Source organism: Chelon labrosus (assembly GCF_963514085.1).
Source record: "Chelon labrosus genome assembly, chromosome: 18".
Lineage (NCBI taxonomy): Eukaryota > Metazoa > Chordata > Actinopteri > Mugiliformes > Mugilidae > Chelon > Chelon labrosus.
This window is the reverse complement of record NC_140351.1, coordinates 23,771,767-23,843,855: the sequence shown is the minus strand read 5'-3', so window position 1 is coordinate 23,843,855 and position 72,089 is coordinate 23,771,767.

Below are 72,089 nucleotides of genomic sequence, written 5' to 3'. Positions count from 1 at the left end.
GCCCCCTGTAGGGCCTGCTTTTGGTGACGTGTAGATTGTCAGCACCATCAGTCAGCACGGTGTGTCTGTGAGGGAGTCCCCCGTCTGTGATCTGTACAACTCATACTTACCTGGCAGGGGAGATACCGTGATCAAGAAGGCGGTTCACCCAGGGCGAGGCTCAGCCATTGCACTCCAGGTTGTGCTGACCCGTGCGAATTCCCCAAATGTGGCAATCTCGACTGCATAATTTCTGGTAGTGGGGGACTGCGTTCGCGCTCTCCCCTGATAATGTGTGGAAAAATCAACTCTCAATCTTGTTTCTGCAACGTTTGCAGTGGAACCTTGCACACAGACGCACTTCCTTCTCAGTCAGACAATCATAACCCCCACAGTTCAGGGGAGGCTGTTAATTAGTGACTCAGTTGCCAAATGCATTCTATAAATCATAAATAATCTTTCTGTTGGCCAGAAACGTGAACCAATGATCCAATCCACTGGATATATCATTAGCAGATTCGTTTGGACTAGCAATACCTGCCTTCGTGAAGGTTATATGGTTTGGTTGAAGCCGTTCTGGAAAAGCTGTGTGATCATCCCAATGCACGTCACGCGACTGGCGTTCCGGTCCCAAACCAAACCAAACCACGAGTGAGGGCTACGGTGCTGGGAAGGGCCACATATCCTCCAAGCCGTTGCGAGTATCGCTTCTCGGCCTTTTGGCTAAGATCAAGTGTAGTATCTGTTCTTATCAGTTTAATATCTGATACGTCCCCTACCCGGGGACCATATATTAAATTGATTTTTGGAGCTGGGAGATGGAATAGGGGCTTGCTCCGTCCACTCCACGCATCGACCTGGTATTGCAGTACCTCCGGGAACGGTGCACCCCCCTCTCTACGTGTCAACAAATAAGAAAGGCTCGATAGTTTGCCAGACGACTTGGCAGTCAAACTGCCCAGCCTTACCAGAAGCTTAAACTACCGTTTTTCACTGTCTGGGGGTTACATATTTACCCACTCGAGTGCCCCTTCAAATTTTGGGATTTGAGATTGAAAAGTCTGCTTCTTGCCCCTGTGTGTGTGCGCGTGTGTATCACCACTAGCAGTCCACTACTATTGCTACTACCCGAGTAGAGCGAGTAGTGTGATGAATTCTTATCTAGTCCAAACTAATCTGCTGAGCTGCCGGCGTCCCATGTGAGCAGGCAGCACGGCTGGCGGGCCACACCGCATTAGGGACCGCCCACAGATCCTTAGGCTTGGCTCGCCATCTTCATCCCATCCAGATCCCATTCAAATGGGGCACAGAAAGCAACCCGAGTTCCAGACGACAACAACAACAAGGTAACAGAGGCCTACAGCCCCCTGTAGGGCCTGCTTTTGGTGACGTGTAGATTGTCAGCACCATCAGTCAGCACGGTGTGTCTGTGAGGGAGTCCCCCGTCTGTGATCTGTACAACTCATACTTACCTGGCAGGGGAGATACCGTGATCAAGAAGGCGGTTCACCCAGGGCGAGGCTCAGCCATTGCACTCCAGGTTGTGCTGACCCGTGCGAATTCCCCAAATGTGGGAATCTCGACTGCATAATTTCTGGTAGTGGGGGACTGCGTTCGCGCTCTCCCCTGATAATGTGTGGAAAAATCAACTCTCAATCTTGTTTCTGCAACGTTTGCAGTGGAACCTTGCACACAGACGCACTTCCTTCTCAGTCAGACAATCATAACCCCCACAGTTCAGGGGAGGCTGTTAATTAGTGACTCAGTTACCAAATGCATTCTATAAATCATAAATAATCTTTCTGTTGGCCAGAAACGTGAACCAATGATCCAATCCACTGGATATATCATTAGCAGATTCGTTTGGACTAGCAATACCTGCCTTCGTGAAGGTTATATGGTTTGGTTGAAGCCGTTCTGGAAAAGCTGTGTGATCATCCCAATGCACGTCACGCGACTGGCGTTCCGGTCCCAAACCAAACCAAACCACGAGTGAGGGCTACGGTGCTGGGAAGGGCCACATATCCTCCAAGCCGTTGCGAGTATCGCTTCTCGGCCTTTTGGCTAAGATCAAGTGTAGTATCTGTTCTTATCAGTTTAATATCTGATACGTCCCCTACCCGGGGACCATATATTAAATTGATTTTTGGAGCTGGGAGATGGAATAGGGGCTTGCTCCGTCCACTCCACGCATCGACCTGGTATTGCAGTACCTCCGGGAACGGTGCACCCCCCTCTCTACGTGTCAACAAATAAGAAAGGCTCGATAGTTTGCCAGACGACTTGGCAGTCAAACTGCCCAGCCTTACCAGAAGCTTAAACTACCGTTTTTCACTGTCTGGGGGTTACATATTTACCCACTCGAGTGCCCCTTCAAATTTTGGGATTTGAGATTGAAAAGTCTGCTTCTTGCCCCTGTGTGTGTGCGCGTGTGTATCACCACTAGCAGTCCACTACTATTGCTACTACCCGAGTAGAGCGAGTAGTGTGATGAATTCTTATCTAGTCCAAACTAATCTGCTGAGCTGCCGGCGTCCCATGTGAGCAGGCAGCACGGCTGGCGGGCCACACCGCATTAGGGACCGCCCACAGATCCTTAGGCTTGGCTCGCCATCTTCATCCCATCCAGATCCCATTCAAATGGGGCACAGAAAGCAACCCGAGTTCCAGACGACAACAACAACAAGGTAACAGAGGCCTACAGCCCCCTGTAGGGCCTGCTTTTGGTGACGTGTAGATTGTCAGCACCATCAGTCAGCACGGTGTGTCTGTGAGGGAGTGCCCCGTCTGTGATCTGTACAACTCATACTTACCTGGCAGGGGAGATACCGTGATCAAGAAGGCGGTTCACCCAGGGCGAGGCTCAGCCATTGCACTCCAGGTTGTGCTGACCCGTGCGAATTCCCCAAATGTGGGAATCTCGACTGCATAATTTCTGGTAGTGGGGGACTGCGTTCGCGCTCTCCCCTGATAATGTGTGGAAAAATCAACTCTCAATCTTGTTTCTGCAACGTTTGCAGTGGAACCTTGCACACAGACGCACTTCCTTCTCAGTCAGACAATCATAACCCCCACAGTTCAGGGGAGGCTGTTAATTAGTGACTCAGTTGCCAAATGCATTCTATAAATCATAAATAATCTTTCTGTTGGCCAGAAACGTGAACCAATGATCCAATCCACTGGATATATCATTAGCAGATTCGTTTGGACTAGCAATACCTGCCTTCGTGAAGGTTATATGGTTTGGTTGAAGCCGTTCTGGAAAAGCTGTGTGATCATCCCAATGCACGTCACGCGACTGGCGTTCCGGTCCCAAACCAAACCAAACCACGAGTGAGGGCTACGGTGCTGGGAAGGGCCACATATCCTCCAAGCCGTTGCGAGTATCGCTTCTCGGCCTTTTGGCTAAGATCAAGTGTAGTATCTGTTCTTATCAGTTTAATATCTGATACGTCCCCTACCCGGGGACCATATATTAAATTGATTTTTGGAGCTGGGAGATGGAATAGGGGCTTGCTCCGTCCACTCCACGCATCGACCTGGTATTGCAGTACCTCCGGGAACGGTGCACCCCCCTCTCTACGTGTCAACAAATAAGAAAGGCTCGATAGTTTGCCAGACGACTTGGCAGTCAAACTGCCCAGCCTTACCAGAAGCTTAAACTACCGTTTTTCACTGTCTGGGGGTTACATATTTACCCACTCGAGTGCCCCTTCAAATTTTGGGATTTGAGATTGAAAAGTCTGCTTCTTGCCCCTGTGTGTGTGCGCGTGTGTATCACCACTAGCAGTCCACTACTATTGCTACTACCCGAGTAGAGCGAGTAGTGTGATGAATTCTTATCTAGTCCAAACTAATCTGCTGAGCTGCCGGCGTCCCATGTGAGCAGGCAGCACGGCTGGCGGGCCACACCGCATTAGGGACCGCCCACAGATCCTTAGGCTTGGCTCGCCATCTTCATCCCATCCAGATCCCATTCAAATGGGGCACAGAAAGCAACCCGAGTTCCAGACGACAACAACAACAAGGTAACAGAGGCCTACAGCCCCCTGTAGGGCCTGCTTTTGGTGACGTGTAGATTGTCAGCACCATCAGTCAGCACGGTGTGTCTGTGAGGGAGTCCCCCGTCTGTGATCTGTACAACTCATACTTACCTGGCAGGGGAGATACCGTGATCAAGAAGGCGGTTCACCCAGGGCGAGGCTCAGCCATTGCACTCCAGGTTGTGCTGACCCGTGCGAATTCCCCAAATGTGGGAATCTCGACTGCATAATTTCTGGTAGTGGGGGACTGCGTTCGCGCTCTCCCCTGATAATGTGTGGAAAAATCAACTCTCAATCTTGTTTCTGCAACGTTTGCAGTGGAACCTTGCACACAGACGCACTTCCTTCTCAGTCAGACAATCATAACCCCCACAGTTCAGGGGAGGCTGTTAATTAGTGACTCAGTTGCCAAATGCATTCTATAAATCATAAATAATCTTTCTGTTGGCCAGAAACGTGAACCAATGATCCAATCCACTGGATATATCATTAGCAGATTCGTTTGGACTAGCAATACCTGCCTTCGTGAAGGTTATATGGTTTGGTTGAAGCCGTTCTGGAAAAGCTGTGTGATCATCCCAATGCACGTCACGCGACTGGCGTTCCGGTCCCAAACCAAACCAAACCACGAGTGAGGGCTACGGTGCTGGGAAGGGCCACATATCCTCCAAGCCGTTGCGAGTATCGCTTCTCGGCCTTTTGGCTAAGATCAAGTGTAGTATCTGTTCTTATCAGTTTAATATCTGATACGTCCCCTACCCGGGGACCATATATTAAATTGATTTTTGGAGCTGGGAGATGGAATAGGGGCTTGCTCCGTCCACTCCACGCATCGACCTGGTATTGCAGTACCTCCGGGAACGGTGCACCCCCCTCTCTACGTGTCAACAAATAAGAAAGGCTCGATAGTTTGCCAGACGACTTGGCAGTCAAACTGCCCAGCCTTACCAGAAGCTTAAACTACCGTTTTTCACTGTCTGGGGGTTACATATTTACCCACTCGAGTGCCCCTTCAAATTTTGGGATTTGAGATTGAAAAGTCTGCTTCTTGCCCCTGTGTGTGTGCGCGTGTGTATCACCACTAGCAGTCCACTACTATTGCTACTACCCGAGTAGAGCGAGTAGTGTGATGAATTCTTATCTAGTCCAAACTAATCTGCTGAGCTGCCGGCGTCCCATGTGAGCAGGCAGCACGGCTGGCGGGCCACACCGCATTAGGGACCGCCCACAGATCCTTAGGCTTGGCTCGCCATCTTCATCCCATCCAGATCCCATTCAAATGGGGCACAGAAAGCAACCCGAGTTCCAGACGACAACAACAACAAGGTAACAGAGGCCTACAGCCCCCTGTAGGGCCTGCTTTTGGTGACGTGTAGATTGTCAGCACCATCAGTCAGCACGGTGTGTCTGTGAGGGAGTGCCCCGTCTGTGATCTGTACAACTCATACTTACCTGGCAGGGGAGATACCGTGATCAAGAAGGCGGTTCACCCAGGGCGAGGCTCAGCCATTGCACTCCAGGTTGTGCTGACCCGTGCGAATTCCCCAAATGTGGGAATCTCGACTGCATAATTTCTGGTAGTGGGGGACTGCGTTCGCGCTCTCCCCTGATAATGTGTGGAAAAATCAACTCTCAATCTTGTTTCTGCAACGTTTGCAGTGGAACCTTGCACACAGACGCACTTCCTTCTCAGTCAGACAATCATAACCCCCACAGTTCAGGGGAGGCTGTTAATTAGTGACTCAGTTGCCAAATGCATTCTATAAATCATAAATAATCTTTCTGTTGGCCAGAAACGTGAACCAATGATCCAATCCACTGGATATATCATTAGCAGATTCGTTTGGACTAGCAATACCTGCCTTCGTGAAGGTTATATGGTTTGGTTGAAGCCGTTCTGGAAAAGCTGTGTGATCATCCCAATGCACGTCACGCGACTGGCGTTCCGGTCCCAAACCAAACCAAACCACGAGTGAGGGCTACGGTGCTGGGAAGGGCCACATATCCTCCAAGCCGTTGCGAGTATCGCTTCTCGGCCTTTTGGCTAAGATCAAGTGTAGTATCTGTTCTTATCAGTTTAATATCTGATACGTCTCCTACCCGGGGACCATATATTAAATTGATTTTTGGAGCTGGGAGATGGAATAGGGGCTTGCTCCGTCCACTCCACGCATCGACCTGGTATTGCAGTACCTCCGGGAACGGTGCACCCCCCTCTCTACGTGTCAACAAATAAGAAAGGCTCGATAGTTTGCCAGACGACTTGGCAGTCAAACTGCCCAGCCTTACCAGAAGCTTAAACTACCGTTTTTCACTGTCTGGGGGTTACATATTTACCCACTCGAGTGCCCCTTCAAATTTTGGGATTTGAGATTGAAAAGTCTGCTTCTTGCCCCTGTGTGTGTGCGCGTGTGTATCACCACTAGCAGTCCACTACTATTGCTACTACCCGAGTAGAGCGAGTAGTGTGATGAATTCTTATCTAGTCCAAACTAATCTGCTGAGCTGCCGGCGTCCCATGTGAGCAGGCAGCACGGCTGGCGGGCCACACCGCATTAGGGACCGCCCACAGATCCTTAGGCTTGGCTCGCCATCTTCATCCCATCCAGATCCCATTCAAATGGGGCACAGAAAGCAACCCGAGTTCCAGACGACAACAACAACAAGGTAACAGAGGCCTACAGCCCCCTGTAGGGCCTGCTTTTGGTGACGTGTAGATTGTCAGCACCATCAGTCAGCACGGTGTGTCTGTGAGGGAGTCCCCCGTCTGTGATCTGTACAACTCATACTTACCTGGCAGGGGAGATACCGTGATCAAGAAGGCGGTTCACCCAGGGCGAGGCTCAGCCATTGCACTCCAGGTTGTGCTGACCCGTGCGAATTCCCCAAATGTGGGAATCTCGACTGCATAATTTCTGGTAGTGGGGGACTGCGTTCGCGCTCTCCCCTGATAATGTGTGGAAAAATCAACTCTCAATCTTGTTTCTGCAACGTTTGCAGTGGAACCTTGCACACAGACGCACTTCCTTCTCAGTCAGACAATCATAACCCCCACAGTTCAGGGGAGGCTGTTAATTAGTGACTCAGTTGCCAAATGCATTCTATAAATCATAAATAATCTTTCTGTTGGCCAGAAACGTGAACCAATGATCCAATCCACTGGATATATCATTAGCAGATTCGTTTGGACTAGCAATACCTGCCTTCGTGAAGGTTATATGGTTTGGTTGAAGCCGTTCTGGAAAAGCTGTGTGATCATCCCAATGCACGTCACGCGACTGGCGTTCCGGTCCCAAACCAAACCAAACCACGAGTGAGGGCTACGGTGCTGGGAAGGGCCACATATCCTCCAAGCCGTTGCGAGTATCGCTTCTCGGCCTTTTGGCTAAGATCAAGTGTAGTATCTGTTCTTATCAGTTTAATATCTGATACGTCCCCTACCCGGGGACCATATATTAAATTGATTTTTGGAGCTGGGAGATGGAATAGGGGCTTGCTCCGTCCACTCCACGCATCGACCTGGTATTGCAGTACCTCCGGGAACGGTGCACCCCCCTCTCTACGTGTCAACAAATAAGAAAGGCTCGATAGTTTGCCAGACGACTTGGCAGTCAAACTGCCCAGCCTTACCAGAAGCTTAAACTACCGTTTTTCACTGTCTGGGGGTTACATATTTACCCACTCGAGTGCCCCTTCAAATTTTGGGATTTGAGATTGAAAAGTCTGCTTCTTGCCCCTGTGTGTGTGCGCGTGTGTATCACCACTAGCAGTCCACTACTATTGCTACTACCCGAGTAGAGCGAGTAGTGTGATGAATTCTTATCTAGTCCAAACTAATCTGCTGAGCTGCCGGCGTCCCATGTGAGCAGGCAGCACGGCTGGCGGGCCACACCGCATTAGGGACCGCCCACAGATCCTTAGGCTTGGCTCGCCATCTTCATCCCATCCAGATCCCATTCAAATGGGGCACAGAAAGCAACCCGAGTTCCAGACGACAACAACAACAAGGTAACAGAGGCCTACAGCCCCCTGTAGGGCCTGCTTTTGGTGACGTGTAGATTGTCAGCACCATCAGTCAGCACGGTGTGTCTGTGAGGGAGTCCCCCGTCTGTGATCTGTACAACTCATACTTACCTGGCAGGGGAGATACCGTGATCAAGAAGGCGGTTCACCCAGGGCGAGGCTCAGCCATTGCACTCCAGGTTGTGCTGACCCGTGCGAATTCCCCAAATGTGGGAATCTCGACTGCATAATTTCTGGTAGTGGGGGACTGCGTTCGCGCTCTCCCCTGATAATGTGTGGAAAAATCAACTCTCAATCTTGTTTCTGCAACGTTTGCAGTGGAACCTTGCACACAGACGCACTTCCTTCTCAGTCAGACAATCATAACCCCCACAGTTCAGGGGAGGCTGTTAATTAGTGACTCAGTTACCAAATGCATTCTATAAATCATAAATAATCTTTCTGTTGGCCAGAAACGTGAACCAATGATCCAATCCACTGGATATATCATTAGCAGATTCGTTTGGACTAGCAATACCTGCCTTCGTGAAGGTTATATGGTTTGGTTGAAGCCGTTCTGGAAAAGCTGTGTGATCATCCCAATGCACGTCACGCGACTGGCGTTCCGGTCCCAAACCAAACCAAACCACGAGTGAGGGCTACGGTGCTGGGAAGGGCCACATATCCTCCAAGCCGTTGCGAGTATCGCTTCTCGGCCTTTTGGCTAAGATCAAGTGTAGTATCTGTTCTTATCAGTTTAATATCTGATACGTCCCCTACCCGGGGACCATATATTAAATTGATTTTTGGAGCTGGGAGATGGAATAGGGGCTTGCTCCGTCCACTCCACGCATCGACCTGGTATTGCAGTACCTCCGGGAACGGTGCACCCCCCTCTCTACGTGTCAACAAATAAGAAAGGCTCGATAGTTTGCCAGACGACTTGGCAGTCAAACTGCCCAGCCTTACCAGAAGCTTAAACTACCGTTTTTCACTGTCTGGGGGTTACATATTTACCCACTCGAGTGCCCCTTCAAATTTTGGGATTTGAGATTGAAAAGTCTGCTTCTTGCCCCTGTGTGTGTGCGCGTGTGTATCACCACTAGCAGTCCACTACTATTGCTACTACCCGAGTAGAGCGAGTAGTGTGATGAATTCTTATCTAGTCCAAACTAATCTGCTGAGCTGCCGGCGTCCCATGTGAGCAGGCAGCACGGCTGGCGGGCCACACCGCATTAGGGACCGCCCACAGATCCTTAGGCTTGGCTCGCCATCTTCATCCCATCCAGATCCCATTCAAATGGGGCACAGAAAGCAACCCGAGTTCCAGACGACAACAACAACAAGGTAACAGAGGCCTACAGCCCCCTGTAGGGCCTGCTTTTGGTGACGTGTAGATTGTCAGCACCATCAGTCAGCACGGTGTGTCTGTGAGGGAGTGCCCCGTCTGTGATCTGTACAACTCATACTTACCTGGCAGGGGAGATACCGTGATCAAGAAGGCGGTTCACCCAGGGCGAGGCTCAGCCATTGCACTCCAGGTTGTGCTGACCCGTGCGAATTCCCCAAATGTGGGAATCTCGACTGCATAATTTCTGGTAGTGGGGGACTGCGTTCGCGCTCTCCCCTGATAATGTGTGGAAAAATCAACTCTCAATCTTGTTTCTGCAACGTTTGCAGTGGAACCTTGCACACAGACGCACTTCCTTCTCAGTCAGACAATCATAACCCCCACAGTTCAGGGGAGGCTGTTAATTAGTGACTCAGTTGCCAAATGCATTCTATAAATCATAAATAATCTTTCTGTTGGCCAGAAACGTGAACCAATGATCCAATCCACTGGATATATCATTAGCAGATTCGTTTGGACTAGCAATACCTGCCTTCGTGAAGGTTATATGGTTTGGTTGAAGCCGTTCTGGAAAAGCTGTGTGATCATCCCAATGCACGTCACGCGACTGGCGTTCCGGTCCCAAACCAAACCAAACCACGAGTGAGGGCTACGGTGCTGGGAAGGGCCACATATCCTCCAAGCCGTTGCGAGTATCGCTTCTCGGCCTTTTGGCTAAGATCAAGTGTAGTATCTGTTCTTATCAGTTTAATATCTGATACGTCTCCTACCCGGGGACCATATATTAAATTGATTTTTGGAGCTGGGAGATGGAATAGGGGCTTGCTCCGTCCACTCCACGCATCGACCTGGTATTGCAGTACCTCCGGGAACGGTGCACCCCCCTCTCTACGTGTCAACAAATAAGAAAGGCTCGATAGTTTGCCAGACGACTTGGCAGTCAAACTGCCCAGCCTTACCAGAAGCTTAAACTACCGTTTTTCACTGTCTGGGGGTTACATATTTACCCACTCGAGTGCCCCTTCAAATTTTGGGATTTGAGATTGAAAAGTCTGCTTCTTGCCCCTGTGTGTGTGCGCGTGTGTATCACCACTAGCAGTCCACTACTATTGCTACTACCCGAGTAGAGCGAGTAGTGTGATGAATTCTTATCTAGTCCAAACTAATCTGCTGAGCTGCCGGCGTCCCATGTGAGCAGGCAGCACGGCTGGCGGGCCACACCGCATTAGGGACCGCCCACAGATCCTTAGGCTTGGCTCGCCATCTTCATCCCATCCAGATCCCATTCAAATGGGGCACAGAAAGCAACCCGAGTTCCAGACGACAACAACAACAAGGTAACAGAGGCCTACAGCCCCCTGTAGGGCCTGCTTTTGGTGACGTGTAGATTGTCAGCACCATCAGTCAGCACGGTGTGTCTGTGAGGGAGTCCCCCGTCTGTGATCTGTACAACTCATACTTACCTGGCAGGGGAGATACCGTGATCAAGAAGGCGGTTCACCCAGGGCGAGGCTCAGCCATTGCACTCCAGGTTGTGCTGACCCGTGCGAATTCCCCAAATGTGGGAATCTCGACTGCATAATTTCTGGTAGTGGGGGACTGCGTTCGCGCTCTCCCCTGATAATGTGTGGAAAAATCAACTCTCAATCTTGTTTCTGCAACGTTTGCAGTGGAACCTTGCACACAGACGCACTTCCTTCTCAGTCAGACAATCATAACCCCCACAGTTCAGGGGAGGCTGTTAATTAGTGACTCAGTTGCCAAATGCATTCTATAAATCATAAATAATCTTTCTGTTGGCCAGAAACGTGAACCAATGATCCAATCCACTGGATATATCATTAGCAGATTCGTTTGGACTAGCAATACCTGCCTTCGTGAAGGTTATATGGTTTGGTTGAAGCCGTTCTGGAAAAGCTGTGTGATCATCCCAATGCACGTCACGCGACTGGCGTTCCGGTCCCAAACCAAACCAAACCACGAGTGAGGGCTACGGTGCTGGGAAGGGCCACATATCCTCCAAGCCGTTGCGAGTATCGCTTCTCGGCCTTTTGGCTAAGATCAAGTGTAGTATCTGTTCTTATCAGTTTAATATCTGATACGTCCCCTACCCGGGGACCATATATTAAATTGATTTTTGGAGCTGGGAGATGGAATAGGGGCTTGCTCCGTCCACTCCACGCATCGACCTGGTATTGCAGTACCTCCGGGAACGGTGCACCCCCCTCTCTACGTGTCAACAAATAAGAAAGGCTCGATAGTTTGCCAGACGACTTGGCAGTCAAACTGCCCAGCCTTACCAGAAGCTTAAACTACCGTTTTTCACTGTCTGGGGGTTACATATTTACCCACTCGAGTGCCCCTTCAAATTTTGGGATTTGAGATTGAAAAGTCTGCTTCTTGCCCCTGTGTGTGTGCGCGTGTGTATCACCACTAGCAGTCCACTACTATTGCTACTACCCGAGTAGAGCGAGTAGTGTGATGAATTCTTATCTAGTCCAAACTAATCTGCTGAGCTGCCGGCGTCCCATGTGAGCAGGCAGCACGGCTGGCGGGCCACACCGCATTAGGGACCGCCCACAGATCCTTAGGCTTGGCTCGCCATCTTCATCCCATCCAGATCCCATTCAAATGGGGCACAGAAAGCAACCCGAGTTCCAGACAACAACAACAAGGTAACAGAGGCCTACAGCCCCCTGTAGGGCCTGCTTTTGGTGACGTGTAGATTGTCGGCACCATCAGTCAGCACGGTGTGTCTGTGAGGGAGTCCCCCGTCTGTGATCTGTACAACTCATACTTACCTGGCAGGGGAGATACCGTGATCAAGAAGGCGGTTCACCCAGGGCGAGGCTCAGCCATTGCACTCCAGGTTGTGCTGACCCGTGCGAATTCCCCAAATGTGGGAATCTCGACTGCATAATTTCTGGTAGTGGGGGACTGCGTTCGCGCTCTCCCCTGATAATGTGTGGAAAAATCAACTCTCAATCTTGTTTCTGCAACGTTTGCAGTGGAACCTTGCACACAGACGCACTTCCTTCTCAGTCAGACAATCATAACCCCCACAGTTCAGGGGAGGCTGTTAATTAGTGACTCAGTTGCCAAATGCATTCTATAAATCATAAATAATCTTTCTGTTGGCCAGAAACGTGAACCAATGATCCAATCCACTGGATATATCATTAGCAGATTCGTTTGGACTAGCAATACCTGCCTTCGTGAAGGTTATATGGTTTGGTTGAAGCCGTTCTGGAAAAGCTGTGTGATCATCCCAATGCACGTCACGCGACTGGCGTTCCGGTCCCAAACCAAACCAAACCACGAGTGAGGGCTACGGTGCTGGGAAGGGCCACATATCCTCCAAGCCGTTGCGAGTATCGCTTCTCGGCCTTTTGGCTAAGATCAAGTGTAGTATCTGTTCTTATCAGTTTAATATCTGATACGTCCCCTACCCGGGGACCATATATTAAATTGATTTTTGGAGCTGGGAGATGGAATAGGGGCTTGCTCCGTCCACTCCACGCATCGACCTGGTATTGCAGTACCTCCGGGAACGGTGCACCCCCCTCTCTACGTGTCAACAAATAAGAAAGGCTCGATAGTTTGCCAGACGACTTGGCAGTCAAACTGCCCAGCCTTACCAGAAGCTTAAACTACCGTTTTTCACTGTCTGGGGGTTACATATTTACCCACTCGAGTGCCCCTTCAAATTTTGGGATTTGAGATTGAAAAGTCTGCTTCTTGCCCCTGTGTGTGTGCGCGTGTGTATCACCACTAGCAGTCCACTACTATTGCTACTACCCGAGTAGAGCGAGTAGTGTGATGAATTCTTATCTAGTCCAAACTAATCTGCTGAGCTGCCGGCGTCCCATGTGAGCAGGCAGCACGGCTGGCGGGCCACACCGCATTAGGGACCGCCCACAGATCCTTAGGCTTGGCTCGCCATCTTCATCCCATCCAGATCCCATTCAAATGGGGCACAGAAAGCAACCCGAGTTCCAGACGACAACAACAACAAGGTAACAGAGGCCTACAGCCCCCTGTAGGGCCTGCTTTTGGTGACGTGTAGATTGTCAGCACCATCAGTCAGCACGGTGTGTCTGTGAGGGAGTGCCCCGTCTGTGATCTGTACAACTCATACTTACCTGGCAGGGGAGATACCGTGATCAAGAAGGCGGTTCACCCAGGGCGAGGCTCAGCCATTGCACTCCAGGTTGTGCTGACCCGTGCGAATTCCCCAAATGTGGGAATCTCGACTGCATAATTTCTGGTAGTGGGGGACTGCGTTCGCGCTCTCCCCTGATAATGTGTGGAAAAATCAACTCTCAATCTTGTTTCTGCAACGTTTGCAGTGGAACCTTGCACACAGACGCACTTCCTTCTCAGTCAGACAATCATAACCCCCACAGTTCAGGGGAGGCTGTTAATTAGTGACTCAGTTGCCAAATGCATTCTATAAATCATAAATAATCTTTCTGTTGGCCAGAAACGTGAACCAATGATCCAATCCACTGGATATATCATTAGCAGATTCGTTTGGACTAGCAATACCTGCCTTCGTTAAGGTTATATGGTTTGGTTGAAGCCGTTCTGGAAAAGCTGTGTGATCATCCCAATGCACGTCACGCGACTGGCGTTCCGGTCCCAAACCAAACCAAACCACGAGTGAGGGCTACGGTGCTGGGAAGGGCCACATATCCTCCAAGCCGTTGCGAGTATCGCTTCTCGGCCTTTTGGCTAAGATCAAGTGTAGTATCTGTTCTTATCAGTTTAATATCTGATACGTCTCCTACCCGGGGACCATATATTAAATTGATTTTTGGAGCTGGGAGATGGAATAGGGGCTTGCTCCGTCCACTCCACGCATCGACCTGGTATTGCAGTACCTCCGGGAACGGTGCACCCCCCTCTCTACGTGTCAACAAATAAGAAAGGCTCGATAGTTTGCCAGACGACTTGGCAGTCAAACTGCCCAGCCTTACCAGAAGCTTAAACTACCGTTTTTCACTGTCTGGGGGTTACATATTTACCCACTCGAGTGCCCCTTCAAATTTTGGGATTTGAGATTGAAAAGTCTGCTTCTTGCCCCTGTGTGTGTGCGCGTGTGTATCACCACTAGCAGTCCACTACTATTGCTACTACCCGAGTAGAGCGAGTAGTGTGATGAATTCTTATCTAGTCCAAACTAATCTGCTGAGCTGCCGGCGTCCCATGTGAGCAGGCAGCACGGCTGGCGGGCCACACCGCATTAGGGACCGCCCACAGATCCTTAGGCTTGGCTCGCCATCTTCATCCCATCCAGATCCCATTCAAATGGGGCACAGAAAGCAACCCGAGTTCCAGACGACAACAACAACAAGGTAACAGAGGCCTACAGCCCCCTGTAGGGCCTGCTTTTGGTGACGTGTAGATTGTCAGCACCATCAGTCAGCACGGTGTGTCTGTGAGGGAGTCCCCCGTCTGTGATCTGTACAACTCATACTTACCTGGCAGGGGAGATACCGTGATCAAGAAGGCGGTTCACCCAGGGCGAGGCTCAGCCATTGCACTCCAGGTTGTGCTGACCCGTGCGAATTCCCCAAATGTGGCAATCTCGACTGCATAATTTCTGGTAGTGGGGGACTGCGTTCGCGCTCTCCCCTGATAATGTGTGGAAAAATCAACTCTCAATCTTGTTTCTGCAACGTTTGCAGTGGAACCTTGCACACAGACGCACTTCCTTCTCAGTCAGACAATCATAACCCCCACAGTTCAGGGGAGGCTGTTAATTAGTGACTCAGTTGCCAAATGCATTCTATAAATCATAAATAATCTTTCTGTTGGCCAGAAACGTGAACCAATGATCCAATCCACTGGATATATCATTAGCAGATTCGTTTGGACTAGCAATACCTGCCTTCGTGAAGGTTATATGGTTTGGTTGAAGCCGTTCTGGAAAAGCTGTGTGATCATCCCAATGCACGTCACGCGACTGGCGTTCCGGTCCCAAACCAAACCAAACCACGAGTGAGGGCTACGGTGCTGGGAAGGGCCACATATCCTCCAAGCCGTTGCGAGTATCGCTTCTCGGCCTTTTGGCTAAGATCAAGTGTAGTATCTGTTCTTATCAGTTTAATATCTGATACGTCCCCTACCCGGGGACCATATATTAAATTGATTTTTGGAGCTGGGAGATGGAATAGGGGCTTGCTCCGTCCACTCCACGCATCGACCTGGTATTGCAGTACCTCCGGGAACGGTGCACCCCCCTCTCTACGTGTCAACAAATAAGAAAGGCTCGATAGTTTGCCAGACGACTTGGCAGTCAAACTGCCCAGCCTTACCAGAAGCTTAAACTACCGTTTTTCACTGTCTGGGGGTTACATATTTACCCACTCGAGTGCCCCTTCAAATTTTGGGATTTGAGATTGAAAAGTCTGCTTCTTGCCCCTGTGTGTGTGCGCGTGTGTATCACCACTAGCAGTCCACTACTATTGCTACTACCCGAGTAGAGCGAGTAGTGTGATGAATTCTTATCTAGTCCAAACTAATCTGCTGAGCTGCCGGCGTCCCATGTGAGCAGGCAGCACGGCTGGCGGGCCACACCGCATTAGGGACCGCCCACAGATCCTTAGGCTTGGCTCGCCATCTTCATCCCATCCAGATCCCATTCAAATGGGGCACAGAAAGCAACCCGAGTTCCAGACGACAACAACAACAAGGTAACAGAGGCCTACAGCCCCCTGTAGGGCCTGCTTTTGGTGACGTGTAGATTGTCAGCACCATCAGTCAGCACGGTGTGTCTGTGAGGGAGTCCCCCGTCTGTGATCTGTACAACTCATACTTACCTGGCAGGGGAGATACCGTGATCAAGAAGGCGGTTCACCCAGGGCGAGGCTCAGCCATTGCACTCCAGGTTGTGCTGACCCGTGCGAATTCCCCAAATGTGGGAATCTCGACTGCATAATTTCTGGTAGTGGGGGACTGCGTTCGCGCTCTCCCCTGATAATGTGTGGAAAAATCAACTCTCAATCTTGTTTCTGCAACGTTTGCAGTGGAACCTTGCACACAGACGCACTTCCTTCTCAGTCAGACAATCATAACCCCCACAGTTCAGGGGAGGCTGTTAATTAGTGACTCAGTTACCAAATGCATTCTATAAATCATAAATAATCTTTCTGTTGGCCAGAAACGTGAACCAATGATCCAATCCACTGGATATATCATTAGCAGATTCGTTTGGACTAGCAATACCTGCCTTCGTGAAGGTTATATGGTTTGGTTGAAGCCGTTCTGGAAAAGCTGTGTGATCATCCCAATGCACGTCACGCGACTGGCGTTCCGGTCCCAAACCAAACCAAACCACGAGTGAGGGCTACGGTGCTGGGAAGGGCCACATATCCTCCAAGCCGTTGCGAGTATCGCTTCTCGGCCTTTTGGCTAAGATCAAGTGTAGTATCTGTTCTTATCAGTTTAATATCTGATACGTCCCCTACCCGGGGACCATATATTAAATTGATTTTTGGAGCTGGGAGATGGAATAGGGGCTTGCTCCGTCCACTCCACGCATCGACCTGGTATTGCAGTACCTCCGGGAACGGTGCACCCCCCTCTCTACGTGTCAACAAATAAGAAAGGCTCGATAGTTTGCCAGACGACTTGGCAGTCAAACTGCCCAGCCTTACCAGAAGCTTAAACTACCGTTTTTCACTGTCTGGGGGTTACATATTTACCCACTCGAGTGCCCCTTCAAATTTTGGGATTTGAGATTGAAAAGTCTGCTTCTTGCCCCTGTGTGTGTGCGCGTGTGTATCACCACTAGCAGTCCACTACTATTGCTACTACCCGAGTAGAGCGAGTAGTGTGATGAATTCTTATCTAGTCCAAACTAATCTGCTGAGCTGCCGGCGTCCCATGTGAGCAGGCAGCACGGCTGGCGGGCCACACCGCATTAGGGACCGCCCACAGATCCTTAGGCTTGGCTCGCCATCTTCATCCCATCCAGATCCCATTCAAATGGGGCACAGAAAGCAACCCGAGTTCCAGACGACAACAACAACAAGGTAACAGAGGCCTACAGCCCCCTGTAGGGCCTGCTTTTGGTGACGTGTAGATTGTCAGCACCATCAGTCAGCACGGTGTGTCTGTGAGGGAGTGCCCCGTCTGTGATCTGTACAACTCATACTTACCTGGCAGGGGAGATACCGTGATCAAGAAGGCGGTTCACCCAGGGCGAGGCTCAGCCATTGCACTCCAGGTTGTGCTGACCCGTGCGAATTCCCCAAATGTGGGAATCTCGACTGCATAATTTCTGGTAGTGGGGGACTGCGTTCGCGCTCTCCCCTGATAATGTGTGGAAAAATCAACTCTCAATCTTGTTTCTGCAACGTTTGCAGTGGAACCTTGCACACAGACGCACTTCCTTCTCAGTCAGACAATCATAACCCCCACAGTTCAGGGGAGGCTGTTAATTAGTGACTCAGTTGCCAAATGCATTCTATAAATCATAAATAATCTTTCTGTTGGCCAGAAACGTGAACCAATGATCCAATCCACTGGATATATCATTAGCAGATTCGTTTGGACTAGCAATACCTGCCTTCGTGAAGGTTATATGGTTTGGTTGAAGCCGTTCTGGAAAAGCTGTGTGATCATCCCAATGCACGTCACGCGACTGGCGTTCCGGTCCCAAACCAAACCAAACCACGAGTGAGGGCTACGGTGCTGGGAAGGGCCACATATCCTCCAAGCCGTTGTGAGTATCGCTTCTCGGCCTTTTGGCTAAGATCAAGTGTAGTATCTGTTCTTATCAGTTTAATATCTGATACGTCTCCTACCCGGGGACCATATATTAAATTGATTTTTGGAGCTGGGAGATGGAATAGGGGCTTGCTCCGTCCACTCCACGCATCGACCTGGTATTGCAGTACCTCCGGGAACGGTGCACCCCCCTCTCTACGTGTCAACAAATAAGAAAGGCTCGATAGTTTGCCAGACGACTTGGCAGTCAAACTGCCCAGCCTTACCAGAAGCTTAAACTACCGTTTTTCACTGTCTGGGGGTTACATATTTACCCACTCGAGTGCCCCTTCAAATTTTGGGATTTGAGATTGAAAAGTCTGCTTCTTGCCCCTGTGTGTGTGCGCGTGTGTATCACCACTAGCAGTCCACTACTATTGCTACTACCCGAGTAGAGCGAGTAGTGTGATGAATTCTTATCTAGTCCAAACTAATCTGCTGAGCTGCCGGCGTCCCATGTGAGCAGGCAGCACGGCTGGCGGGCCACACCGCATTAGGGACCGCCCACAGATCCTTAGGCTTGGCTCGCCATCTTCATCCCATCCAGATCCCATTCAAATGGGGCACAGAAAGCAACCCGAGTTCCAGACGACAACAACAACAAGGTAACAGAGGCCTACAGCCCCCTGTAGGGCCTGCTTTTGGTGACGTGTAGATTGTCAGCACCATCAGTCAGCACGGTGTGTCTGTGAGGGAGTCCCCCGTCTGTGATCTGTACAACTCATACTTACCTGGCAGGGGAGATACCGTGATCAAGAAGGCGGTTCACCCAGGGCGAGGCTCAGCCATTGCACTCCAGGTTGTGCTGACCCGTGCGAATTCCCCAAATGTGGGAATCTCGACTGCATAATTTCTGGTAGTGGGGGACTGCGTTCGCGCTCTCCCCTGATAATGTGTGGAAAAATCAACTCTCAATCTTGTTTCTGCAACGTTTGCAGTGGAACCTTGCACACAGACGCACTTCCTTCTCAGTCAGACAATCATAACCCCCACAGTTCAGGGGAGGCTGTTAATTAGTGACTCAGTTGCCAAATGCATTCTATAAATCATAAATAATCTTTCTGTTGGCCAGAAACGTGAACCAATGATCCAATCCACTGGATATATCATTAGCAGATTCGTTTGGACTAGCAATACCTGCCTTCGTGAAGGTTATATGGTTTGGTTGAAGCCGTTCTGGAAAAGCTGTGTGATCATCCCAATGCACGTCACGCGACTGGCGTTCCGGTCCCAAACCAAACCAAACCACGAGTGAGGGCTACGGTGCTGGGAAGGGCCACATATCCTCCAAGCCGTTGCGAGTATCGCTTCTCGGCCTTTTGGCTAAGATCAAGTGTAGTATCTGTTCTTATCAGTTTAATATCTGATACGTCTCCTACCCGGGGACCATATATTAAATTGATTTTTGGAGCTGGGAGATGGAATAGGGGCTTGCTCCGTCCACTCCACGCATCGACCTGGTATTGCAGTACCTCCGGGAACGGTGCACCCCCCTCTCTACGTGTCAACAAATAAGAAAGGCTCGATAGTTTGCCAGACGACTTGGCAGTCAAACTGCCCAGCCTTACCAGAAGCTTAAACTACCGTTTTTCACTGTCTGGGGGTTACATATTTACCCACTCGAGTGCCCCTTCAAATTTTGGGATTTGAGATTGAAAAGTCTGCTTCTTGCCCCTGTGTGTGTGCGCGTGTGTATCACCACTAGCAGTCCACTACTATTGCTACTACCCGAGTAGAGCGAGTAGTGTGATGAATTCTTATCTAGTCCAAACTAATCTGCTGAGCTGCCGGCGTCCCATGTGAGCAGGCAGCACGGCTGGCGGGCCACACCGCATTAGGGACCGCCCACAGATCCTTAGGCTTGGCTCGCCATCTTCATCCCATCCAGATCCCATTCAAATGGGGCACAGAAAGCAACCCGAGTTCCAGACGACAACAACAACAAGGTAACAGAGGCCTACAGCCCCCTGTAGGGCCTGCTTTTGGTGACGTGTAGATTGTCAGCACCATCAGTCAGCACGGTGTGTCTGTGAGGGAGTCCCCCGTCTGTGATCTGTACAACTCATACTTACCTGGCAGGGGAGATACCGTGATCAAGAAGGCGGTTCACCCAGGGCGAGGCTCAGCCATTGCACTCCAGGTTGTGCTGACCCGTGCGAATTCCCCAAATGTGGGAATCTCGACTGCATAATTTCTGGTAGTGGGGGACTGCGTTCGCGCTCTCCCCTGATAATGTGTGGAAAAATCAACTCTCAATCTTGTTTCTGCAACGTTTGCAGTGGAACCTTGCACACAGACGCACTTCCTTCTCAGTCAGACAATCATAACCCCCACAGTTCAGGGGAGGCTGTTAATTAGTGACTCAGTTGCCAAATGCATTCTATAAATCATAAATAATCTTTCTGTTGGCCAGAAACGTGAACCAATGATCCAATCCACTGGATATATCATTAGCAGATTCGTTTGGACTAGCAATACCTGCCTTCGTGAAGGTTATATGGTTTGGTTGAAGCCGTTCTGGAAAAGCTGTGTGATCATCCCAATGCACGTCACGCGACTGGCGTTCCGGTCCCAAACCAAACCAAACCACGAGTGAGGGCTACGGTGCTGGGAAGGGCCACATATCCTCCAAGCCGTTGCGAGTATCGCTTCTCGGCCTTTTGGCTAAGATCAAGTGTAGTATCTGTTCTTATCAGTTTAATATCTGATACGTCTCCTACCCGGGGACCATATATTAAATTGATTTTTGGAGCTGGGAGATGGAATAGGGGCTTGCTCCGTCCACTCCACGCATCGACCTGGTATTGCAGTACCTCCGGGAACGGTGCACCCCCCTCTCTACGTGTCAACAAATAAGAAAGGCTCGATAGTTTGCCAGACGACTTGGCAGTCAAACTGCCCAGCCTTACCAGAAGCTTAAACTACCGTTTTTCACTGTCTGGGGGTTACATATTTACCCACTCGAGTGCCCCTTCAAATTTTGGGATTTGAGATTGAAAAGTCTGCTTCTTGCCCCTGTGTGTGTGCGCGTGTGTATCACCACTAGCAGTCCACTACTATTGCTACTACCCGAGTAGAGCGAGTAGTGTGATGAATTCTTATCTAGTCCAAACTAATCTGCTGAGCTGCCGGCGTCCCATGTGAGCAGGCAGCACGGCTGGCGGGCCACACCGCATTAGGGACCGCCCACAGATCCTTAGGCTTGGCTCGCCATCTTCATCCCATCCAGATCCCATTCAAATGGGGCACAGAAAGCAACCCGAGTTCCAGACGACAACAACAACAAGGTAACAGAGGCCTACAGCCCCCTGTAGGGCCTGCTTTTGGTGACGTGTAGATTGTCAGCACCATCAGTCAGCACGGTGTGTCTGTGAGGGAGTCCCCCGTCTGTGATCTGTACAACTCATACTTACCTGGCAGGGGAGATACCGTGATCAAGAAGGCGGTTCACCCAGGGCGAGGCTCAGCCATTGCACTCCAGGTTGTGCTGACCCGTGCGAATTCCCCAAATGTGGGAATCTCGACTGCATAATTTCTGGTAGTGGGGGACTGCGTTCGCGCTCTCCCCTGATAATGTGTGGAAAAATCAACTCTCAATCTTGTTTCTGCAACGTTTGCAGTGGAACCTTGCACACAGACGCACTTCCTTCTCAGTCAGACAATCATAACCCCCACAGTTCAGGGGAGGCTGTTAATTAGTGACTCAGTTGCCAAATGCATTCTATAAATCATAAATAATCTTTCTGTTGGCCAGAAACGTGAACCAATGATCCAATCCACTGGATATATCATTAGCAGATTCGTTTGGACTAGCAATACCTGCCTTCGTGAAGGTTATATGGTTTGGTTGAAGCCGTTCTGGAAAAGCTGTGTGATCATCCCAATGCACGTCACGCGACTGGCGTTCCGGTCCCAAACCAAACCAAACCACGAGTGAGGGCTACGGTGCTGGGAAGGGCCACATATCCTCCAAGCCGTTGCGAGTATCGCTTCTCGGCCTTTTGGCTAAGATCAAGTGTAGTATCTGTTCTTATCAGTTTAATATCTGATACGTCCCCTACCCGGGGACCATATATTAAATTGATTTTTGGAGCTGGGAGATGGAATAGGGGCTTGCTCCGTCCACTCCACGCATCGACCTGGTATTGCAGTACCTCCGGGAACGGTGCACCCCCCTCTCTACGTGTCAACAAATAAGAAAGGCTCGATAGTTTGCCAGACGACTTGGCAGTCAAACTGCCCAGCCTTACCAGAAGCTTAAACTACCGTTTTTCACTGTCTGGGGGTTACATATTTACCCACTCGAGTGCCCCTTCAAATTTTGGGATTTGAGATTGAAAAGTCTGCTTCTTGCCCCTGTGTGTGTGCGCGTGTGTATCACCACTAGCAGTCCACTACTATTGCTACTACCCGAGTAGAGCGAGTAGTGTGATGAATTCTTATCTAGTCCAAACTAATCTGCTGAGCTGCCGGCGTCCCATGTGAGCAGGCAGCACGGCTGGCGGGCCACACCGCATTAGGGACCGCCCACAGATCCTTAGGCTTGGCTCGCCATCTTCATCCCATCCAGATCCCATTCAAATGGGGCACAGAAAGCAACCCGAGTTCCAGACGACAACAACAACAAGGTAACAGAGGCCTACAGCCCCCTGTAGGGCCTGCTTTTGGTGACGTGTAGATTGTCAGCACCATCAGTCAGCACGGTGTGTCTGTGAGGGAGTCCCCCGTCTGTGATCTGTACAACTCATACTTACCTGGCAGGGGAGATACCGTGATCAAGAAGGCGGTTCACCCAGGGCGAGGCTCAGCCATTGCACTCCAGGTTGTGCTGACCCGTGCGAATTCCCCAAATGTGGGAATCTCGACTGCATAATTTCTGGTAGTGGGGGACTGCGTTCGCGCTCTCCCCTGATAATGTGTGGAAAAATCAACTCTTGTTTCTGCAACGTTTGCAGTGGAACCTTGCACACAGACGCACTTCCTTCTCAGTCAGACAATCATAACCCCCACAGTTCAGGGGAGGCTGTTAATTAGTGACTCAGTTGCCAAATGCATTCTATAAATCATAAATAATCTTTCTGTTGGCCAGAAACGTGAACCAATGATCCAATCCACTGGATATATCATTAGCAGATTCGTTTGGACTAGCAATACCTGCCTTCGTGAAGGTTATATGGTTTGGTTGAAGCCGTTCTGGAAAAGCTGTGTGATCATCCCAATGCACGTCACGCGACTGGCGTTCCGGTCCCAAACCAAACCAAACCACGAGTGAGGGCTACGGTGCTGGGAAGGGCCACATATCCTCCAAGCCGTTGCGAGTATCGCTTCTCGGCCTTTTGGCTAAGATCAAGTGTAGTATCTGTTCTTATCAGTTTAATATCTGATACGTCCCCTACCCGGGGACCATATATTAAATTGATTTTTGGAGCTGGGAGATGGAATAGGGGCTTGCTCCGTCCACTCCACGCATCGACCTGGTATTGCAGTACCTCCGGGAACGGTGCACCCCCCTCTCTACGTGTCAACAAATAAGAAAGGCTCGATAGTTTGCCAGACGACTTGGCAGTCAAACTGCCCAGCCTTACCAGAAGCTTAAACTACCGTTTTTCACTGTCTGGGGGTTACATATTTACCCACTCGAGTGCCCCTTCAAATTTTGGGATTTGAGATTGAAAAGTCTGCTTCTTGCCCCTGTGTGTGTGCGCGTGTGTATCACCACTAGCAGTCCACTACTATTGCTACTACCCGAGTAGAGCGAGTAGTGTGATGAATTCTTATCTAGTCCAAACTAATCTGCTGAGCTGCCGGCGTCCCATGTGAGCAGGCAGCACGGCTGGCGGGCCACACCGCATTAGGGACCGCCCACAGATCCTTAGGCTTGGCTCGCCATCTTCATCCCATCCAGATCCCATTCAAATGGGGCACAGAAAGCAACCCGAGTTCCAGACAACAACAACAAGGTAACAGAGGCCTACAGCCCCCTGTAGGGCCTGCTTTTGGTGACGTGTAGATTGTCGGCACCATCAGTCAGCACGGTGTGTCTGTGAGGGAGTCCCCCGTCTGTGATCTGTACAACTCATACTTACCTGGCAGGGGAGATACCGTGATCAAGAAGGCGGTTCACCCAGGGCGAGGCTCAGCCATTGCACTCCAGGTTGTGCTGACCCGTGCGAATTCCCCAAATGTGGGAATCTCGACTGCATAATTTCTGGTAGTGGGGGACTGCGTTCGCGCTCTCCCCTGATAATGTGTGGAAAAATCAACTCTCAATCTTGTTTCTGCAACGTTTGCAGTGGAACCTTGCACACAGACGCACTTCCTTCTCAGTCAGACAATCATAACCCCCACAGTTCAGGGGAGGCTGTTAATTAGTGACTCAGTTGCCAAATGCATTCTATAAATCATAAATAATCTTTCTGTTGGCCAGAAACGTGAACCAATGATCCAATCCACTGGATATATCATTAGCAGATTCGTTTGGACTAGCAATACCTGCCTTCGTGAAGGTTATATGGTTTGGTTGAAGCCGTTCTGGAAAAGCTGTGTGATCATCCCAATGCACGTCACGCGACTGGCGTTCCGGTCCCAAACCAAACCAAACCACGAGTGAGGGCTACGGTGCTGGGAAGGGCCACATATCCTCCAAGCCGTTGCGAGTATCGCTTCTCGGCCTTTTGGCTAAGATCAAGTGTAGTATCTGTTCTTATCAGTTTAATATCTGATACGTCCCCTACCCGGGGACCATATATTAAATTGATTTTTGGAGCTGGGAGATGGAATAGGGGCTTGCTCCGTCCACTCCACGCATCGACCTGGTATTGCAGTACCTCCGGGAACGGTGCACCCCCCTCTCTACGTGTCAACAAATAAGAAAGGCTCGATAGTTTGCCAGACGACTTGGCAGTCAAACTGCCCAGCCTTACCAGAAGCTTAAACTACCGTTTTTCACTGTCTGGGGGTTACATATTTACCCACTCGAGTGCCCCTTCAAATTTTGGGATTTGAGATTGAAAAGTCTGCTTCTTGCCCCTGTGTGTGTGCGCGTGTGTATCACCACTAGCAGTCCACTACTATTGCTACTACCCGAGTAGAGCGAGTAGTGTGATGAATTCTTATCTAGTCCAAACTAATCTGCTGAGCTGCCGGCGTCCCATGTGAGCAGGCAGCACGGCTGGCGGGCCACACCGCATTAGGGACCGCCCACAGATCCTTAGGCTTGGCTCGCCATCTTCATCCCATCCAGATCCCATTCAAATGGGGCACAGAAAGCAACCCGAGTTCCAGACGACAACAACAACAAGGTAACAGAGGCCTACAGCCCCCTGTAGGGCCTGCTTTTGGTGACGTGTAGATTGTCAGCACCATCAGTCAGCACGGTGTGTCTGTGAGGGAGTGCCCCGTCTGTGATCTGTACAACTCATACTTACCTGGCAGGGGAGATACCGTGATCAAGAAGGCGGTTCACCCAGGGCGAGGCTCAGCCATTGCACTCCAGGTTGTGCTGACCCGTGCGAATTCCCCAAATGTGGGAATCTCGACTGCATAATTTCTGGTAGTGGGGGACTGCGTTCGCGCTCTCCCCTGATAATGTGTGGAAAAATCAACTCTCAATCTTGTTTCTGCAACGTTTGCAGTGGAACCTTGCACACAGACGCACTTCCTTCTCAGTCAGACAATCATAACCCCCACAGTTCAGGGGAGGCTGTTAATTAGTGACTCAGTTGCCAAATGCATTCTATAAATCATAAATAATCTTTCTGTTGGCCAGAAACGTGAACCAATGATCCAATCCACTGGATATATCATTAGCAGATTCGTTTGGACTAGCAATACCTGCCTTCGTGAAGGTTATATGGTTTGGTTGAAGCCGTTCTGGAAAAGCTGTGTGATCATCCCAATGCACGTCACGCGACTGGCGTTCCGGTCCCAAACCAAACCAAACCAAACCACGAGTGAGGGCTACGGTGCTGGGAAGGGCCACATATCCTCCAAGCCGTTGCGAGTATCGCTTCTCGGCCTTTTGGCTAAGATCAAGTGTAGTATCTGTTCTTATCAGTTTAATATCTGATACGTCCCCTACCCGGGGACCATATATTAAATTGATTTTTGGAGCTGGGAGATGGAATAGGGGCTTGCTCCGTCCACTCCACGCATCGACCTGGTATTGCAGTACCTCCGGGAACGGTGCACCCCCCTCTCTACGTGTCAACAAATAAGAAAGGCTCGATAGTTTGCCAGACGACTTGGCAGTCAAACTGCCCAGCCTTACCAGAAGCTTAAACTACCGTTTTTCACTGTCTGGGGGTTACATATTTACCCACTCGAGTGCCCCTTCAAATTTTGGGATTTGAGATTGAAAAGTCTGCTTCTTGCCCCTGTGTGTGTGCGCGTGTGTATCACCACTAGCAGTCCACTACTATTGCTACTACCCGAGTAGAGCGAGTAGTGTGATGAATTCTTATCTAGTCCAAACTAATCTGCTGAGCTGCCGGCGTCCCATGTGAGCAGGCAGCACGGCTGGCGGGCCACACCGCATTAGGGACCGCCCACAGATCCTTAGGCTTGGCTCGCCATCTTCATCCCATCCAGATCCCATTCAAATGGGGCACAGAAAGCAACCCGAGTTCCAGACGACAACAACAACAAGGTAACAGAGGCCTACAGCCCCCTGTAGGGCCTGCTTTTGGTGACGTGTAGATTGTCAGCACCATCAGTCAGCACGGTGTGTCTGTGAGGGAGTGCCCCGTCTGTGATCTGTACAACTCATACTTACCTGGCAGGGGAGATACCGTGATCAAGAAGGCGGTTCACCCAGGGCGAGGCTCAGCCATTGCACTCCAGGTTGTGCTGACCCGTGCGAATTCCCCAAATGTGGGAATCTCGACTGCATAATTTCTGGTAGTGGGGGACTGCGTTCGCGCTCTCCCCTGATAATGTGTGGAAAAATCAACTCTCAATCTTGTTTCTGCAACGTTTGCAGTGGAACCTTGCACACAGACGCACTTCCTTCTCAGTCAGACAATCATAACCCCCACAGTTCAGGGGAGGCTGTTAATTAGTGACTCAGTTACCAAATGCATTCTATAAATCATAAATAATCTTTCTGTTGGCCAGAAACGTGAACCAATGATCCAATCCACTGGATATATCATTAGCAGATTCGTTTGGACTAGCAATACCTGCCTTCGTGAAGGTTATATGGTTTGGTTGAAGCCGTTCTGGAAAAGCTGTGTGATCATCCCAATGCACGTCACGCGACTGGCGTTCCGGTCCCAAACCAAACCAAACCACGAGTGAGGGCTACGGTGCTGGGAAGGGCCACATATCCTCCAAGCCGTTGCGAGTATCGCTTCTCGGCCTTTTGGCTAAGATCAAGTGTAGTATCTGTTCTTATCAGTTTAATATCTGATACGTCCCCTACCCGGGGACCATATATTAAATTGATTTTTGGAGCTGGGAGATGGAATAGGGGCTTGCTCCGTCCACTCCACGCATCGACCTGGTATTGCAGTACCTCCGGGAACGGTGCACCCCCCTCTCTACGTGTCAACAAATAAGAAAGGCTCGATAGTTTGCCAGACGACTTGGCAGTCAAACTGCCCAGCCTTACCAGAAGCTTAAACTACCGTTTTTCACTGTCTGGGGGTTACATATTTACCCACTCGAGTGCCCCTTCAAATTTTGGGATTTGAGATTGAAAAGTCTGCTTCTTGCCCCTGTGTGTGTGCGCGTGTGTATCACCACTAGCAGTCCACTACTATTGCTACTACCCGAGTAGAGCGAGTAGTGTGATGAATTCTTATCTAGTCCAAACTAATCTGCTGAGCTGCCGGCGTCCCATGTGAGCAGGCAGCACGGCTGGCGGGCCACACCGCATTAGGGACCGCCCACAGATCCTTAGGCTTGGCTCGCCATCTTCATCCCATCCAGATCCCATTCAAATGGGGCACAGAAAGCAACCCGAGTTCCAGACGACAACAACAACAAGGTAACAGAGGCCTACAGCCCCCTGTAGGGCCTGCTTTTGGTGACGTGTAGATTGTCAGCACCATCAGTCAGCACGGTGTGTCTGTGAGGGAGTCCCCCGTCTGTGATCTGTACAACTCATACTTACCTGGCAGGGGAGATACCGTGATCAAGAAGGCGGTTCACCCAGGGCGAGGCTCAGCCATTGCACTCCAGGTTGTGCTGACCCGTGCGAATTCCCCAAATGTGGGAATCTCGACTGCATAATTTCTGGTAGTGGGGGACTGCGTTCGCGCTCTCCCCTGATAATGTGTGGAAAAATCAACTCTCAATCTTGTTTCTGCAACGTTTGCAGTGGAACCTTGCACACAGACGCACTTCCTTCTCAGTCAGACAATCATAACCCCCACAGTTCAGGGGAGGCTGTTAATTAGTGACTCAGTTACCAAATGCATTCTATAAATCATAAATAATCTTTCTGTTGGCCAGAAACGTGAACCAATGATCCAATCCACTGGATATATCATTAGCAGATTCGTTTGGACTAGCAATACCTGCCTTCGTGAAGGTTATATGGTTTGGTTGAAGCCGTTCTGGAAAAGCTGTGTGATCATCCCAATGCACGTCACGCGACTGGCGTTCCGGTCCCAAACCAAACCAAACCACGAGTGAGGGCTACGGTGCTGGGAAGGGCCACATATCCTCCAAGCCGTTGCGAGTATCGCTTCTCGGCCTTTTGGCTAAGATCAAGTGTAGTATCTGTTCTTATCAGTTTAATATCTGATACGTCCCCTACCCGGGGACCATATATTAAATTGATTTTTGGAGCTGGGAGATGGAATAGGGGCTTGCTCCGTCCACTCCACGCATCGACCTGGTATTGCAGTACCTCCGGGAACGGTGCACCCCCCTCTCTACGTGTCAACAAATAAGAAAGGCTCGATAGTTTGCCAGACGACTTGGCAGTCAAACTGCCCAGCCTTACCAGAAGCTTAAACTACCGTTTTTCACTGTCTGGGGGTTACATATTTACCCACTCGAGTGCCCCTTCAAATTTTGGGATTTGAGATTGAAAAGTCTGCTTCTTGCCCCTGTGTGTGTGCGCGTGTGTATCACCACTAGCAGTCCACTACTATTGCTACTACCCGAGTAGAGCGAGTAGTGTGATGAATTCTTATCTAGTCCAAACTAATCTGCTGAGCTGCCGGCGTCCCATGTGAGCAGGCAGCACGGCTGGCGGGCCACACCGCATTAGGGACCGCCCACAGATCCTTAGGCTTGGCTCGCCATCTTCATCCCATCCAGATCCCATTCAAATGGGGCACAGAAAGCAACCCGAGTTCCAGACAACAACAACAAGGTAACAGAGGCCTACAGCCCCCTGTAGGGCCTGCTTTTGGTGACGTGTAGATTGTCGGCACCATCAGTCAGCACGGTGTGTCTGTGAGGGAGTCCCCCGTCTGTGATCTGTACAACTCATACTTACCTGGCAGGGGAGATACCGTGATCAAGAAGGCGGTTCACCCAGGGCGAGGCTCAGCCATTGCACTCCAGGTTGTGCTGACCCGTGCGAATTCCCCAAATGTGGGAATCTCGACTGCATAATTTCTGGTAGTGGGGGACTGCGTTCGCGCTCTCCCCTGATAATGTGTGGAAAAATCAACTCTCAATCTTGTTTCTGCAACGTTTGCAGTGGAACCTTGCACACAGACGCACTTCCTTCTCAGTCAGACAATCATAACCCCCACAGTTCAGGGGAGGCTGTTAATTAGTGACTCAGTTGCCAAATGCATTCTATAAATCATAAATAATCTTTCTGTTGGCCAGAAACGTGAACCAATGATCCAATCCACTGGATATATCATTAGCAGATTCGTTTGGACTAGCAATACCTGCCTTCGTGAAGGTTATATGGTTTGGTTGAAGCCGTTCTGGAAAAGCTGTGTGATCATCCCAATGCACGTCACGCGACTGGCGTTCCGGTCCCAAACCAAACCAAACCACGAGTGAGGGCTACGGTGCTGGGAAGGGCCACATATCCTCCAAGCCGTTGCGAGTATCGCTTCTCGGCCTTTTGGCTAAGATCAAGTGTAGTATCTGTTCTTATCAGTTTAATATCTGATACGTCCCCTACCCGGGGACCATATATTAAATTGATTTTTGGAGCTGGGAGATGGAATAGGGGCTTGCTCCGTCCACTCCACGCATCGACCTGGTATTGCAGTACCTCCGGGAACGGTGCACCCCCCTCTCTACGTGTCAACAAATAAGAAAGGCTCGATAGTTTGCCAGACGACTTGGCAGTCAAACTGCCCAGCCTTACCAGAAGCTTAAACTACCGTTTTTCACTGTCTGGGGGTTACATATTTACCCACTCGAGTGCCCCTTCAAATTTTGGGATTTGAGATTGAAAAGTCTGCTTCTTGCCCCTGTGTGTGTGCGCGTGTGTATCACCACTAGCAGTCCACTACTATTGCTACTACCCGAGTAGAGCGAGTAGTGTGATGAATTCTTATCTAGTCCAAACTAATCTGCTGAGCTGCCGGCGTCCCATGTGAGCAGGCAGCACGGCTGGCGGGCCACACCGCATTAGGGACCGCCCACAGATCCTTAGGCTTGGCTCGCCATCTTCATCCCATCCAGATCCCATTCAAATGGGGCACAGAAAGCAACCCGAGTTCCAGACGACAACAACAACAAGGTAACAGAGGCCTACAGCCCCCTGTAGGGCCTGCTTTTGGTGACGTGTAGATTGTCAGCACCATCAGTCAGCACGGTGTGTCTGTGAGGGAGTGCCCCGTCTGTGATCTGTACAACTCATACTTACCTGGCAGGGGAGATACCGTGATCAAGAAGGCGGTTCACCCAGGGCGAGGCTCAGCCATTGCACTCCAGGTTGTGCTGACCCGTGCGAATTCCCCAAATGTGGGAATCTCGACTGCATAATTTCTGGTAGTGGGGGACTGCGTTCGCGCTCTCCCCTGATAATGTGTGGAAAAATCAACTCTCAATCTTGTTTCTGCAACGTTTGCAGTGGAACCTTGCACACAGACGCACTTCCTTCTCAGTCAGACAATCATAACCCCCACAGTTCAGGGGAGGCTGTTAATTAGTGACTCAGTTGCCAAATGCATTCTATAAATCATAAATAATCTTTCTGTTGGCCAGAAACGTGAACCAATGATCCAATCCACTGGATATATCATTAGCAGATTCGTTTGGACTAGCAATACCTGCCTTCGTGAAGGTTATATGGTTTGGTTGAAGCCGTTCTGGAAAAGCTGTGTGATCATCCCAATGCACGTCACGCGACTGGCGTTCCGGTCCCAAACCAAACCAAACCAAACCACGAGTGAGGGCTACGGTGCTGGGAAGGGCCACATATCCTCCAAGCCGTTGCGAGTATCGCTTCTCGGCCTTTTGGCTAAGATCAAGTGTAGTATCTGTTCTTATCAGTTTAATATCTGATACGTCCCCTACCCGGGGACCATATATTAAATTGATTTTTGGAGCTGGGAGATGGAATAGGGGCTTGCTCCGTCCACTCCACGCATCGACCTGGTATTGCAGTACCTCCGGGAACGGTGCACCCCCCTCTCTACGTGTCAACAAATAAGAAAGGCTCGATAGTTTGCCAGACGACTTGGCAGTCAAACTGCCCAGCCTTACCAGAAGCTTAAACTACCGTTTTTCACTGTCTGGGGGTTACATATTTACCCACTCGAGTGCCCCTTCAAATTTTGGGATTTGAGATTGAAAAGTCTGCTTCTTGCCCCTGTGTGTGTGCGCGTGTGTATCACCACTAGCAGTCCACTACTATTGCTACTACCCGAGTAGAGCGAGTAGTGTGATGAATTCTTATCTAGTCCAAACTAATCTGCTGAGCTGCCGGCGTCCCATGTGAGCAGGCAGCACGGCTGGCGGGCCACACCGCATTAGGGACCGCCCACAGATCCTTAGGCTTGGCTCGCCATCTTCATCCCATCCAGATCCCATTCAAATGGGGCACAGAAAGCAACCCGAGTTCCAGACGACAACAACAACAAGGTAACAGAGGCCTACAGCCCCCTGTAGGGCCTGCTTTTGGTGACGTGTAGATTGTCAGCACCATCAGTCAGCACGGTGTGTCTGTGAGGGAGTGCCCCGTCTGTGATCTGTACAACTCATACTTACCTGGCAGGGGAGATACCGTGATCAAGAAGGCGGTTCACCCAGGGCGAGGCTCAGCCATTGCACTCCAGGTTGTGCTGACCCGTGCGAATTCCCCAAATGTGGGAATCTCGACTGCATAATTTCTGGTAGTGGGGGACTGCGTTCGCGCTCTCCCCTGATAATGTGTGGAAAAATCAACTCTCAATCTTGTTTCTGCAACGTTTGCAGTGGAACCTTGCACACAGACGCACTTCCTTCTCAGTCAGACAATCATAACCCCCACAGTTCAGGGGAGGCTGTTAATTAGTGACTCAGTTACCAAATGCATTCTATAAATCATAAATAATCTTTCTGTTGGCCAGAAACGTGAACCAATGATCCAATCCACTGGATATATCATTAGCAGATTCGTTTGGACTAGCAATACCTGCCTTCGTGAAGGTTATATGGTTTGGTTGAAGCCGTTCTGGAAAAGCTGTGTGATCATCCCAATGCACGTCACGCGACTGGCGTTCCGGTCCCAAACCAAACCAAACCACGAGTGAGGGCTACGGTGCTGGGAAGGGCCACATATCCTCCAAGCCGTTGCGAGTATCGCTTCTCGGCCTTTTGGCTAAGATCAAGTGTAGTATCTGTTCTTATCAGTTTAATATCTGATACGTCCCCTACCCGGGGACCATATATTAAATTGATTTTTGGAGCTGGGAGATGGAATAGGGGCTTGCTCCGTCCACTCCACGCATCGACCTGGTATTGCAGTACCTCCGGGAACGGTGCACCCCCCTCTCTACGTGTCAACAAATAAGAAAGGCTCGATAGTTTGCCAGACGACTTGGCAGTCAAACTGCCCAGCCTTACCAGAAGCTTAAACTACCGTTTTTCACTGTCTGGGGGTTACATATTTACCCACTCGAGTGCCCCTTCAAATTTTGGGATTTGAGATTGAAAAGTCTGCTTCTTGCCCCTGTGTGTGTGCGCGTGTGTATCACCACTAGCAGTCCACTACTATTGCTACTACCCGAGTAGAGCGAGTAGTGTGATGAATTCTTATCTAGTCCAAACTAATCTGCTGAGCTGCCGGCGTCCCATGTGAGCAGGCAGCACGGCTGGCGGGCCACACCGCATTAGGGACCGCCCACAGATCCTTAGGCTTGGCTCGCCATCTTCATCCCATCCAGATCCCATTCAAATGGGGCACAGAAAGCAACCCGAGTTCCAGACGACAACAACAACAAGGTAACAGAGGCCTACAGCCCCCTGTAGGGCCTGCTTTTGGTGACGTGTAGATTGTCAGCACCATCAGTCAGCACGGTGTGTCTGTGAGGGAGTCCCCCGTCTGTGATCTGTACAACTCATACTTACCTGGCAGGGGAGATACCGTGATCAAGAAGGCGGTTCACCCAGGGCGAGGCTCAGCCATTGCACTCCAGGTTGTGCTGACCCGTGCGAATTCCCCAAATGTGGGAATCTCGACTGCATAATTTCTGGTAGTGGGGGACTGCGTTCGCGCTCTCCCCTGATAATGTGTGGAAAAATCAACTCTCAATCTTGTTTCTGCAACGTTTGCAGTGGAACCTTGCACACAGACGCACTTCCTTCTCAGTCAGACAATCATAACCCCCACAGTTCAGGGGAGGCTGTTAATTAGTGACTCAGTTACCAAATGCATTCTATAAATCATAAATAATCTTTCTGTTGGCCAGAAACGTGAACCAATGATCCAATCCACTGGATATATCATTAGCAGATTCGTTTGGACTAGCAATACCTGCCTTCGTGAAGGTTATATGGTTTGGTTGAAGCCGTTCTGGAAAAGCTGTGTGATCATCCCAATGCACGTCACGCGACTGGCGTTCCGGTCCCAAACCAAACCAAACCACGAGTGAGGGCTACGGTGCTGGGAAGGGCCACATATCCTCCAAGCCGTTGCGAGTATCGCTTCTCGGCCTTTTGGCTAAGATCAAGTGTAGTATCTGTTCTTATCAGTTTAATATCTGATACGTCCCCTACCCGGGGACCATATATTAAATTGATTTTTGGAGCTGGGAGATGGAATAGGGGCTTGCTCCGTCCACTCCACGCATCGACCTGGTATTGCAGTACCTCCGGGAACGGTGCACCCCCCTCTCTACGTGTCAACAAATAAGAAAGGCTCGATAGTTTGCCAGACGACTTGGCAGTCAAACTGCCCAGCCTTACCAGAAGCTTAAACTACCGTTTTTCACTGTCTGGGGGTTACATATTTACCCACTCGAGTGCCCCTTCAAATTTTGGGATTTGAGATTGAAAAGTCTGCTTCTTGCCCCTGTGTGTGTGCGCGTGTGTATCACCACTAGCAGTCCACTACTATTGCTACTACCCGAGTAGAGCGAGTAGTGTGATGAATTCTTATCTAGTCCAAACTAATCTGCTGAGCTGCCGGCGTCCCATGTGAGCAGGCAGCACGGCTGGCGGGCCACACCGCATTAGGGACCGCCCACAGATCCTTAGGCTTGGCTCGCCATCTTCATCCCATCCAGATCCCATTCAAATGGGGCACAGAAAGCAACCCGAGTTCCAGACAACAACAACAAGGTAACAGAGGCCTACAGCCCCCTGTAGGGCCTGCTTTTGGTGACGTGTAGATTGTCGGCACCATCAGTCAGCACGGTGTGTCTGTGAGGGAGTCCCCCGTCTGTGATCTGTACAACTCATACTTACCTGGCAGGGGAGATACCGTGATCAAGAAGGCGGTTCACCCAGGGCGAGGCTCAGCCATTGCACTCCAGGTTGTGCTGACCCGTGCGAATTCCCCAAATGTGGGAATCTCGACTGCATAATTTCTGGTAGTGGGGGACTGCGTTCGCGCTCTCCCCTGATAATGTGTGGAAAAATCAACTCTCAATCTTGTTTCTGCAACGTTTGCAGTGGAACCTTGCACACAGACGCACTTCCTTCTCAGTCAGACAATCATAACCCCCACAGTTCAGGGGAGGCTGTTAATTAGTGACTCAGTTGCCAAATGCATTCTATAAATCATAAATAATCTTTCTGTTGGCCAGAAACGTGAACCAATGATCCAATCCACTGGATATATCATTAGCAGATTCGTTTGGACTAGCAATACCTGCCTTCGTGAAGGTTATATGGTTTGGTTGAAGCCGTTCTGGAAAAGCTGTGTGATCATCCCAATGCACGTCACGCGACTGGCGTTCCGGTCCCAAACCAAACCAAACCACGAGTGAGGGCTACGGTGCTGGGAAGGGCCACATATCCTCCAAGCCGTTGCGAGTATCGCTTCTCGGCCTTTTGGCTAAGATCAAGTGTAGTATCTGTTCTTATCAGTTTAATATCTGATACGTCCCCTACCCGGGGACCATATATTAAATTGATTTTTGGAGCTGGGAGATGGAATAGGGGCTTGCTCCGTCCACTCCACGCATCGACCTGGTATTGCAGTACCTCCGGGAACGGTGCACCCCCCTCTCTACGTGTCAACAAATAAGAAAGGCTCGATAGTTTGCCAGACGACTTGGCAGTCAAACTGCCCAGCCTTACCAGAAGCTTAAACTACCGTTTTTCACTGTCTGGGGGTTACATATTTACCCACTCGAGTGCCCCTTCAAATTTTGGGATTTGAGATTGAAAAGTCTGCTTCTTGCCCCTGTGTGTGTGCGCGTGTGTATCACCACTAGCAGTCCACTACTATTGCTACTACCCGAGTAGAGCGAGTAGTGTGATGAATTCTTATCTAGTCCAAACTAATCTGCTGAGCTGCCGGCGTCCCATGTGAGCAGGCAGCACGGCTGGCGGGCCACACCGCATTAGGGACCGCCCACAGATCCTTAGGCTTGGCTCGCCATCTTCATCCCATCCAGATCCCATTCAAATGGGGCACAGAAAGCAACCCGAGTTCCAGACGACAACAACAACAAGGTAACAGAGGCCTACAGCCCCCTGTAGGGCCTGCTTTTGGTGACGTGTAGATTGTCAGCACCATCAGTCAGCACGGTGTGTCTGTGAGGGAGTGCCCCGTCTGTGATCTGTACAACTCATACTTACCTGGCAGGGGAGATACCGTGATCAAGAAGGCGGTTCACCCAGGGCGAGGCTCAGCCATTGCACTCCAGGTTGTGCTGACCCGTGCGAATTCCCCAAATGTGGGAATCTCGACTGCATAATTTCTGGTAGTGGGGGACTGCGTTCGCGCTCTCCCCTGATAATGTGTGGAAAAATCAACTCTCAATCTTGTTTCTGCAACGTTTGCAGTGGAACCTTGCACACAGACGCACTTCCTTCTCAGTCAGACAATCATAACCCCCACAGTTCAGGGGAGGCTGTTAATTAGTGACTCAGTTGCCAAATGCATTCTATAAATCATAAATAATCTTTCTGTTGGCCAGAAACGTGAACCAATGATCCAATCCACTGGATATATCATTAGCAGATTCGTTTGGACTAGCAATACCTGCCTTCGTTAAGGTTATATGGTTTGGTTGAAGCCGTTCTGGAAAAGCTGTGTGATCATCCCAATGCACGTCACGCGACTGGCGTTCCGGTCCCAAACCAAACCAAACCACGAGTGAGGGCTACGGTGCTGGGAAGGGCCACATATCCTCCAAGCCGTTGCGAGTATCGCTTCTCGGCCTTTTGGCTAAGATCAAGTGTAGTATCTGTTCTTATCAGTTTAATATCTGATACGTCTCCTACCCGGGGACCATATATTAAATTGATTTTTGGAGCTGGGAGATGGAATAGGGGCTTGCTCCGTCCACTCCACGCATCGACCTGGTATTGCAGTACCTCCGGGAACGGTGCACCCCCCTCTCTACGTGTCAACAAATAAGAAAGGCTCGATAGTTTGCCAGACGACTTGGCAGTCAAACTGCCCAGCCTTACCAGAAGCTTAAACTACCGTTTTTCACTGTCTGGGGGTTACATATTTACCCACTCGAGTGCCCCTTCAAATTTTGGGATTTGAGATTGAAAAGTCTGCTTCTTGCCCCTGTGTGTGTGCGCGTGTGTATCACCACTAGCAGTCCACTACTATTGCTACTACCCGAGTAGAGCGAGTAGTGTGATGAATTCTTATCTAGTCCAAACTAATCTGCTGAGCTGCCGGCGTCCCATGTGAGCAGGCAGCACGGCTGGCGGGCCACACCGCATTAGGGACCGCCCACAGATCCTTAGGCTTGGCTCGCCATCTTCATCCCATCCAGATCCCATTCAAATGGGGCACAGAAAGCAACCCGAGTTCCAGACGACAACAACAACAAGGTAACAGAGGCCTACAGCCCCCTGTAGGGCCTGCTTTTGGTGACGTGTAGATTGTCAGCACCATCAGTCAGCACGGTGTGTCTGTGAGGGAGTCCCCCGTCTGTGATCTGTACAACTCATACTTACCTGGCAGGGGAGATACCGTGATCAAGAAGGCGGTTCACCCAGGGCGAGGCTCAGCCATTGCACTCCAGGTTGTGCTGACCCGTGCGAATTCCCCAAATGTGGGAATCTCGACTGCATAATTTCTGGTAGTGGGGGACTGCGTTCGCGCTCTCCCCTGATAATGTGTGGAAAAATCAACTCTCAATCTTGTTTCTGCAACGTTTGCAGTGGAACCTTGCACACAGACGCACTTCCTTCTCAGTCAGACAATCATAACCCCCACAGTTCAGGGGAGGCTGTTAATTAGTGACTCAGTTGCCAAATGCATTCTATAAATCATAAATAATCTTTCTGTTGGCCAGAAACGTGAACCAATGATCCAATCCACTGGATATATCATTAGCAGATTCGTTTGGACTAGCAATACCTGCCTTCGTGAAGGTTATATGGTTTGGTTGAAGCCGTTCTGGAAAAGCTGTGTGATCATCCCAATGCACGTCACGCGACTGGCGTTCCGGTCCCAAACCAAACCAAACCACGAGTGAGGGCTACGGTGCTGGGAAGGGCCACATATCCTCCAAGCCGTTGCGAGTATCGCTTCTCGGCCTTTTGGCTAAGATCAAGTGTAGTATCTGTTCTTATCAGTTTAATATCTGATACGTCCCCTACCCGGGGACCATATATTAAATTGATTTTTGGAGCTGGGAGATGGAATAGGGGCTTGCTCCGTCCACTCCACGCATCGACCTGGTATTGCAGTACCTCCGGGAACGGTGCACCCCCCTCTCTACGTGTCAACAAATAAGAAAGGCTCGATAGTTTGCCAGACGACTTGGCAGTCAAACTGCCCAGCCTTACCAGAAGCTTAAACTACCGTTTTTCACTGTCTGGGGGTTACATATTTACCCACTCGAGTGCCCCTTCAAATTTTGGGATTTGAGATTGAAAAGTCTGCTTCTTGCCCCTGTGTGTGTGCGCGTGTGTATCACCACTAGCAGTCCACTACTATTGCTACTACCCGAGTAGAGCGAGTAGTGTGATGAATTCTTATCTAGTCCAAACTAATCTGCTGAGCTGCCGGCGTCCCATGTGAGCAGGCAGCACGGCTGGCGGGCCACACCGCATTAGGGACCGCCCACAGATCCTTAGGCTTGGCTCGCCATCTTCATCCCATCCAGATCCCATTCAAATGGGGCACAGAAAGCAACCCGAGTTCCAGACAACAACAACAAGGTAACAGAGGCCTACAGCCCCCTGTAGGGCCTGCTTTTGGTGACGTGTAGATTGTCGGCACCATCAGTCAGCACGGTGTGTCTGTGAGGGAGTCCCCCGTCTGTGATCTGTACAACTCATACTTACCTGGCAGGGGAGATACCGTGATCAAGAAGGCGGTTCACCCAGGGCGAGGCTCAGCCATTGCACTCCAGGTTGTGCTGACCCGTGCGAATTCCCCAAATGTGGGAATCTCGACTGCATAATTTCTGGTAGTGGGGGACTGCGTTCGCGCTCTCCCCTGATAATGTGTGGAAAAATCAACTCTCAATCTTGTTTCTGCAACGTTTGCAGTGGAACCTTGCACACAGACGCACTTCCTTCTCAGTCAGACAATCATAACCCCCACAGTTCAGGGGAGGCTGTTAATTAGTGACTCAGTTGCCAAATGCATTCTATAAATCATAAATAATCTTTCTGTTGGCCAGAAACGTGAACCAATGATCCAATCCACTGGATATATCATTAGCAGATTCGTTTGGACTAGCAATACCTGCCTTCGTGAAGGTTATATGGTTTGGTTGAAGCCGTTCTGGAAAAGCTGTGTGATCATCCCAATGCACGTCACGCGACTGGCGTTCCGGTCCCAAACCAAACCAAACCACGAGTGAGGGCTACGGTGCTGGGAAGGGCCACATATCCTCCAAGCCGTTGCGAGTATCGCTTCTCGGCCTTTTGGCTAAGATCAAGTGTAGTATCTGTTCTTATCAGTTTAATATCTGATACGTCCCCTACCCGGGGACCATATATTAAATTGATTTTTGGAGCTGGGAGATGGAATAGGGGCTTGCTCCGTCCACTCCACGCATCGACCTGGTATTGCAGTACCTCCGGGAACGGTGCACCCCCCTCTCTACGTGTCAACAAATAAGAAAGGCTCGATAGTTTGCCAGACGACTTGGCAGTCAAACTGCCCAGCCTTACCAGAAGCTTAAACTACCGTTTTTCACTGTCTGGGGGTTACATATTTACCCACTCGAGTGCCCCTTCAAATTTTGGGATTTGAGATTGAAAAGTCTGCTTCTTGCCCCTGTGTGTGTGCGCGTGTGTATCACCACTAGCAGTCCACTACTATTGCTACTACCCGAGTAGAGCGAGTAGTGTGATGAATTCTTATCTAGTCCAAACTAATCTGCTGAGCTGCCGGCGTCCCATGTGAGCAGGCAGCACGGCTGGCGGGCCACACCGCATTAGGGACCGCCCACAGATCCTTAGGCTTGGCTCGCCATCTTCATCCCATCCAGATCCCATTCAAATGGGGCACAGAAAGCAACCCGAGTTCCAGACGACAACAACAACAAGGTAACAGAGGCCTACAGCCCCCTGTAGGGCCTGCTTTTGGTGACGTGTAGATTGTCAGCACCATCAGTCAGCACGGTGTGTCTGTGAGGGAGTGCCCCGTCTGTGATCTGTACAACTCATACTTACCTGGCAGGGGAGATACCGTGATCAAGAAGGCGGTTCACCCAGGGCGAGGCTCAGCCATTGCACTCCAGGTTGTGCTGACCCGTGCGAATTCCCCAAATGTGGGAATCTCGACTGCATAATTTCTGGTAGTGGGGGACTGCGTTCGCGCTCTCCCCTGATAATGTGTGGAAAAATCAACTCTCAATCTTGTTTCTGCAACGTTTGCAGTGGAACCTTGCACACAGACGCACTTCCTTCTCAGTCAGACAATCATAACCCCCACAGTTCAGGGGAGGCTGTTAATTAGTGACTCAGTTGCCAAATGCATTCTATAAATCATAAATAATCTTTCTGTTGGCCAGAAACGTGAACCAATGATCCAATCCACTGGATATATCATTAGCAGATTCGTTTGGACTAGCAATACCTGCCTTCGTTAAGGTTATATGGTTTGGTTGAAGCCGTTCTGGAAAAGCTGTGTGATCATCCCAATGCACGTCACGCGACTGGCGTTCCGGTCCCAAACCAAACCAAACCACGAGTGAGGGCTACGGTGCTGGGAAGGGCCACATATCCTCCAAGCCGTTGCGAGTATCGCTTCTCGGCCTTTTGGCTAAGATCAAGTGTAGTATCTGTTCTTATCAGTTTAATATCTGATACGTCTCCTACCCGGGGACCATATATTAAATTGATTTTTGGAGCTGGGAGATGGAATAGGGGCTTGCTCCGTCCACTCCACGCATCGACCTGGTATTGCAGTACCTCCGGGAACGGTGCACCCCCCTCTCTACGTGTCAACAAATAAGAAAGGCTCGATAGTTTGCCAGACGACTTGGCAGTCAAACTGCCCAGCCTTACCAGAAGCTTAAACTACCGTTTTTCACTGTCTGGGGGTTACATATTTACCCACTCGAGTGCCCCTTCAAATTTTGGGATTTGAGATTGAAAAGTCTGCTTCTTGCCCCTGTGTGTGTGCGCGTGTGTATCACCACTAGCAGTCCACTACTATTGCTACTACCCGAGTAGAGCGAGTAGTGTGATGAATTCTTATCTAGTCCAAACTAATCTGCTGAGCTGCCGGCGTCCCATGTGAGCAGGCAGCACGGCTGGCGGGCCACACCGCATTAGGGACCGCCCACAGATCCTTAGGCTTGGCTCGCCATCTTCATCCCATCCAGATCCCATTCAAATGGGGCACAGAAAGCAACCCGAGTTCCAGACGACAACAACAACAAGGTAACAGAGGCCTACAGCCCCCTGTAGGGCCTGCTTTTGGTGACGTGTAGATTGTCAGCACCATCAGTCAGCACGGTGTGTCTGTGAGGGAGTCCCCCGTCTGTGATCTGTACAACTCATACTTACCTGGCAGGGGAGATACCGTGATCAAGAAGGCGGTTCACCCAGGGCGAGGCTCAGCCATTGCACTCCAGGTTGTGCTGACCCGTGCGAATTCCCCAAATGTGGGAATCTCGACTGCATAATTTCTGGTAGTGGGGGACTGCGTTCGCGCTCTCCCCTGATAATGTGTGGAAAAATCAACTCTCAATCTTGTTTCTGCAACGTTTGCAGTGGAACCTTGCACACAGACGCACTTCCTTCTCAGTCAGACAATCATAACCCCCACAGTTCAGGGGAGGCTGTTAATTAGTGACTCAGTTGCCAAATGCATTCTATAAATCATAAATAATCTTTCTGTTGGCCAGAAACGTGAACCAATGATCCAATCCACTGGATATATCATTAGCAGATTCGTTTGGACTAGCAATACCTGCCTTCGTGAAGGTTATATGGTTTGGTTGAAGCCGTTCTGGAAAAGCTGTGTGATCATCCCAATGCACGTCACGCGACTGGCGTTCCGGTCCCAAACCAAACCAAACCACGAGTGAGGGCTACGGTGCTGGGAAGGGCCACATATCCTCCAAGCCGTTGCGAGTATCGCTTCTCGGCCTTTTGGCTAAGATCAAGTGTAGTATCTGTTCTTATCAGTTTAATATCTGATACGTCCCCTACCCGGGGACCATATATTAAATTGATTTTTGGAGCTGGGAGATGGAATAGGGGCTTGCTCCGTCCACTCCACGCATCGACCTGGTATTGCAGTACCTCCGGGAACGGTGCACCCCCCTCTCTACGTGTCAACAAATAAGAAAGGCTCGATAGTTTGCCAGACGACTTGGCAGTCAAACTGCCCAGCCTTACCAGAAGCTTAAACTACCGTTTTTCACTGTCTGGGGGTTACATATTTACCCACTCGAGTGCCCCTTCAAATTTTGGGATTTGAGATTGAAAAGTCTGCTTCTTGCCCCTGTGTGTGTGCGCGTGTGTATCACCACTAGCAGTCCACTACTATTGCTACTACCCGAGTAGAGCGAGTAGTGTGATGAATTCTTATCTAGTCCAAACTAATCTGCTGAGCTGCCGGCGTCCCATGTGAGCAGGCAGCACGGCTGGCGGGCCACACCGCATTAGGGACCGCCCACAGATCCTTAGGCTTGGCTCGCCATCTTCATCCCATCCAGATCCCATTCAAATGGGGCACAGAAAGCAACCCGAGTTCCAGACAACAACAACAAGGTAACAGAGGCCTACAGCCCCCTGTAGGGCCTGCTTTTGGTGACGTGTAGATTGTCGGCACCATCAGTCAGCACGGTGTGTCTGTGAGGGAGTCCCCCGTCTGTGATCTGTACAACTCATACTTACCTGGCAGGGGAGATACCGTGATCAAGAAGGCGGTTCACCCAGGGCGAGGCTCAGCCATTGCACTCCAGGTTGTGCTGACCCGTGCGAATTCCCCAAATGTGGGAATCTCGACTGCATAATTTCTGGTAGTGGGGGACTGCGTTCGCGCTCTCCCCTGATAATGTGTGGAAAAATCAACTCTCAATCTTGTTTCTGCAACGTTTGCAGTGGAACCTTGCACACAGACGCACTTCCTTCTCAGTCAGACAATCATAACCCCCACAGTTCAGGGGAGGCTGTTAATTAGTGACTCAGTTGCCAAATGCATTCTATAAATCATAAATAATCTTTCTGTTGGCCAGAAACGTGAACCAATGATCCAATCCACTGGATATATCATTAGCAGATTCGTTTGGACTAGCAATACCTGCCTTCGTGAAGGTTATATGGTTTGGTTGAAGCCGTTCTGGAAAAGCTGTGTGATCATCCCAATGCACGTCACGCGACTGGCGTTCCGGTCCCAAACCAAACCAAACCACGAGTGAGGGCTACGGTGCTGGGAAGGGCCACATATCCTCCAAGCCGTTGCGAGTATCGCTTCTCGGCCTTTTGGCTAAGATCAAGTGTAGTATCTGTTCTTATCAGTTTAATATCTGATACGTCCCCTACCCGGGGACCATATATTAAATTGATTTTTGGAGCTGGGAGATGGAATAGGGGCTTGCTCCGTCCACTCCACGCATCGACCTGGTATTGCAGTACCTCCGGGAACGGTGCACCCCCCTCTCTACGTGTCAACAAATAAGAAAGGCTCGATAGTTTGCCAGACGACTTGGCAGTCAAACTGCCCAGCCTTACCAGAAGCTTAAACTACCGTTTTTCACTGTCTGGGGGTTACATATTTACCCACTCGAGTGCCCCTTCAAATTTTGGGATTTGAGATTGAAAAGTCTGCTTCTTGCCCCTGTGTGTGTGCGCGTGTGTATCACCACTAGCAGTCCACTACTATTGCTACTACCCGAGTAGAGCGAGTAGTGTGATGAATTCTTATCTAGTCCAAACTAATCTGCTGAGCTGCCGGCGTCCCATGTGAGCAGGCAGCACGGCTGGCGGGCCACACCGCATTAGGGACCGCCCACAGATCCTTAGGCTTGGCTCGCCATCTTCATCCCATCCAGATCCCATTCAAATGGGGCACAGAAAGCAACCCGAGTTCCAGACGACAACAACAACAAGGTAACAGAGGCCTACAGCCCCCTGTAGGGCCTGCTTTTGGTGACGTGTAGATTGTCAGCACCATCAGTCAGCACGGTGTGTCTGTGAGGGAGTGCCCCGTCTGTGATCTGTACAACTCATACTTACCTGGCAGGGGAGATACCGTGATCAAGAAGGCGGTTCACCCAGGGCGAGGCTCAGCCATTGCACTCCAGGTTGTGCTGACCCGTGCGAATTCCCCAAATGTGGGAATCTCGACTGCATAATTTCTGGTAGTGGGGGACTGCGTTCGCGCTCTCCCCTGATAATGTGTGGAAAAATCAACTCTCAATCTTGTTTCTGCAACGTTTGCAGTGGAACCTTGCACACAGACGCACTTCCTTCTCAGTCAGACAATCATAACCCCCACAGTTCAGGGGAGGCTGTTAATTAGTGACTCAGTTGCCAAATGCATTCTATAAATCATAAATAATCTTTCTGTTGGCCAGAAACGTGAACCAATGATCCAATCCACTGGATATATCATTAGCAGATTCGTTTGGACTAGCAATACCTGCCTTCGTTAAGGTTATATGGTTTGGTTGAAGCCGTTCTGGAAAAGCTGTGTGATCATCCCAATGCACGTCACGCGACTGGCGTTCCGGTCCCAAACCAAACCAAACCACGAGTGAGGGCTACGGTGCTGGGAAGGGCCACATATCCTCCAAGCCGTTGCGAGTATCGCTTCTCGGCCTTTTGGCTAAGATCAAGTGTAGTATCTGTTCTTATCAGTTTAATATCTGATACGTCTCCTACCCGGGGACCATATATTAAATTGATTTTTGGAGCTGGGAGATGGAATAGGGGCTTGCTCCGTCCACTCCACGCATCGACCTGGTATTGCAGTACCTCCGGGAACGGTGCACCCCCCTCTCTACGTGTCAACAAATAAGAAAGGCTCGATAGTTTGCCAGACGACTTGGCAGTCAAACTGCCCAGCCTTACCAGAAGCTTAAACTACCGTTTTTCACTGTCTGGGGGTTACATATTTACCCACTCGAGTGCCCCTTCAAATTTTGGGATTTGAGATTGAAAAGTCTGCTTCTTGCCCCTGTGTGTGTGCGCGTGTGTATCACCACTAGCAGTCCACTACTATTGCTACTACCCGAGTAGAGCGAGTAGTGTGATGAATTCTTATCTAGTCCAAACTAATCTGCTGAGCTGCCGGCGTCCCATGTGAGCAGGCAGCACGGCTGGCGGGCCACACCGCATTAGGGACCGCCCACAGATCCTTAGGCTTGGCTCGCCATCTTCATCCCATCCAGATCCCATTCAAATGGGGCACAGAAAGCAACCCGAGTTCCAGACGACAACAACAACAAGGTAACAGAGGCCTACAGCCCCCTGTAGGGCCTGCTTTTGGTGACGTGTAGATTGTCAGCACCATCAGTCAGCACGGTGTGTCTGTGAGGGAGTCCCCCGTCTGTGATCTGTACAACTCATACTTACCTGGCAGGGGAGATACCGTGATCAAGAAGGCGGTTCACCCAGGGCGAGGCTCAGCCATTGCACTCCAGGTTGTGCTGACCCGTGCGAATTCCCCAAATGTGGGAATCTCGACTGCATAATTTCTGGTAGTGGGGGACTGCGTTCGCGCTCTCCCCTGATAATGTGTGGAAAAATCAACTCTCAATCTTGTTTCTGCAACGTTTGCAGTGGAACCTTGCACACAGACGCACTTCCTTCTCAGTCAGACAATCATAACCCCCACAGTTCAGGGGAGGCTGTTAATTAGTGACTCAGTTGCCAAATGCATTCTATAAATCATAAATAATCTTTCTGTTGGCCAGAAACGTGAACCAATGATCCAATCCACTGGATATATCATTAGCAGATTCGTTTGGACTAGCAATACCTGCCTTCGTTAAGGTTATATGGTTTGGTTGAAGCCGTTCTGGAAAAGCTGTGTGATCATCCCAATGCACGTCACGCGACTGGCGTTCCGGTCCCAAACCAAACCAAACCACGAGTGAGGGCTACGGTGCTGGGAAGGGCCACATATCCTCCAAGCCGTTGCGAGTATCGCTTCTCGGCCTTTTGGCTAAGATCAAGTGTAGTATGTGTTCTTATCAGTTTAATATCTGATACGTCTCCTACCCGGGGACCATATATTAAATTGATTTTTGGAGCTGGGAGATGGAATAGGGGCTTGCTCCGTCCACTCCACGCATCGACCTGGTATTGCAGTACCTCCGGGAACGGTGCACCCCCCTCTCTACGTGTCAACAAATAAGAAAGGCTCGATAGTTTGCCAGACGACTTGGCAGTCAAACTGCCCAGCCTTACCAGAAGCTTAAACTACCGTTTTTCACTGTCTGGGGGTTACATATTTACCCACTCGAGTGCCCCTTCAAATTTTGGGATTTGAGATTGAAAAGTCTGCTTCTTGCCCCTGTGTGTGTGCGCGTGTGTATCACCACTAGCAGTCCACTACTATTGCTACTACCCGAGTAGAGCGAGTAGTGTGATGAATTCTTATCTAGTCCAAACTAATCTGCTGAGCTGCCGGCGTCCCATGTGAGCAGGCAGCACGGCTGGCGGGCCACACCGCATTAGGGACCGCCCACAGATCCTTAGGCTTGGCTCGCCATCTTCATCCCATCCAGATCCCATTCAAATGGGGCACAGAAAGCAACCCGAGTTCCAGACGACAACAACAACAAGGTAACAGAGGCCTACAGCCCCCTGTAGGGCCTGCTTTTGGTGACGTGTAGATTGTCAGCACCATCAGTCAGCACGGTGTGTCTGTGAGGGAGTCCCCCGTCTGTGATCTGTACAACTCATACTTACCTGGCAGGGGAGATACCGTGATCAAGAAGGCGGTTCACCCAGGGCGAGGCTCAGCCATTGCACTCCAGGTTGTGCTGACCCGTGCGAATTCCCCAAATGTGGGAATCTCGACTGCATAATTTCTGGTAGTGGGGGACTGCGTTCGCGCTCTCCCCTGATAATGTGTGGAAAAATCAACTCTCAATCTTGTTTCTGCAACGTTTGCAGTGGAACCTTGCACACAGACGCACTTCCTTCTCAGTCAGACAATCATAACCCCCACAGTTCAGGGGAGGCTGTTAATTAGTGACTCAGTTGCCAAATGCATTCTATAAATCATAAATAATCTTTCTGTTGGCCAGAAACGTGAACCAATGATCCAATCCACTGGATATATCATTAGCAGATTCGTTTGGACTAGCAATACCTGCCTTCGTGAAGGTTATATGGTTTGGTTGAAGCCGTTCTGGAAAAGCTGTGTGATCATCCCAATGCACGTCACGCGACTGGCGTTCCGGTCCCAAACCAAACCAAACCACGAGTGAGGGCTACGGTGCTGGGAAGGGCCACATATCCTCCAAGCCGTTGCGAGTATCGCTTCTCGGCCTTTTGGCTAAGATCAAGTGTAGTATCTGTTCTTATCAGTTTAATATCTGATACGTCCCCTACCCGGGGACCATATATTAAATTGATTTTTGGAGCTGGGAGATGGAATAGGGGCTTGCTCCGTCCACTCCACGCATCGACCTGGTATTGCAGTACCTCCGGGAACGGTGCACCCCCCTCTCTACGTGTCAACAAATAAGAAAGGCTCGATAGTTTGCCAGACGACTTGGCAGTCAAACTGCCCAGCCTTACCAGAAGCTTAAACTACCGTTTTTCACTGTCTGGGGGTTACATATTTACCCACTCGAGTGCCCCTTCAAATTTTGGGATTTGAGATTGAAAAGTCTGCTTCTTGCCCCTGTGTGTGTGCGCGTGTGTATCACCACTAGCAGTCCACTACTATTGCTACTACCCGAGTAGAGCGAGTAGTGTGATGAATTCTTATCTAGTCCAAACTAATCTGCTGAGCTGCCGGCGTCCCATGTGAGCAGGCAGCACGGCTGGCGGGCCACACCGCATTAGGGACCGCCCACAGATCCTTAGGCTTGGCTCGCCATCTTCATCCCATCCAGATCCCATTCAAATGGGGCACAGAAAGCAACCCGAGTTCCAGACGACAACAACAACAAGGTAACAGAGGCCTACAGCCCCCTGTAGGGCCTGCTTTTGGTGACGTGTAGATTGTCAGCACCATCAGTCAGCACGGTGTGTCTGTGAGGGAGTCCCCCGTCTGTGATCTGTACAACTCATACTTACCTGGCAGGGGAGATACCGTGATCAAGAAGGCGGTTCACCCAGGGCGAGGCTCAGCCATTGCACTCCAGGTTGTGCTGACCCGTGCGAATTCCCCAAATGTGGGAATCTCGACTGCATAATTTCTGGTAGTGGGGGACTGCGTTCGCGCTCTCCCCTGATAATGTGTGGAAAAATCAACTCTCAATCTTGTTTCTGCAACGTTTGCAGTGGAACCTTGCACACAGACGCACTTCCTTCTCAGTCAGACAATCATAACCCCCACAGTTCAGGGGAGGCTGTTAATTAGTGACTCAGTTGCCAAATGCATTCTATAAATCATAAATAATCTTTCTGTTGGCCAGAAACGTGAACCAATGATCCAATCCACTGGATATATCATTAGCAGATTCGTTTGGACTAGCAATACCTGCCTTCGTGAAGGTTATATGGTTTGGTTGAAGCCGTTCTGGAAAAGCTGTGTGATCATCCCAATGCACGTCACGCGACTGGCGTTCCGGTCCCAAACCAAACCAAACCACGAGTGAGGGCTACGGTGCTGGGAAGGGCCACATATCCTCCAAGCCGTTGCGAGTATCGCTTCTCGGCCTTTTGGCTAAGATCAAGTGTAGTATCTGTTCTTATCAGTTTAATATCTGATACGTCCCCTACCCGGGGACCATATATTAAATTGATTTTTGGAGCTGGGAGATGGAATAGGGGCTTGCTCCGTCCACTCCACGCATCGACCTGGTATTGCAGTACCTCCGGGAACGGTGCACCCCCCTCTCTACGTGTCAACAAATAAGAAAGGCTCGATAGTTTGCCAGACGACTTGGCAGTCAAACTGCCCAGCCTTACCAGAAGCTTAAACTACCGTTTTTCACTGTCTGGGGGTTACATATTTACCCACTCGAGTGCCCCTTCAAATTTTGGGATTTGAGATTGAAAAGTCTGCTTCTTGCCCCTGTGTGTGTGCGCGTGTGTATCACCACTAGCAGTCCACTACTATTGCTACTACCCGAGTAGAGCGAGTAGTGTGATGAATTCTTATCTAGTCCAAACTAATCTGCTGAGCTGCCGGCGTCCCATGTGAGCAGGCAGCACGGCTGGCGGGCCACACCGCATTAGGGACCGCCCACAGATCCTTAGGCTTGGCTCGCCATCTTCATCCCATCCAGATCCCATTCAAATGGGGCACAGAAAGCAACCCGAGTTCCAGACGACAACAACAACAAGGTAACAGAGGCCTACAGCCCCCTGTAGGGCCTGCTTTTGGTGACGTGTAGATTGTCAGCACCATCAGTCAGCACGGTGTGTCTGTGAGGGAGTCCCCCGTCTGTGATCTGTACAACTCATACTTACCTGGCAGGGGAGATACCGTGATCAAGAAGGCGGTTCACCCAGGGCGAGGCTCAGCCATTGCACTCCAGGTTGTGCTGACCCGTGCGAATTCCCCAAATGTGGGAATCTCGACTGCATAATTTCTGGTAGTGGGGGACTGCGTTCGCGCTCTCCCCTGATAATGTGTGGAAAAATCAACTCTCAATCTTGTTTCTGCAACGTTTGCAGTGGAACCTTGCACACAGACGCACTTCCTTCTCAGTCAGACAATCATAACCCCCACAGTTCAGGGGAGGCTGTTAATTAGTGACTCAGTTGCCAAATGCATTCTATAAATCATAAATAATCTTTCTGTTGGCCAGAAACGTGAACCAATGATCCAATCCACTGGATATATCATTAGCAGATTCGTTTGGACTAGCAATACCTGCCTTCGTTAAGGTTATATGGTTTGGTTGAAGCCGTTCTGGAAAAGCTGTGTGATCATCCCAATGCACGTCACGCGACTGGCGTTCCGGTCCCAAACCAAACCAAACCACGAGTGAGGGCTACGGTGCTGGGAAGGGCCACATATCCTCCAAGCCGTTGCGAGTATCGCTTCTCGGCCTTTTGGCTAAGATCAAGTGTAGTATGTGTTCTTATCAGTTTAATATCTGATACGTCTCCTACCCGGGGACCATATATTAAATTGATTTTTGGAGCTGGGAGATGGAATAGGGGCTTGCTCCGTCCACTCCACGCATCGACCTGGTATTGCAGTACCTCCGGGAACGGTGCACCCCCCTCTCTACGTGTCAACAAATAAGAAAGGCTCGATAGTTTGCCAGACGACTTGGCAGTCAAACTGCCCAGCCTTACCAGAAGCTTAAACTACCGTTTTTCACTGTCTGGGGGTTACATATTTACCCACTCGAGTGCCCCTTCAAATTTTGGGATTTGAGATTGAAAAGTCTGCTTCTTGCCCCTGTGTGTGTGCGCGTGTGTATCACCACTAGCAGTCCACTACTATTGCTACTACCCGAGTAGAGCGAGTAGTGTGATGAATTCTTATCTAGTCCAAACTAATCTGCTGAGCTGCCGGCGTCCCATGTGAGCAGGCAGCACGGCTGGCGGGCCACACCGCATTAGGGACCGCCCACAGATCCTTAGGCTTGGCTCGCCATCTTCATCCCATCCAGATCCCATTCAAATGGGGCACAGAAAGCAACCCGAGTTCCAGACGACAACAACAACAAGGTAACAGAGGCCTACAGCCCCCTGTAGGGCCTGCTTTTGGTGACGTGTAGATTGTCAGCACCATCAGTCAGCACGGTGTGTCTGTGAGGGAGTCCCCCGTCTGTGATCTGTACAACTCATACTTACCTGGCAGGGGAGATACCGTGATCAAGAAGGCGGTTCACCCAGGGCGAGGCTCAGCCATTGCACTCCAGGTTGTGCTGACCCGTGCGAATTCCCCAAATGTGGGAATCTCGACTGCATAATTTCTGGTAGTGGGGGACTGCGTTCGCGCTCTCCCCTGATAATGTGTGGAAAAATCAACTCTCAATCTTGTTTCTGCAACGTTTGCAGTGGAACCTTGCACACAGACGCACTTCCTTCTCAGTCAGACAATCATAACCCCCACAGTTCAGGGGAGGCTGTTAATTAGTGACTCAGTTGCCAAATGCATTCTATAAATCATAAATAATCTTTCTGTTGGCCAGAAACGTGAACCAATGATCCAATCCACTGGATATATCATTAGCAGATTCGTTTGGACTAGCAATACCTGCCTTCGTGAAGGTTATATGGTTTGGTTGAAGCCGTTCTGGAAAAGCTGTGTGATCATCCCAATGCACGTCACGCGACTGGCGTTCCGGTCCCAAACCAAACCAAACCACGAGTGAGGGCTACGGTGCTGGGAAGGGCCACATATCCTCCAAGCCGTTGCGAGTATCGCTTCTCGGCCTTTTGGCTAAGATCAAGTGTAGTATCTGTTCTTATCAGTTTAATATCTGATACGTCCCCTACCCGGGGACCATATATTAAATTGATTTTTGGAGCTGGGAGATGGAATAGGGGCTTGCTCCGTCCACTCCACGCATCGACCTGGTATTGCAGTACCTCCGGGAACGGTGCACCCCCCTCTCTACGTGTCAACAAATAAGAAAGGCTCGATAGTTTGCCAGACGACTTGGCAGTCAAACTGCCCAGCCTTACCAGAAGCTTAAACTACCGTTTTTCACTGTCTGGGGGTTACATATTTACCCACTCGAGTGCCCCTTCAAATTTTGGGATTTGAGATTGAAAAGTCTGCTTCTTGCCCCTGTGTGTGTGCGCGTGTGTATCACCACTAGCAGTCCACTACTATTGCTACTACCCGAGTAGAGCGAGTAGTGTGATGAATTCTTATCTAGTCCAAACTAATCTGCTGAGCTGCCGGCGTCCCATGTGAGCAGGCAGCACGGCTGGCGGGCCACACCGCATTAGGGACCGCCCACAGATCCTTAGGCTTGGCTCGCCATCTTCATCCCATCCAGATCCCATTCAAATGGGGCACAGAAAGCAACCCGAGTTCCAGACAACAACAACAAGGTAACAGAGGCCTACAGCCCCCTGTAGGGCCTGCTTTTGGTGACGTGTAGATTGTCGGCACCATCAGTCAGCACGGTGTGTCTGTGAGGGAGTCCCCCGTCTGTGATCTGTACAACTCATACTTACCTGGCAGGGGAGATACCGTGATCAAGAAGGCGGTTCACCCAGGGCGAGGCTCAGCCATTGCACTCCAGGTTGTGCTGACCCGTGCGAATTCCCCAAATGTGGGAATCTCGACTGCATAATTTCTGGTAGTGGGGGACTGCGTTCGCGCTCTCCCCTGATAATGTGTGGAAAAATCAACTCTCAATCTTGTTTCTGCAACGTTTGCAGTGGAACCTTGCACACAGACGCACTTCCTTCTCAGTCAGACAATCATAACCCCCACAGTTCAGGGGAGGCTGTTAATTAGTGACTCAGTTGCCAAATGCATTCTATAAATCATAAATAATCTTTCTGTTGGCCAGAAACGTGAACCAATGATCCAATCCACTGGATATATCATTAGCAGATTCGTTTGGACTAGCAATACCTGCCTTCGTGAAGGTTATATGGTTTGGTTGAAGCCGTTCTGGAAAAGCTGTGTGATCATCCCAATGCACGTCACGCGACTGGCGTTCCGGTCCCAAACCAAACCAAACCACGAGTGAGGGCTACGGTGCTGGGAAGGGCCACATATCCTCCAAGCCGTTGCGAGTATCGCTTCTCGGCCTTTTGGCTAAGATCAAGTGTAGTATCTGTTCTTATCAGTTTAATATCTGATACGTCCCCTACCCGGGGACCATATATTAAATTGATTTTTGGAGCTGGGAGATGGAATAGGGGCTTGCTCCGTCCACTCCACGCATCGACCTGGTATTGCAGTACCTCCGGGAACGGTGCACCCCCCTCTCTACGTGTCAACAAATAAGAAAGGCTCGATAGTTTGCCAGACGACTTGGCAGTCAAACTGCCCAGCCTTACCAGAAGCTTAAACTACCGTTTTTCACTGTCTGGGGGTTACATATTTACCCACTCGAGTGCCCCTTCAAATTTTGGGATTTGAGATTGAAAAGTCTGCTTCTTGCCCCTGTGTGTGTGCGCGTGTGTATCACCACTAGCAGTCCACTACTATTGCTACTACCCGAGTAGAGCGAGTAGTGTGATGAATTCTTATCTAGTCCAAACTAATCTGCTGAGCTGCCGGCGTCCCATGTGAGCAGGCAGCACGGCTGGCGGGCCACACCGCATTAGGGACCGCCCACAGATCCTTAGGCTTGGCTCGCCATCTTCATCCCATCCAGATCCCATTCAAATGGGGCACAGAAAGCAACCCGAGTTCCAGACGACAACAACAACAAGGTAACAGAGGCCTACAGCCCCCTGTAGGGCCTGCTTTTGGTGACGTGTAGATTGTCAGCACCATCAGTCAGCACGGTGTGTCTGTGAGGGAGTCCCCCGTCTGTGATCTGTACAACTCATACTTACCTGGCAGGGGAGATACCGTGATCAAGAAGGCGGTTCACCCAGGGCGAGGCTCAGCCATTGCACTCCAGGTTGTGCTGACCCGTGCGAATTCCCCAAATGTGGGAATCTCGACTGCATAATTTCTGGTAGTGGGGGACTGCGTTCGCGCTCTCCCCTGATAATGTGTGGAAAAATCAACTCTCAATCTTGTTTCTGCAACGTTTGCAGTGGAACCTTGCACACAGACGCACTTCCTTCTCAGTCAGACAATCATAACCCCCACAGTTCAGGGGAGGCTGTTAATTAGTGACTCAGTTGCCAAATGCATTCTATAAATCATAAATAATCTTTCTGTTGGCCAGAAACGTGAACCAATGATCCAATCCACTGGATATATCATTAGCAGATTCGTTTGGACTAGCAATACCTGCCTTCGTTAAGGTTATATGGTTTGGTTGAAGCCGTTCTGGAAAAGCTGTGTGATCATCCCAATGCACGTCACGCGACTGGCGTTCCGGTCCCAAACCAAACCAAACCACGAGTGAGGGCTACGGTGCTGGGAAGGGCCACATATCCTCCAAGCCGTTGCGAGTATCGCTTCTCGGCCTTTTGGCTAAGATCAAGTGTAGTATGTGTTCTTATCAGTTTAATATCTGATACGTCTCCTACCCGGGGACCATATATTAAATTGATTTTTGGAGCTGGGAGATGGAATAGGGGCTTGCTCCGTCCACTCCACGCATCGACCTGGTATTGCAGTACCTCCGGGAACGGTGCACCCCCCTCTCTACGTGTCAACAAATAAGAAAGGCTCGATAGTTTGCCAGACGACTTGGCAGTCAAACTGCCCAGCCTTACCAGAAGCTTAAACTACCGTTTTTCACTGTCTGGGGGTTACATATTTACCCACTCGAGTGCCCCTTCAAATTTTGGGATTTGAGATTGAAAAGTCTGCTTCTTGCCCCTGTGTGTGTGCGCGTGTGTATCACCACTAGCAGTCCACTACTATTGCTACTACCCGAGTAGAGCGAGTAGTGTGATGAATTCTTATCTAGTCCAAACTAATCTGCTGAGCTGCCGGCGTCCCATGTGAGCAGGCAGCACGGCTGGCGGGCCACACCGCATTAGGGACCGCCCACAGATCCTTAGGCTTGGCTCGCCATCTTCATCCCATCCAGATCCCATTCAAATGGGGCACAGAAAGCAACCCGAGTTCCAGACGACAACAACAACAAGGTAACAGAGGCCTACAGCCCCCTGTAGGGCCTGCTTTTGGTGACGTGTAGATTGTCAGCACCATCAGTCAGCACGGTGTGTCTGTGAGGGAGTCCCCCGTCTGTGATCTGTACAACTCATACTTACCTGGCAGGGGAGATACCGTGATCAAGAAGGCGGTTCACCCAGGGCGAGGCTCAGCCATTGCACTCCAGGTTGTGCTGACCCGTGCGAATTCCCCAAATGTGGGAATCTCGACTGCATAATTTCTGGTAGTGGGGGACTGCGTTCGCGCTCTCCCCTGATAATGTGTGGAAAAATCAACTCTCAATCTTGTTTCTGCAACGTTTGCAGTGGAACCTTGCACACAGACGCACTTCCTTCTCAGTCAGACAATCATAACCCCCACAGTTCAGGGGAGGCTGTTAATTAGTGACTCAGTTGCCAAATGCATTCTATAAATCATAAATAATCTTTCTGTTGGCCAGAAACGTGAACCAATGATCCAATCCACTGGATATATCATTAGCAGATTCGTTTGGACTAGCAATACCTGCCTTCGTGAAGGTTATATGGTTTGGTTGAAGCCGTTCTGGAAAAGCTGTGTGATCATCCCAATGCACGTCACGCGACTGGCGTTCCGGTCCCAAACCAAACCAAACCACGAGTGAGGGCTACGGTGCTGGGAAGGGCCACATATCCTCCAAGCCGTTGCGAGTATCGCTTCTCGGCCTTTTGGCTAAGATCAAGTGTAGTATCTGTTCTTATCAGTTTAATATCTGATACGTCCCCTACCCGGGGACCATATATTAAATTGATTTTTGGAGCTGGGAGATGGAATAGGGGCTTGCTCCGTCCACTCCACGCATCGACCTGGTATTGCAGTACCTCCGGGAACGGTGCACCCCCCTCTCTACGTGTCAACAAATAAGAAAGGCTCGATAGTTTGCCAGACGACTTGGCAGTCAAACTGCCCAGCCTTACCAGAAGCTTAAACTACCGTTTTTCACTGTCTGGGGGTTACATATTTACCCACTCGAGTGCCCCTTCAAATTTTGGGATTTGAGATTGAAAAGTCTGCTTCTTGCCCCTGTGTGTGTGCGCGTGTGTATCACCACTAGCAGTCCACTACTATTGCTACTACCCGAGTAGAGCGAGTAGTGTGATGAATTCTTATCTAGTCCAAACTAATCTGCTGAGCTGCCGGCGTCCCATGTGAGCAGGCAGCACGGCTGGCGGGCCACACCGCATTAGGGACCGCCCACAGATCCTTAGGCTTGGCTCGCCATCTTCATCCCATCCAGATCCCATTCAAATGGGGCACAGAAAGCAACCCGAGTTCCAGACAACAACAACAAGGTAACAGAGGCCTACAGCCCCCTGTAGGGCCTGCTTTTGGTGACGTGTAGATTGTCGGCACCATCAGTCAGCACGGTGTGTCTGTGAGGGAGTCCCCCGTCTGTGATCTGTACAACTCATACTTACCTGGCAGGGGAGATACCGTGATCAAGAAGGCGGTTCACCCAGGGCGAGGCTCAGCCATTGCACTCCAGGTTGTGCTGACCCGTGCGAATTCCCCAAATGTGGGAATCTCGACTGCATAATTTCTGGTAGTGGGGGACTGCGTTCGCGCTCTCCCCTGATAATGTGTGGAAAAATCAACTCTCAATCTTGTTTCTGCAACGTTTGCAGTGGAACCTTGCACACAGACGCACTTCCTTCTCAGTCAGACAATCATAACCCCCACAGTTCAGGGGAGGCTGTTAATTAGTGACTCAGTTGCCAAATGCATTCTATAAATCATAAATAATCTTTCTGTTGGCCAGAAACGTGAACCAATGATCCAATCCACTGGATATATCATTAGCAGATTCGTTTGGACTAGCAATACCTGCCTTCGTGAAGGTTATATGGTTTGGTTGAAGCCGTTCTGGAAAAGCTGTGTGATCATCCCAATGCACGTCACGCGACTGGCGTTCCGGTCCCAAACCAAACCAAACCACGAGTGAGGGCTACGGTGCTGGGAAGGGCCACATATCCTCCAAGCCGTTGCGAGTATCGCTTCTCGGCCTTTTGGCTAAGATCAAGTGTAGTATCTGTTCTTATCAGTTTAATATCTGATACGTCCCCTACCCGGGGACCATATATTAAATTGATTTTTGGAGCTGGGAGATGGAATAGGGGCTTGCTCCGTCCACTCCACGCATCGACCTGGTATTGCAGTACCTCCGGGAACGGTGCACCCCCCTCTCTACGTGTCAACAAATAAGAAAGGCTCGATAGTTTGCCAGACGACTTGGCAGTCAAACTGCCCAGCCTTACCAGAAGCTTAAACTACCGTTTTTCACTGTCTGGGGGTTACATATTTACCCACTCGAGTGCCCCTTCAAATTTTGGGATTTGAGATTGAAAAGTCTGCTTCTTGCCCCTGTGTGTGTGCGCGTGTGTATCACCACTAGCAGTCCACTACTATTGCTACTACCCGAGTAGAGCGAGTAGTGTGATGAATTCTTATCTAGTCCAAACTAATCTGCTGAGCTGCCGGCGTCCCATGTGAGCAGGCAGCACGGCTGGCGGGCCACACCGCATTAGGGACCGCCCACAGATCCTTAGGCTTGGCTCGCCATCTTCATCCCATCCAGATCCCATTCAAATGGGGCACAGAAAGCAACCCGAGTTCCAGACGACAACAACAACAAGGTAACAGAGGCCTACAGCCCCCTGTAGGGCCTGCTTTTGGTGACGTGTAGATTGTCAGCACCATCAGTCAGCACGGTGTGTCTGTGAGGGAGTGCCCCGTCTGTGATCTGTACAACTCATACTTACCTGGCAGGGGAGATACCGTGATCAAGAAGGCGGTTCACCCAGGGCGAGGCTCAGCCATTGCACTCCAGGTTGTGCTGACCCGTGCGAATTCCCCAAATGTGGGAATCTCGACTGCATAATTTCTGGTAGTGGGGGACTGCGTTCGCGCTCTCCCCTGATAATGTGTGGAAAAATCAACTCTCAATCTTGTTTCTGCAACGTTTGCAGTGGAACCTTGCACACAGACGCACTTCCTTCTCAGTCAGACAATCATAACCCCCACAGTTCAGGGGAGGCTGTTAATTAGTGACTCAGTTGCCAAATGCATTCTATAAATCATAAATAATCTTTCTGTTGGCCAGAAACGTGAACCAATGATCCAATCCACTGGATATATCATTAGCAGATTCGTTTGGACTAGCAATACCTGCCTTCGTGAAGGTTATATGGTTTGGTTGAAGCCGTTCTGGAAAAGCTGTGTGATCATCCCAATGCACGTCACGCGACTGGCGTTCCGGTCCCAAACCAAACCAAACCACGAGTGAGGGCTACGGTGCTGGGAAGGGCCACATATCCTCCAAGCCGTTGCGAGTATCGCTTCTCGGCCTTTTGGCTAAGATCAAGTGTAGTATCTGTTCTTATCAGTTTAATATCTGATACGTCTCCTACCCGGGGACCATATATTAAATTGATTTTTGGAGCTGGGAGATGGAATAGGGGCTTGCTCCGTCCACTCCACGCATCGACCTGGTATTGCAGTACCTCCGGGAACGGTGCACCCCCCTCTCTACGTGTCAACAAATAAGAAAGGCTCGATAGTTTGCCAGACGACTTGGCAGTCAAACTGCCCAGCCTTACCAGAAGCTTAAACTACCGTTTTTCACTGTCTGGGGGTTACATATTTACCCACTCGAGTGCCCCTTCAAATTTTGGGATTTGAGATTGAAAAGTCTGCTTCTTGCCCCTGTGTGTGTGCGCGTGTGTATCACCACTAGCAGTCCACTACTATTGCTACTACCCGAGTAGAGCGAGTAGTGTGATGAATTCTTATCTAGTCCAAACTAATCTGCTGAGCTGCCGGCGTCCCATGTGAGCAGGCAGCACGGCTGGCGGGCCACACCGCATTAGGGACCGCCCACAGATCCTTAGGCTTGGCTCGCCATCTTCATCCCATCCAGATCCCATTCAAATGGGGCACAGAAAGCAACCCGAGTTCCAGACGACAACAACAACAAGGTAACAGAGGCCTACAGCCCCCTGTAGGGCCTGCTTTTGGTGACGTGTAGATTGTCAGCACCATCAGTCAGCACGGTGTGTCTGTGAGGGAGTCCCCCGTCTGTGATCTGTACAACTCATACTTACCTGGCAGGGGAGATACCGTGATCAAGAAGGCGGTTCACCCAGGGCGAGGCTCAGCCATTGCACTCCAGGTTGTGCTGACCCGTGCGAATTCCCCAAATGTGGGAATCTCGACTGCATAATTTCTGGTAGTGGGGGACTGCGTTCGCGCTCTCCCCTGATAATGTGTGGAAAAATCAACTCTCAATCTTGTTTCTGCAACGTTTGCAGTGGAACCTTGCACACAGACGCACTTCCTTCTCAGTCAGACAATCATAACCCCCACAGTTCAGGGGAGGCTGTTAATTAGTGACTCAGTTGCCAAATGCATTCTATAAATCATAAATAATCTTTCTGTTGGCCAGAAACGTGAACCAATGATCCAATCCACTGGATATATCATTAGCAGATTCGTTTGGACTAGCAATACCTGCCTTCGTGAAGGTTATATGGTTTGGTTGAAGCCGTTCTGGAAAAGCTGTGTGATCATCCCAATGCACGTCACGCGACTGGCGTTCCGGTCCCAAACCAAACCAAACCACGAGTGAGGGCTACGGTGCTGGGAAGGGCCACATATCCTCCAAGCCGTTGCGAGTATCGCTTCTCGGCCTTTTGGCTAAGATCAAGTGTAGTATCTGTTCTTATCAGTTTAATATCTGATACGTCCCCTACCCGGGGACCATATATTAAATTGATTTTTGGAGCTGGGAGATGGAATAGGGGCTTGCTCCGTCCACTCCACGCATCGACCTGGTATTGCAGTACCTCCGGGAACGGTGCACCCCCCTCTCTACGTGTCAACAAATAAGAAAGGCTCGATAGTTTGCCAGACGACTTGGCAGTCAAACTGCCCAGCCTTACCAGAAGCTTAAACTACCGTTTTTCACTGTCTGGGGGTTACATATTTACCCACTCGAGTGCCCCTTCAAATTTTGGGATTTGAGATTGAAAAGTCTGCTTCTTGCCCCTGTGTGTGTGCGCGTGTGTATCACCACTAGCAGTCCACTACTATTGCTACTACCCGAGTAGAGCGAGTAGTGTGATGAATTCTTATCTAGTCCAAACTAATCTGCTGAGCTGCCGGCGTCCCATGTGAGCAGGCAGCACGGCTGGCGGGCCACACCGCATTAGGGACCGCCCACAGATCCTTAGGCTTGGCTCGCCATCTTCATCCCATCCAGATCCCATTCAAATGGGGCACAGAAAGCAACCCGAGTTCCAGACGACAACAACAACAAGGTAACAGAGGCCTACAGCCCCCTGTAGGGCCTGCTTTTGGTGACGTGTAGATTGTCAGCACCATCAGTCAGCACGGTGTGTCTGTGAGGGAGTCCCCCGTCTGTGATCTGTACAACTCATACTTACCTGGCAGGGGAGATACCGTGATCAAGAAGGCGGTTCACCCAGGGCGAGGCTCAGCCATTGCACTCCAGGTTGTGCTGACCCGTGCGAATTCCCCAAATGTGGGAATCTCGACTGCATAATTTCTGGTAGTGGGGGACTGCGTTCGCGCTCTCCCCTGATAATGTGTGGAAAAATCAACTCTCAATCTTGTTTCTGCAACGTTTGCAGTGGAACCTTGCACACAGACGCACTTCCTTCTCAGTCAGACAATCATAACCCCCACAGTTCAGGGGAGGCTGTTAATTAGTGACTCAGTTGCCAAATGCATTCTATAAATCATAAATAATCTTTCTGTTGGCCAGAAACGTGAACCAATGATCCAATCCACTGGATATATCATTAGCAGATTCGTTTGGACTAGCAATACCTGCCTTCGTGAAGGTTATATGGTTTGGTTGAAGCCGTTCTGGAAAAGCTGTGTGATCATCCCAATGCACGTCACGCGACTGGCGTTCCGGTCCCAAACCAAACCAAACCACGAGTGAGGGCTACGGTGCTGGGAAGGGCCACATATCCTCCAAGCCGTTGCGAGTATCGCTTCTCGGCCTTTTGGCTAAGATCAAGTGTAGTATCTGTTCTTATCAGTTTAATATCTGATACGTCCCCTACCCGGGGACCATATATTAAATTGATTTTTGGAGCTGGGAGATGGAATAGGGGCTTGCTCCGTCCACTCCACGCATCGACCTGGTATTGCAGTACCTCCGGGAACGGTGCACCCCCCTCTCTACGTGTCAACAAATAAGAAAGGCTCGATAGTTTGCCAGACGACTTGGCAGTCAAACTGCCCAGCCTTACCAGAAGCTTAAACTACCGTTTTTCACTGTCTGGGGGTTACATATTTACCCACTCGAGTGCCCCTTCAAATTTTGGGATTTGAGATTGAAAAGTCTGCTTCTTGCCCCTGTGTGTGTGCGCGTGTGTATCACCACTAGCAGTCCACTACTATTGCTACTACCCGAGTAGAGCGAGTAGTGTGATGAATTCTTATCTAGTCCAAACTAATCTGCTGAGCTGCCGGCGTCCCATGTGAGCAGGCAGCACGGCTGGCGGGCCACACCGCATTAGGGACCGCCCACAGATCCTTAGGCTTGGCTCGCCATCTTCATCCCATCCAGATCCCATTCAAATGGGGCACAGAAAGCAACCCGAGTTCCAGACGACAACAACAACAAGGTAACAGAGGCCTACAGCCCCCTGTAGGGCCTGCTTTTGGTGACGTGTAGATTGTCAGCACCATCAGTCAGCACGGTGTGTCTGTGAGGGAGTGCCCCGTCTGTGATCTGTACAACTCATACTTACCTGGCAGGGGAGATACCGTGATCAAGAAGGCGGTTCACCCAGGGCGAGGCTCAGCCATTGCACTCCAGGTTGTGCTGACCCGTGCGAATTCCCCAAATGTGGGAATCTCGACTGCATAATTTCTGGTAGTGGGGGACTGCGTTCGCGCTCTCCCCTGATAATGTGTGGAAAAATCAACTCTCAATCTTGTTTCTGCAACGTTTGCAGTGGAACCTTGCACACAGACGCACTTCCTTCTCAGTCAGACAATCATAACCCCCACAGTTCAGGGGAGGCTGTTAATTAGTGACTCAGTTGCCAAATGCATTCTATAAATCATAAATAATCTTTCTGTTGGCCAGAAACGTGAACCAATGATCCAATCCACTGGATATATCATTAGCAGATTCGTTTGGACTAGCAATACCTGCCTTCGTGAAGGTTATATGGTTTGGTTGAAGCCGTTCTGGAAAAGCTGTGTGATCATCCCAATGCACGTCACGCGACTGGCGTTCCGGTCCCAAACCAAACCAAACCACGAGTGAGGGCTACGGTGCTGGGAAGGGCCACATATCCTCCAAGCCGTTGCGAGTATCGCTTCTCGGCCTTTTGGCTAAGATCAAGTGTAGTATCTGTTCTTATCAGTTTAATATCTGATACGTCTCCTACCCGGGGACCATATATTAAATTGATTTTTGGAGCTGGGAGATGGAATAGGGGCTTGCTCCGTCCACTCCACGCATCGACCTGGTATTGCAGTACCTCCGGGAACGGTGCACCCCCCTCTCTACGTGTCAACAAATAAGAAAGGCTCGATAGTTTGCCAGACGACTTGGCAGTCAAACTGCCCAGCCTTACCAGAAGCTTAAACTACCGTTTTTCACTGTCTGGGGGTTACATATTTACCCACTCGAGTGCCCCTTCAAATTTTGGGATTTGAGATTGAAAAGTCTGCTTCTTGCCCCTGTGTGTGTGCGCGTGTGTATCACCACTAGCAGTCCACTACTATTGCTACTACCCGAGTAGAGCGAGTAGTGTGATGAATTCTTATCTAGTCCAAACTAATCTGCTGAGCTGCCGGCGTCCCATGTGAGCAGGCAGCACGGCTGGCGGGCCACACCGCATTAGGGACCGCCCACAGATCCTTAGGCTTGGCTCGCCATCTTCATCCCATCCAGATCCCATTCAAATGGGGCACAGAAAGCAACCCGAGTTCCAGACGACAACAACAACAAGGTAACAGAGGCCTACAGCCCCCTGTAGGGCCTGCTTTTGGTGACGTGTAGATTGTCAGCACCATCAGTCAGCACGGTGTGTCTGTGAGGGAGTCCCCCGTCTGTGATCTGTACAACTCATACTTACCTGGCAGGGGAGATACCGTGATCAAGAAGGCGGTTCACCCAGGGCGAGGCTCAGCCATTGCACTCCAGGTTGTGCTGACCCGTGCGAATTCCCCAAATGTGGGAATCTCGACTGCATAATTTCTGGTAGTGGGGGACTGCGTTCGCGCTCTCCCCTGATAATGTGTGGAAAAATCAACTCTCAATCTTGTTTCTGCAACGTTTGCAGTGGAACCTTGCACACAGACGCACTTCCTTCTCAGTCAGACAATCATAACCCCCACAGTTCAGGGGAGGCTGTTAATTAGTGACTCAGTTGCCAAATGCATTCTATAAATCATAAATAATCTTTCTGTTGGCCAGAAACGTGAACCAATGATCCAATCCACTGGATATATCATTAGCAGATTCGTTTGGACTAGCAATACCTGCCTTCGTGAAGGTTATATGGTTTGGTTGAAGCCGTTCTGGAAAAGCTGTGTGATCATCCCAATGCACGTCACGCGACTGGCGTTCCGGTCCCAAACCAAACCAAACCACGAGTGAGGGCTACGGTGCTGGGAAGGGCCACATATCCTCCAAGCCGTTGCGAGTATCGCTTCTCGGCCTTTTGGCTAAGATCAAGTGTAGTATCTGTTCTTATCAGTTTAATATCTGATACGTCTCCTACCCGGGGACCATATATTAAATTGATTTTTGGAGCTGGGAGATGGAATAGGGGCTTGCTCCGTCCACTCCACGCATCGACCTGGTATTGCAGTACCTCCGGGAACGGTGCACCCCCCTCTCTACGTGTCAACAAATAAGAAAGGCTCGATAGTTTGCCAGACGACTTGGCAGTCAAACTGCCCAGCCTTACCAGAAGCTTAAACTACCGTTTTTCACTGTCTGGGGGTTACATATTTACCCACTCGAGTGCCCCTTCAAATTTTGGGATTTGAGATTGAAAAGTCTGCTTCTTGCCCCTGTGTGTGTGCGCGTGTGTATCACCACTAGCAGTCCACTACTATTGCTACTACCCGAGTAGAGCGAGTAGTGTGATGAATTCTTATCTAGTCCAAACTAATCTGCTGAGCTGCCGGCGTCCCATGTGAGCAGGCAGCACGGCTGGCGGGCCACACCGCATTAGGGACCGCCCACAGATCCTTAGGCTTGGCTCGCCATCTTCATCCCATCCAGATCCCATTCAAATGGGGCACAGAAAGCAACCCGAGTTCCAGACGACAACAACAACAAGGTAACAGAGGCCTACAGCCCCCTGTAGGGCCTGCTTTTGGTGACGTGTAGATTGTCAGCACCATCAGTCAGCACGGTGTGTCTGTGAGGGAGTCCCCCGTCTGTGATCTGTACAACTCATACTTACCTGGCAGGGGAGATACCGTGATCAAGAAGGCGGTTCACCCAGGGCGAGGCTCAGCCATTGCACTCCAGGTTGTGCTGACCCGTGCGAATTCCCCAAATGTGGGAATCTCGACTGCATAATTTCTGGTAGTGGGGGACTGCGTTCGCGCTCTCCCCTGATAATGTGTGGAAAAATCAACTCTCAATCTTGTTTCTGCAACGTTTGCAGTGGAACCTTGCACACAGACGCACTTCCTTCTCAGTCAGACAATCATAACCCCCACAGTTCAGGGGAGGCTGTTAATTAGTGACTCAGTTGCCAAATGCATTCTATAAATCATAAATAATCTTTCTGTTGGCCAGAAACGTGAACCAATGATCCAATCCACTGGATATATCATTAGCAGATTCGTTTGGACTAGCAATACCTGCCTTCGTGAAGGTTATATGGTTTGGTTGAAGCCGTTCTGGAAAAGCTGTGTGATCATCCCAATGCACGTCACGCGACTGGCGTTCCGGTCCCAAACCAAACCAAACCACGAGTGAGGGCTACGGTGCTGGGAAGGGCCACATATCCTCCAAGCCGTTGCGAGTATCGCTTCTCGGCCTTTTGGCTAAGATCAAGTGTAGTATCTGTTCTTATCAGTTTAATATCTGATACGTCCCCTACCCGGGGACCATATATTAAATTGATTTTTGGAGCTGGGAGATGGAATAGGGGCTTGCTCCGTCCACTCCACGCATCGACCTGGTATTGCAGTACCTCCGGGAACGGTGCACCCCCCTCTCTACGTGTCAACAAATAAGAAAGGCTCGATAGTTTGCCAGACGACTTGGCAGTCAAACTGCCCAGCCTTACCAGAAGCTTAAACTACCGTTTTTCACTGTCTGGGGGTTACATATTTACCCACTCGAGTGCCCCTTCAAATTTTGGGATTTGAGATTGAAAAGTCTGCTTCTTGCCCCTGTGTGTGTGCGCGTGTGTATCACCACTAGCAGTCCACTACTATTGCTACTACCCGAGTAGAGCGAGTAGTGTGATGAATTCTTATCTAGTCCAAACTAATCTGCTGAGCTGCCGGCGTCCCATGTGAGCAGGCAGCACGGCTGGCGGGCCACACCGCATTAGGGACCGCCCACAGATCCTTAGGCTTGGCTCGCCATCTTCATCCCATCCAGATCCCATTCAAATGGGGCACAGAAAGCAACCCGAGTTCCAGACGACAACAACAACAAGGTAACAGAGGCCTACAGCCCCCTGTAGGGCCTGCTTTTGGTGACGTGTAGATTGTCAGCACCATCAGTCAGCACGGTGTGTCTGTGAGGGAGTCCCCCGTCTGTGATCTGTACAACTCATACTTACCTGGCAGGGGAGATACCGTGATCAAGAAGGCGGTTCACCCAGGGCGAGGCTCAGCCATTGCACTCCAGGTTGTGCTGACCCGTGCGAATTCCCCAAATGTGGGAATCTCGACTGCATAATTTCTGGTAGTGGGGGACTGCGTTCGCGCTCTCCCCTGATAATGTGTGGAAAAATCAACTCTTGTTTCTGCAACGTTTGCAGTGGAACCTTGCACACAGACGCACTTCCTTCTCAGTCAGACAATCATAACCCCCACAGTTCAGGGGAGGCTGTTAATTAGTGACTCAGTTGCCAAATGCATTCTATAAATCATAAATAATCTTTCTGTTGGCCAGAAACGTGAACCAATGATCCAATCCACTGGATATATCATTAGCAGATTCGTTTGGACTAGCAATACCTGCCTTCGTGAAGGTTATATGGTTTGGTTGAAGCCGTTCTGGAAAAGCTGTGTGATCATCCCAATGCACGTCACGCGACTGGCGTTCCGGTCCCAAACCAAACCAAACCACGAGTGAGGGCTACGGTGCTGGGAAGGGCCACATATCCTCCAAGCCGTTGCGAGTATCGCTTCTCGGCCTTTTGGCTAAGATCAAGTGTAGTATCTGTTCTTATCAGTTTAATATCTGATACGTCCCCTACCCGGGGACCATATATTAAATTGATTTTTGGAGCTGGGAGATGGAATAGGGGCTTGCTCCGTCCACTCCACGCATCGACCTGGTATTGCAGTACCTCCGGGAACGGTGCACCCCCCTCTCTACGTGTCAACAAATAAGAAAGGCTCGATAGTTTGCCAGACGACTTGGCAGTCAAACTGCCCAGCCTTACCAGAAGCTTAAACTACCGTTTTTCACTGTCTGGGGGTTACATATTTACCCACTCGAGTGCCCCTTCAAATTTTGGGATTTGAGATTGAAAAGTCTGCTTCTTGCCCCTGTGTGTGTGCGCGTGTGTATCACCACTAGCAGTCCACTACTATTGCTACTACCCGAGTAGAGCGAGTAGTGTGATGAATTCTTATCTAGTCCAAACTAATCTGCTGAGCTGCCGGCGTCCCATGTGAGCAGGCAGCACGGCTGGCGGGCCACACCGCATTAGGGACCGCCCACAGATCCTTAGGCTTGGCTCGCCATCTTCATCCCATCCAGATCCCATTCAAATGGGGCACAGAAAGCAACCCGAGTTCCAGACAACAACAACAAGGTAACAGAGGCCTACAGCCCCCTGTAGGGCCTGCTTTTGGTGACGTGTAGATTGTCGGCACCATCAGTCAGCACGGTGTGTCTGTGAGGGAGTCCCCCGTCTGTGATCTGTACAACTCATACTTACCTGGCAGGGGAGATACCGTGATCAAGAAGGCGGTTCACCCAGGGCGAGGCTCAGCCATTGCACTCCAGGTTGTGCTGACCCGTGCGAATTCCCCAAATGTGGGAATCTCGACTGCATAATTTCTGGTAGTGGGGGACTGCGTTCGCGCTCTCCCCTGATAATGTGTGGAAAAATCAACTCTCAATCTTGTTTCTGCAACGTTTGCAGTGGAACCTTGCACACAGACGCACTTCCTTCTCAGTCAGACAATCATAACCCCCACAGTTCAGGGGAGGCTGTTAATTAGTGACTCAGTTGCCAAATGCATTCTATAAATCATAAATAATCTTTCTGTTGGCCAGAAACGTGAACCAATGATCCAATCCACTGGATATATCATTAGCAGATTCGTTTGGACTAGCAATACCTGCCTTCGTGAAGGTTATATGGTTTGGTTGAAGCCGTTCTGGAAAAGCTGTGTGATCATCCCAATGCACGTCACGCGACTGGCGTTCCGGTCCCAAACCAAACCAAACCACGAGTGAGGGCTACGGTGCTGGGAAGGGCCACATATCCTCCAAGCCGTTGCGAGTATCGCTTCTCGGCCTTTTGGCTAAGATCAAGTGTAGTATCTGTTCTTATCAGTTTAATATCTGATACGTCCCCTACCCGGGGACCATATATTAAATTGATTTTTGGAGCTGGGAGATGGAATAGGGGCTTGCTCCGTCCACTCCACGCATCGACCTGGTATTGCAGTACCTCCGGGAACGGTGCACCCCCCTCTCTACGTGTCAACAAATAAGAAAGGCTCGATAGTTTGCCAGACGACTTGGCAGTCAAACTGCCCAGCCTTACCAGAAGCTTAAACTACCGTTTTTCACTGTCTGGGGGTTACATATTTACCCACTCGAGTGCCCCTTCAAATTTTGGGATTTGAGATTGAAAAGTCTGCTTCTTGCCCCTGTGTGTGTGCGCGTGTGTATCACCACTAGCAGTCCACTACTATTGCTACTACCCGAGTAGAGCGAGTAGTGTGATGAATTCTTATCTAGTCCAAACTAATCTGCTGAGCTGCCGGCGTCCCATGTGAGCAGGCAGCACGGCTGGCGGGCCACACCGCATTAGGGACCGCCCACAGATCCTTAGGCTTGGCTCGCCATCTTCATCCCATCCAGATCCCATTCAAATGGGGCACAGAAAGCAACCCGAGTTCCAGACGACAACAACAACAAGGTAACAGAGGCCTACAGCCCCCTGTAGGGCCTGCTTTTGGTGACGTGTAGATTGTCAGCACCATCAGTCAGCACGGTGTGTCTGTGAGGGAGTGCCCCGTCTGTGATCTGTACAACTCATACTTACCTGGCAGGGGAGATACCGTGATCAAGAAGGCGGTTCACCCAGGGCGAGGCTCAGCCATTGCACTCCAGGTTGTGCTGACCCGTGCGAATTCCCCAAATGTGGGAATCTCGACTGCATAATTTCTGGTAGTGGGGGACTGCGTTCGCGCTCTCCCCTGATAATGTGTGGAAAAATCAACTCTCAATCTTGTTTCTGCAACGTTTGCAGTGGAACCTTGCACACAGACGCACTTCCTTCTCAGTCAGACAATCATAACCCCCACAGTTCAGGGGAGGCTGTTAATTAGTGACTCAGTTGCCAAATGCATTCTATAAATCATAAATAATCTTTCTGTTGGCCAGAAACGTGAACCAATGATCCAATCCACTGGATATATCATTAGCAGATTCGTTTGGACTAGCAATACCTGCCTTCGTGAAGGTTATATGGTTTGGTTGAAGCCGTTCTGGAAAAGCTGTGTGATCATCCCAATGCACGTCACGCGACTGGCGTTCCGGTCCCAAACCAAACCAAACCAAACCACGAGTGAGGGCTACGGTGCTGGGAAGGGCCACATATCCTCCAAGCCGTTGCGAGTATCGCTTCTCGGCCTTTTGGCTAAGATCAAGTGTAGTATCTGTTCTTATCAGTTTAATATCTGATACGTCCCCTACCCGGGGACCATATATTAAATTGATTTTTGGAGCTGGGAGATGGAATAGGGGCTTGCTCCGTCCACTCCACGCATCGACCTGGTATTGCAGTACCTCCGGGAACGGTGCACCCCCCTCTCTACGTGTCAACAAATAAGAAAGGCTCGATAGTTTGCCAGACGACTTGGCAGTCAAACTGCCCAGCCTTACCAGAAGCTTAAACTACCGTTTTTCACTGTCTGGGGGTTACATATTTACCCACTCGAGTGCCCCTTCAAATTTTGGGATTTGAGATTGAAAAGTCTGCTTCTTGCCCCTGTGTGTGTGCGCGTGTGTATCACCACTAGCAGTCCACTACTATTGCTACTACCCGAGTAGAGCGAGTAGTGTGATGAATTCTTATCTAGTCCAAACTAATCTGCTGAGCTGCCGGCGTCCCATGTGAGCAGGCAGCACGGCTGGCGGGCCACACCGCATTAGGGACCGCCCACAGATCCTTAGGCTTGGCTCGCCATCTTCATCCCATCCAGATCCCATTCAAATGGGGCACAGAAAGCAACCCGAGTTCCAGACGACAACAACAACAAGGTAACAGAGGCCTACAGCCCCCTGTAGGGCCTGCTTTTGGTGACGTGTAGATTGTCAGCACCATCAGTCAGCACGGTGTGTCTGTGAGGGAGTGCCCCGTCTGTGATCTGTACAACTCATACTTACCTGGCAGGGGAGATACCGTGATCAAGAAGGCGGTTCACCCAGGGCGAGGCTCAGCCATTGCACTCCAGGTTGTGCTGACCCGTGCGAATTCCCCAAATGTGGGAATCTCGACTGCATAATTTCTGGTAGTGGGGGACTGCGTTCGCGCTCTCCCCTGATAATGTGTGGAAAAATCAACTCTCAATCTTGTTTCTGCAACGTTTGCAGTGGAACCTTGCACACAGACGCACTTCCTTCTCAGTCAGACAATCATAACCCCCACAGTTCAGGGGAGGCTGTTAATTAGTGACTCAGTTACCAAATGCATTCTATAAATCATAAATAATCTTTCTGTTGGCCAGAAACGTGAACCAATGATCCAATCCACTGGATATATCATTAGCAGATTCGTTTGGACTAGCAATACCTGCCTTCGTGAAGGTTATATGGTTTGGTTGAAGCCGTTCTGGAAAAGCTGTGTGATCATCCCAATGCACGTCACGCGACTGGCGTTCCGGTCCCAAACCAAACCAAACCACGAGTGAGGGCTACGGTGCTGGGAAGGGCCACATATCCTCCAAGCCGTTGCGAGTATCGCTTCTCGGCCTTTTGGCTAAGATCAAGTGTAGTATCTGTTCTTATCAGTTTAATATCTGATACGTCCCCTACCCGGGGACCATATATTAAATTGATTTTTGGAGCTGGGAGATGGAATAGGGGCTTGCTCCGTCCACTCCACGCATCGACCTGGTATTGCAGTACCTCCGGGAACGGTGCACCCCCCTCTCTACGTGTCAACAAATAAGAAAGGCTCGATAGTTTGCCAGACGACTTGGCAGTCAAACTGCCCAGCCTTACCAGAAGCTTAAACTACCGTTTTTCACTGTCTGGGGGTTACATATTTACCCACTCGAGTGCCCCTTCAAATTTTGGGATTTGAGATTGAAAAGTCTGCTTCTTGCCCCTGTGTGTGTGCGCGTGTGTATCACCACTAGCAGTCCACTACTATTGCTACTACCCGAGTAGAGCGAGTAGTGTGATGAATTCTTATCTAGTCCAAACTAATCTGCTGAGCTGCCGGCGTCCCATGTGAGCAGGCAGCACGGCTGGCGGGCCACACCGCATTAGGGACCGCCCACAGATCCTTAGGCTTGGCTCGCCATCTTCATCCCATCCAGATCCCATTCAAATGGGGCACAGAAAGCAACCCGAGTTCCAGACGACAACAACAACAAGGTAACAGAGGCCTACAGCCCCCTGTAGGGCCTGCTTTTGGTGACGTGTAGATTGTCAGCACCATCAGTCAGCACGGTGTGTCTGTGAGGGAGTCCCCCGTCTGTGATCTGTACAACTCATACTTACCTGGCAGGGGAGATACCGTGATCAAGAAGGCGGTTCACCCAGGGCGAGGCTCAGCCATTGCACTCCAGGTTGTGCTGACCCGTGCGAATTCCCCAAATGTGGGAATCTCGACTGCATAATTTCTGGTAGTGGGGGACTGCGTTCGCGCTCTCCCCTGATAATGTGTGGAAAAATCAACTCTCAATCTTGTTTCTGCAACGTTTGCAGTGGAACCTTGCACACAGACGCACTTCCTTCTCAGTCAGACAATCATAACCCCCACAGTTCAGGGGAGGCTGTTAATTAGTGACTCAGTTACCAAATGCATTCTATAAATCATAAATAATCTTTCTGTTGGCCAGAAACGTGAACCAATGATCCAATCCACTGGATATATCATTAGCAGATTCGTTTGGACTAGCAATACCTGCCTTCGTGAAGGTTATATGGTTTGGTTGAAGCCGTTCTGGAAAAGCTGTGTGATCATCCCAATGCACGTCACGCGACTGGCGTTCCGGTCCCAAACCAAACCAAACCACGAGTGAGGGCTACGGTGCTGGGAAGGGCCACATATCCTCCAAGCCGTTGCGAGTATCGCTTCTCGGCCTTTTGGCTAAGATCAAGTGTAGTATCTGTTCTTATCAGTTTAATATCTGATACGTCCCCTACCCGGGGACCATATATTAAATTGATTTTTGGAGCTGGGAGATGGAATAGGGGCTTGCTCCGTCCACTCCACGCATCGACCTGGTATTGCAGTACCTCCGGGAACGGTGCACCCCCCTCTCTACGTGTCAACAAATAAGAAAGGCTCGATAGTTTGCCAGACGACTTGGCAGTCAAACTGCCCAGCCTTACCAGAAGCTTAAACTACCGTTTTTCACTGTCTGGGGGTTACATATTTACCCACTCGAGTGCCCCTTCAAATTTTGGGATTTGAGATTGAAAAGT